Raw genomic sequence first — 72,089 nt, forward strand, 5'->3', positions numbered from 1 at the left:
TCGCAGGGTATTACAATTGATTTCCCCACTTTCTCCAAAACTTGCCCATCGTGCAATTATGTAGGGAGATATGGTAATCACATCCAAATTACCATATACTCAACTGGTGAGTTTATTGGGATAAAGTTGGTTCCTATATACTGATAGAGAGATAGGATCCTAAAATAAACCATGGTTCTCCCAACATAATTTTCCTCTTTGATTCCTCCTCTTTTAGTGTGATGGTATAGTAGTATAAACCCATATCGATTAGGGTGATGGCCTCTTTTAGTTTCCAGAGGTCAGTTAGCTTTTTTTGAAGCTAATCATGATTTAGCTTCCTCCCCACTAACTTGATGATAATTGAGAATTCCACGGTGTGTATAATCTTATTCTTCTTAGGGGATAAGGGTATATCCTTCTTCCTGTGGGTGGAAATTGTGGGGTTTATAGAGGGTCTTGAATTTTGGAGATATCCATGGTTTCTCCAATATTGCCCTTAAGATACCGTAATAGCTTTTTTTCCCTGGTAGTAGTGGGGTGAGTTTAGATCTGGTGGATTCAGTGGTATCAAAGGTTGATTTGGAATATTTGTCATATCCTAGGAGCTAGTGGTTTGGGAATTTGGGATTATTGTAGAGAGAAAGGGGTCTGTCTCTTTCTATGTCCCTTAACTTATTACTCAAATTTTTGTCCTAATAGATTTGAGAAAGAAATATATTGTCCTTGTAGGATTAGGAGAATTTTTTTTCGTATAGGTATAGTACTACTGGAGATCTATTTATAGAGGATATTGTTGGGGAGTCTAAAGCATTGTAAACTTCATCTTTTCTTTCATTGTGAAAAATTTACTCTGCTTTTGTTTGGAGGATTAGGCCTAGCTGAACCTCATTAAATCCTTGTGTTGTTTTTCTTCTCTATTTTATTTTTTGTGATTATGTTCTATTTAACCCAAGATATATCCATAAAAATTGATATCAGAGCATGGTTGGGATTTTTACACATAATCAAGGGTTAAGATGTTTCCATTATCTTCAACAAAGTATGAAATAGAAAAATTCGATTGGGGGATCTAGTTTCAGTCTGTGTGTAATGGCCCTCCAGATCATTTTTTATATTTATACTTATTTTTTTTCTTTTAGAGTTTTCCTATAATTTCCTTAAGTCATTTATGAGTTACTGTAACCGAAATTTTGATTACCGAGTAGTTTGTTTATTTTTTAGAGCTAATTCCCTATTTTAAAGCCTTCGCTGGTTTAAATTGGCTATCGGGCAAAAACTTCAGCTAAACAATCTTGTATGCTAATTTTGACCGTTCTAACAGCTTTGGAACATTAATTTTAGTTAAGATGAACCCTTGGTTTAGGTTCCGAGGCTCCTAGACTCATTCAGGCTATTGGTCGAATGTTAAAAAATGACAAGTAGGTGTGGAACCCACTTTTCACTGAAATGACCTTAGGTAAAAATTTTGACTGCGTCATTGAGTTTATAATGTCAAATTCGATAGGGTGGTATAGTTTGTTTGTGCATATTGGATTTTTGATGAATCTCAAGTGGTTAGCTGAAACACCCTAGGCTTTAGTCCTTTAAATTTCCTTAAGTGTTGAGCTTACTGTCCTGGTTAAGAATCATCCCACGAGTTGTATGATATGGTTATGGGTTAGGTGACCCTAGTCATAAGTTAACCAGTGTGTTATTTGTTAAGTTCTATCTTGGTTATAGAAGATCTATACGGGTCGTATGATAATATGATAAGTGGAAGGGTTGAGTCGTATGTTGTCCAGTGTCTAAGCCCTTGGTGTTTTGTGATGGTCACGACTTAGACCATACAAGTCATATGGTCTGGTGACATGTGGGGCAAGGGATTTATAAATTGGACAGAGTGTAGTGGTTCAATTCTCACTCTTGGTGACAACTCAAGGGTATGAGTCATAAGTTGTGATGATGAGTCAATGGTCTGACGCGTAACCAAATGCGGGTTTTCTATAGCTTTAAGTTAGGGGTAATTTGGACATTTTTCATCCCAAGCCCTTAATACCCCACATCTTATAACATCTATTGGTCATTCATTATATCCTTTACAAGATCAAACTCTCCCTTAACTCTCTTAAAAACCACTCAAGAAAGATTAGACTAGGGTTTCTTCAAAGTGGTAATCTAACGTCTTAAGGATCAAATTCTCTCTGTGAATCTTTCATAACTCAGGTATGTGACTCTTCCCTCATTGTTATTTCTTCCATCATATGTTTAAAATATTGTTCATGAGTTATTAATGGTGGTTTTGAAAACCAAGGTTGAGGGTTTGAATGAGTATTATTGGGTATTGCTTCCTCATGACTTAATTTATAATTATGCATGTTTTAATAATAGTTTTGCACATGTGGGTGCATGGGAATTGTGGTTTAACTAAAGGTATGTTTAGCCCTAAATATTATAGTTTTTGGTTTTGATAATGGTATGCCCTCAACCTGTTTGTGAAATTATTAATGAGAATAATCTTGTCACATGATGAATTGTGTTTTAAACTAAGGCATTTGCCTAAGAATGTAATGATTGGTAAAAGATTTTATGAAGTCCTTGTTGTCCATAAATTGATTTAAAATATTAAATGGGTTCGAGTCCCCAAATGATAAATTGAATTGAATGGATGAATGTTGTACGCTTTCAAGTAGGGTTATTATGAAGATACCAATGGGATGCCTTTGGTAAGTAATTGGATTAATGGTTGTGTATGTGTAATGAATTTTTTAATTGGGCTTTAAAGCAGGATGTGTATACTGGCCGTGAAAGTGGAGTTCGAAGGACTAACACTGGAAACTGTGCTTGCCGGTGTGGGTGTCTATATGACCGGGAGGTTCGGGTCCCCCGAACTAATATATGAATGGGAGGTTAGAGTCTCGATATTATGTATATTGGTGATTAAGTTACCTTGACTATGCTAGGAGGTTCAAGTTCCCCATAAAGGCATATACGGATATGGATATTCTCTAGTTCAGCTAGGGGAGAGCTGGGACCATATAGCCTGGGCCCATATAGCCTGTGGGTGCCTTGTTATATAACGATTACGCTACATAACCCAGGTTAAGATTTTAAGTTCGTGCTAAGCCTTATTCCATATCCCAGCATGTGGTATTGTATGTATATATGTATTTCATATCATATTATGCATTGAATATTGTATTGGTTCTGAATTGTTATCATGGCATTATTTTGTTTCTCTATCCTTGAGTTACATACTAGTTCTCCAATAGCTAACCGTCTTCATATAGTGTATCCCCACACGATGTAGGAACTGGCCATACTTCCACCTCTCCTGCTTAGTGACTTGGATTTGGGATCAGCTAGAGAGTCAGATTGAAGTGGTGAGCTTCCATCCTTTGGAAGACCCCAGTTCATATTATGGTTTCTTTTTATGTTTTTACTATCTTTTGGACATTGATTTGGCTATTGTTGGGGGCATGTCCCGATATTTTATTGACGTTCAGTTTTATAGAGGTTTTTTCGGACTACTATAGACTTAGGTGGTTTGGTTAATTGTTCCAATGATGGACGGATGTCCGATTACCGGTGGATGGTTTAGACATATGATGAATCATTATTAGTTTTATTTTACACTATCTTGTTATATGTTTGGAATTTATCCGACACTTGAAGTTGTTGGCTGGCTCGATTAGGTGAAGGAGATGATCTCCGATCTACATGGGACTTGAGATACCCATCATGACCAGACCCTAGTTTGGGTCGTGACATTAGCGAAGACTTAAAAAAATTTCAAGTCTTCAACTAGTGTCTGATATCTGGTATGCCCACTAAAGTAGCCCTTTGGGCGCTTTAGCGACCCTAGTTCTGACAATAGGTACCTCTTTATTAGCCTGAATCATGGGGATGGATACCACTTTAAAGGCACCCAGGTGCATTAGTGGTGACCACTAAAGCAGCCCAGTGTCTTCTTTAGCAATATCTGCATTCCTAAAAAGGGTATAAATACCAACTTAGCTTGATTTTTACCATTCTTCTCTTATTTCTTAGAATATTGAACCCTAAAAAGTGAGAAGTCTTGGTATAATCAATTTTGGGAGGTTTTGTGATTGGGTAAAGTTTATTTATGCGTTTCTCCTTCGAGTGGTGAGCTTTCAGTATTTTTATGATTTAATTCTCCATTCTTATCTAAAATCTCTAAAAGCTTCGTGGCTTGATTTTAGCACCACTATAGCTTATAATTCACCCATTTTTAGGGTAAATGTTCCTTGAGCATAGAGGGATATTGTGTTAGTTTTGAAAATGTGATTTCTGCAAGGGAACCCCACATAAGATTTTTACGTAATTTTGGACTCGAAGCACAATGGTGCAATATGGGTATCATTGTTCTTATTTTGATGAGTAAATTGTGATTTTGATAGCGTGACACCATATGGAAGCTTCTAAAAAAGAAAAATTGGTGGTTTAGCGAATTCTTTAGGCTTTTCTTTGGCATCCAGGTAAACTAGGTTTACTTTCTTCATAGATTGAGTTATCTCGTAGTATAATTATTATATTATGCTAGATATGGGATAGAATTTAGGTGTTGTAAGTATGAATGAGAATATTTAGATTAGTTGAATTGTTTCGGCTATTTTGAAATCGTAAATTAGGAGTGATTATCTTAGTTACTCATATCTTAGGTGAATTTGGCTTCATGGCTTATGTTACTAATGGAAACGTCTTAGTTGTTAAAGCTAGATGAAATTTCCTTAGTCACTCATGTTAGGGTGGAATTGGTCTTAGTTGCTTAAGTTAGGGGAAATTGCCTTAGTTGCTATAATTTTTGTTGGGATTGACTTAGTTATTCATGTTTGAGAAGGATTACTATCTTAGAGATATTTATGGCTTATTAAACATCTATAAATGAACTTAGATACCTTAGCCTAGTTTGAGGTAGAAGTTGCCTAAAATGAATTTTGGAGATTTGACGTAGGTCCCTCTGGCCCACCTTAGGCTGAGACTTGTGTTAGCCTTGTAGACTTATTTATACACGATATACCCTTATTAATGTTTGGTTTGGGATTTGAAGAGGTTGAATATATATTCATTGAGTATTTGGTTGGACACCAAAAGATTGATGCCAATTTTGGGTATTGCTAATGATGTGCTTATATATATATGATTATTGATATGATTTCCAGATTTGATTAATGATATAATTTATATATATGGCTAATGATATGACTTATCTCTCTCTCTCTCTCTTTTATATATATATATATATATATATATATATATGATTGCTGATATGGCTTCCGGATATGATTAATGATATGACTAATGAGATGACTTATATACATATGATTTTTGGTATGACTTCCAAACATAATTAATGATATGATTTATAGATATGACTAATGATATCACTTATATATACATGATTATTAAGATGACTTTTGAATATGATAAATGATAAGACTTATCGACATGCTTAATAATATATTTATGATATGATCAATGATATAGCTTATAAATATGACTAGCGGATTATAAATATAATCATTGGTATAATTTATGGATATAACAATTGACGTGGCCTATGGCATGGTTATTGGCATGACTTAATAGATAGGATATTGGTATGGTTCATGGGTATGGGTTTTGATATGACTTATGGTTGTGATTCTTGGTCTGGTGTATAGACACGAGTAAAAGGGATGGTCTTTAGTTTTAGCTCATTGGTATAGTCTAATGAGTTAGTTTATCAATTTGACTTGTTGATATGGTTCGTTGATGCAATTTATATATATGAGTTTCTATTCTAGTATGAAGATTGATGACAATGATAATGATATTAATAATGTGAGTTTCTCTTCAAGTCTGGCTAATGATGATAACGATGATGATACTATTGAGTTTTGGTTCAAGTCTGGCATCGAAAGTCATTAAGATAAGATATGGTTCGAATGGATTTCTTCATTCTGGCATGATAATTGGTAATTTATAGCTATTTGGTTGCTTAGTTTCCTTGATTGTACCCTCCAAGATTACGGGGGCCAACGTTGGATTATTCACTTTTCTGCACTAATTGGCTTATTGTAACACCCCATATTTCCCTAGCATAATCTAAGTCCCAATACATGAGTATTCATATATGAAATTTTGAAACACTTATTATTTTTTAGTTTAGAGCCTGCCATTGCATAGGAAATTCAAATAGCTTTCCAACGATATAAAATTTGACTAAATTCGATAATCGGGTAAGAGGTTATGGCAATTTTAAGTTTTAGCTACAAAACCCAATCATTTTAACCTTTAACGCATCGCGGAGCAGGCCAATGAGGGTTTGCAATCCTGGCACATCACGCCATAGGTCAATTTGATAATTGTCGATTTTTAGTGTGACTCCACAATTATGGCGCGTCACAAAGTAGGCTGATTTCCCATTTTTCAATTTCCAGTGGGCCTCCAAAATCATGGCGTATTGCGGAGATGGCCAAATTGGCATCCACCGGCTTACCATGATAGTGGTGCATCACGACATTTGTCCAGGTCCCGGTTTTCCCTTTTCCAGTGGCTTGGCGCGATAGTGGCACATTACGCTAAGGACAAAAATCGGAATTTCAGTTTCCAGCTTGTGTTTTTTAAATTCGTTTAAGGGTATTTAGGTCATTTTTATAAGCCCTAAACTCATCCTAAACACGAAATTTAATCCCTAATTGACCTAAATACTCATCATTATTCACTTTCTCTCGAATAAAAAATCCCCTCTTTCAAGAACAAAAAACCCTAGCTCTCAAGAATCAAGGTCAAATCTCAAGAACTCTCCATCAATCCTTCCAAATTCATCATCCCAGGTATGTTAGATATTCATCCATTGATTACTTTCATCTATGGAGTCCAAGTATCTATTTTAATCATAAATCTATCGTCTTTTCAACATTTATGATATTAAATTATGATTTAAAACTATGAATCTCCATGAACTTCCATGAATATTGATTTTATACCATACTTTAATGGAATTATCGTTGTTATCAAATCCCCCATGTTTTAATATTGTAATTCTTCAAATTAGATCATGATTTAGTGTTATAAATGTTGAAGTCATACTATTATTTTAAGTTTTATACTATTCCCATTGATTGACTAAACTATGAAGTACAAGTGTTTGATAAAATGACTACACGAGTGATTTATTTAATAAGGGCCTTCAAGTTTTGGCCTTCAAGATTTAGTGTCTTTTTAGTATTGTTGTTTTGAGTCCTGAGGGTATTAAATACCCGAAAACCATAGCTGTTTATTTAGTCTAGTCCTAGTACATTACAAAATAGTTTTCAGATTATATTTTGAGCATTATCAAAATAGTTAGATGTCATTTATTCAACTCAGAACAGTCTAGTATCTCTGTGTCTTTCAGTTAGGAGTAGGATTTAGCACCAAGAGAGTGTAGGGATGGCGACTACCCCATCAGTTAGGCAGAGTCGTTAGTAGTAGCTCCTCTACTCCAGAACTACGTAGCCAGCGTAGGATATGAGTAGTCACCCGTCAGATTAGGCTTGACTATCTCACAGGGGTCACCCTTCAGTTCAGGCTTTGTACCCTTAGTCCTTGGGACATTATATCAGTTTAGTGGATCCACACAACTATTGTTAGTATCCATGGCATGGTATTAACACTCTTTCAACTAGGGTTACAGGTTGGACCCCGATTAGCTCAAATTGGAGAATATCGATTAGATGATACCTCCCATAGTCTCAGATATAGTCTCAGTTACAGTCCCGACCCAGTTATTGAGTCTTAGTGTTGTTTGACGAAAGCATATAGATTTTAGTTATCTCAGTATTTCAATTTACAGATTTTACTCAGTTCATGTTATATGCTTGGTCATGCATCCACATTATTTTACAGATTTTCATGCATTTTCAGTATCTATAGATTTCATGCTCTTTATTCAGTACTTCATATTTTACATGTATGTCCAGTTAATTATTGTTATTCCTATTCATGAGACCATTTATATCAGCCTACCTCATTTAGCATACCAGTATATTCAAAGTACTGATCGCATACTTTTTCTTTTGCACTATGATATCTCATATCATATATTCAAAGTACTGATCGCATACTTTTTCTTTTGCACTATGATATCTCATATCATAGATGTTGACGCTCAGTTCCCAGATTATACCTAGATTCTCAGATTATCAGCAGTACAGTAGCAGTGATGAGTTGTTATCATCCGAGGGTAGATTTTATTACTTCATGTCTTTATCTAAGTAGTAAGTAGAGTTAGTTAGGCCTATCCCATCAACTCATAGTATTCAGTTTAGAGGCTTTTCAGACACTACAGTTAGCTATTCAGACTATTCATATTTTAGTCTTTTTATCAGATTCATAACTCAGTAGTTATTTCATTATTAAAACCTTATGGCATTTTAATTATTCTTTCGCATTCATGATTATATTATTCAGTGCTCAAAGTAGGTACAAAATCATGGGTTAGCTTGTTATCTCTCAGGACTGTAAGCACTGTGTAATGACTATGGGGTAGCCTCGGGTTATTACAAACTTGGTATCAGAGCCTAAGGTTTTAAAGTGTCCTAGAAAGTCTGAAGGCCGCGTCGAATAGATTCTTGTGCATGGGTATGTAGCGCACCACACTTATGGACGAGAGGCTACAAGGCATTTATAAAAAAGTTTCCCTTCTTTAAAGTATCCATGTCGTGCAATAGAGCATGAGCTCAAGTTAAACTCTCAGTCTAATCTGTTACTCAGCCAGCCCCACAGCCCGTCCAGGAAGATTCTCTAGATGAGTATGTCTCTTACACAGAATTGAGGACTGCGTTTAATACTCTAGCAAACTCTATAGCAACACATAATAAATGTCCAGCTATTGTTCTGGCCAACCCAGTGGCCAATACTGCTGTAACTAGAATTTAGGATTTTATCCGAATGAATCTTCCTTCCTTCATGGAGTCTAATTTTGAAGAGGATCCACAGGAATTCTTAGATATGGTTTAGAAGGTAACGGATGCTATGAGGGTGACTTCTAGTCAGAGTGCTGATTTGGCTACATATCAATTATAGGATATAGCCCATACTTGGTTTAAGCAGTGGAAATTTGATAGAGGTATTGATGCAGGGCCTATAGAATGGGAAGAGTTTGCCACGACTTTCTTGGATAGATTCTTTCCATTAGAGTTGAAGGAGGATAAGGTGTTAGACTTTATTAATTTGAGGCAAGGCAGCATGAGTGTGAGGGAGTATTCTCTCAAGTTCACTCATTTAGCTAGATATACTCCTCATGTGGTAGCTAACAGTAGGTCCAAGATGAGTAAGTTTGTGTCTGGCATGTATAATAGTGTGGTCAAGGAGTATAGGACCATAATGTCGATTAGTCAGATGGATTTGTCCAGGCTGCTGGTCCATGCTCAATAGATAAAGGAGCAAAAGATTATGGAGAGGGAGAGAGAAAACATAAGATCTAGGATGATTAGTTTTAATTTCAATAATAAAAAATTAGAAGGTGGTAACCGTCCTCAGTTTCATCAGAGGTCTTCAGCTCCAGTACCTTCTTTAGCCAGTGCTGCAGTACCCAAATTTAGAAATGACGATAGGGATAAGGCACTAGGCTCTAAGTCCCAGGTCAGTGTTAGTAGTGCTCATACTAATCCTATATGTCAGAAGTATGGCAGACACCATTAGGGTGAGTGTAGAGCGGGTAGTGATATGTGCTTTGGGTATGACAAGACAGGCCATTGGATTCAGGAGTGTCGAGTAGTTGCTCAGAAAGGTAGGGATGTACGCCAACAGGGCCAGTTTCATTAGTCGTCAGTCCATCTGACCGCCCAACTCAGTAGGGTGCTTCTTTCAGTACTACCAGTAGTCAGCGTCCAAACAGATTATATGCTCTTTAGTCCCGCCAAGATTAGGAAAATTCTCCCGACTTAGTTAATGGTACGTTTCAAGTCTTTTACTTACATGTTTATACTTTACTAGACCCTAAAGTTTCTCTTTCTTTTGTAACTCCATATGTAGCTGTCAATTTTGGAGTCAGTCCCAAAACTCTAGAGAACTTTTTAGTAGCTACCCCAGTAGGTGTTTCCATTATAGCCAGGTAGGTATATAGGAACTTTCCAGTCATAATATCTAAAAAATTTACCTTAGTTGATCTCGTGGAGTTAGAGATGATGGATTTTGAAGTCATTCTTGGCATGGATTGGCTCCACTCATGCTATGCCTCAGTTGATTGTAGAAATAGAATAGTTTATTTTAAGTTCCCAAATGAACCAGTCCTTCAATGGAGGGGTCATACTACAGCTCTTAGGGGTCAGTTGATTTCATAAATTAGAGCTAGTAAGATGGTATCCAAGGGGTGTGTCTACCATCTTGTAATAGTAAAAAACTCTAACTCAGAAACTCCTACTCTTGAGTTAGTCCTTGTAGTAAATGAATTCTCAGATGTATTTCCTAAAGATCTTCTCGGAGTTCCTCTCAAAAGGGAAATCAACTTCGAAATAGATCCTCTCCCAGATACTCAACCTATATCTATTTTGCAATACAAAATGGATCTAGCTGAACTCAAAGAACTGAAAAAACAGTTGAGGGATCTCAAAAATAAGAGATTCATCAGACCCAACATCTCTCCATAGGGCGCACCTGTTCTATTCATGCATAAAAAAGACGGTTCTCTCATAATATGCATATACTACCATCAGTTGAACAAGGTCATAGTCAAGAATAAATATCCACTTCCTAGAATTGATGAGTTGTTCGACCATCTTCAGGGTGCTAGTTAGTTTTCCAAGATATACCTCAGATCAGGCTATCATCAGCTTAGAGTCAGAGAACGTGACATTCCAAAAATAGCTTTCCAAACTTGGTATGGTCACTTTGAATTTCTAGTCATGTCCTTTGGTATTACAAATGCCCTAGAAGCCTTCATGGACTTGATGAACCAAGTGTTCAAGCAGTACTTGGATATGTCCATCATAGTCTTCACTGAAGACATCCTTGTTTACTCCCATAGCGAAAATGAGCATACAGACTACCTCAGAGTAGTGCTTCAGACTCTTAGAGCTCACTAGTTGTTCGCTAAATTTAGAAAGTGTGAATTCTGGATAAGATGAGTAGCTTTCCTTGGCTATATCATTTCTGGTGATGGCATTAGAGTTGATCCTCTAAAGACTAAAGCAGTAAGAAACTAGCCTAGAACTATCTCTCCATTAGATATCAAGAGTTTCTTTGGTTTAGCTGACTATTGCCATTATTTGTTGAAGGCTTTTCTTCTATTGCTTCCCCTATGTCCATATTGACTCAGAAAAAAGTTAAGTTTCAGTGGTTAGATTCCTATGAGAAGAGTTTTCAGGAGTTGAAGACTCAACTCACCTCAGCCCCAGTCTTGACTCTACCAGATGGTTAAATGGTTTTATTATGTACTGTGATGCATCTAGAGTAGGTTTCCATAGTGTCCTCATGCAGAGAGGTAAGGTCATAGCCTACGCCTTCAGACAACTTAAACCTCATGAGAAGAATTATCCGACTCATGATCTTGAGCTAGCAGCTATAGTATTTTTCTTAAAGATTTAGAGGCATTACTTATATGGGGTACATATAAATGTGTTCACAGATCACAAAAGCCTTCAGTATGTGTTCTCTCAGAAAGATTTAATTTTGTATCAGAGAAAGTGGATGAGTTATTGAAGAATTATTACATGAGTGTTCTGTATCATCCGAGAAAGGCCAATGTAGTGGCTGATGCTCTCAGTAGATTGTCTATGGACAGTGTTACTCATGTTGAGAATGGTAAGAAGCAGTTAACTCAGGAGGTTCATCAGCTTACCCGACTAGGTATCTGCTTAGTCGACTCAGCAGAGGGTAGTATGTGGGTGCAGAGTAGCACTGAATCATCTCTAGTTTTTGAGGTGAAGAAAAAGTAGGATAGAGAGTCTAGTCTAGTTAAGTTGAAAGAATCAGTCAGAGATCAAAAAGTGGAGGTTTTCTCCAAAGGGGGAGATGGTGTTTTGCGTTATCAGGGTAGATTGTGTATGCCTGGTATAGATGATTTGAGGTGACAAATTCTTGCAGAAGTGCATGGTGCGCATTTCTCTATTCATCCAAGGGGAACTAAGATGTACCATAATTTGTGGAAAATCTATTGGTGGAGCAGGATGAAGACAGATATTGTAGAGTTTATAGTTAAGTGCTCTACATGTCAACATATTAAGATTGAGCACCAAAAGCTTAGTGGGTCTATGCAGGAGTTTAGTATTCCCATGTGGAAATAGGAGGAAGTGAACATGGATTTTGTGACAGGTTTGCCTTATACGCATCATCAATATAATTCCATTTGGGTTATCATAGATAGGATGAACAAATCAGCTCATTTCTTGCCAGTCCATACCTCTTATTCAGTCGAGAACTATGAAAATCTCTATCTTAGAGAGTTGGTTAGGTTGCATGGTGTTTCCTTATCTATCATCTTAGATAGAGGTACCCAACTTACCTCTTATTTTTGGAAAGTGTTCCAAAAGGTTCTTGGTACCTAAGTCCATCTCAGTACAACTTCCCACCCTCAGACAGACGGTCAAGCAGAAAGGAACATTTAGACTCTAGAAGATATGCTGACAACATGCGTTATTGATTTCAAGGTAGTTGGGATAGCCATTTGCCTTTGATTGAGTTTGCATTTTGCATACAGTAACAACTATCATTCCAGTATCCGTATGGTCCGTTTGAGGTTCAGAGATGTAGATCTCCAATTGGTTGGTTTGATGTTAGTGAGGCTGTAGTAGTAGGGCCTGACTTAGTGTTTGATGCGTTAAAAAAGGTTTACTTGATCAGAGAAAGGCTTAGGGCTACCCAGATTTGATAGAAATTGTATGTAGATATGAGGAGAAATGATCTTGAGTTTGAGGTTGGTGGCTTCGTATACTTGAAAATCTCTCCCATTAAGGGAGTGAAGAGATTGGCAAGAAAGGGAAACTTAGTCCCCGATATATCGTTCCTTTCAGAATTCTCATTCATTTTGGAAAGGTAGCTTACAAGCTTGAGTTGCCATCAAATTTAGCCTCATTACACACAATGCTCCATGTCTCATTGTTGAAAAAGTATATTGATGATCCAGCAGTAGTTGTTCCCCTAAAAAGTGTAGATATTCAGAACAGTCTTTCCTTTGAGGAAGTCCCAGTCAAAATTCTTGATCATCAAGTTCGTAGACTAAGGAACAAAGAAGTTCCACTAGTCAAAGTTCTTTAGCGGAATCAGTCTGTTGAGGGAGCCACTTAGGAAGCAGAGGAAGATATATGTACCAAGTACCCTCATCTCTTCTCCGCGAATCGAAATTCAGTATGAGGTACCAAATCTTTGGAAGATTTTTCTCTATCATACTCAGTTTCAGTTGCACATCATGCTCATGTTAGTCGTGCATTCATGAATTAGTTTAGTCATACATTCCATGCATCAGACATGCATATTTAGTGTGTAAGCTCAGTCCATCATTTCTCTCAGCTTAACCAGTTTCATTTGAGGACGAATGATCCCAAGGGGAGATATTGTAACACCATGTATTTCCCTAGCATAATTTAAGTCCTAATACATGAGAATTCATATATGAAATTTTTGAAAAACTCATTATTATTCAGTTTAGAGCCTGCCATTGTGTAGGAAATTCAATTAGCTTTCCAATGATATTAAATTTGCCTAAATTTAATAAATGGGTAAGAAGTTATGGTGATTTTAAGTTTCAATCTCAAAACTCTATCATTTTAACCTTTAGCGCATCGTGGAGTAGGCCAATCTCCTATTTGGAAAATTCCAGTGAGGGTACGCGATCCTGGCACATCGTACCATAGTTCAATTTGATAATTCTCGATTTCCAGTGTGACTCCGCAATCATTGCACATCGCGGAGCAGGCCAATTTCCTGTTTGTCAATTTCCAGTGGGCTTCCACGATCATGGCGCATCGCGGAGATGGCCAAATTGACATCCACATGCTTACTACAATGGTGGCACATCGCGATGTTTTTCCAGGTCCCAGTAGTCCCTTTTCCACAGTGGCTTGGCGCGATAGTGGTGTATCATGCCAAGGCTAAATATCGGGATTTCAGTTTCCAGCTTGTGTTTTTTAAATTCGCTTAAGGGTATTTAGGTCTTTTTCCTAAGCCCTAAACTCGTCCTAAACATAAAATTTAACCCCTAATTGGCCTAAATACTTATCATAATTCACTTCCTCTCAAATTAAAAATCCCCTCTTTCAAGAATAAGAATCAAGGTCAAATCTCAAGAACTTTCCACCAATCTTTCCAAATTCATCATCCGAGGTATGTTAGATGTTCATCCATGGATTACTTTCATCCATGGAGTCCAAGTATCCATTTTAATTACAAATCTATCATATTTTCAAGATTTATGATATTAAATTGTGATTTAAAACTATGAATCTCCATGAACTTCCATGAATATTGATTTTATATCATACTTTAATGGAATTATCATTGTTATCAAATCCCCCATGTTTTAATATTGTCATTCTTTGAATTAGATCATGATTTAGTGTTATAAATATTGAAGTCATGCTATTATTTCAAGTTTTATACTATTTCCAAGAATTGACTAAATTATGAAGTACAAGTCTTTGAAAAAATGCCTACAAGAGTGATTTATTTAATAAGAGCCTTCATGTTTTCGTCTTCAAGCTTTAGTGTGTTTTCAGTACTGTTGTTTTGAGTCCTGGGGGTATTAAATACCCAAAAACCAAAGCTGTTTATTTAGTCTAGTCTCAGTACATTACAGAAAAGTCTTCAGATTATATTATGAGCATTATAAAAATAGTTAGATATCAGTTATTCAACTCAGAATAGTCTAGTATCTTAGTGTCTTTTAGTTGGGAGTAGTATTTAGCACCGAGAGAGTGTAGGGATGGCGATTTCCATATTAGATAGGCTGAGTCATTAGTAGTAGTTCCTATTTTCCAGAACTACATAGCTAGCATATGATATGAGTAGTCACCCATCAGATTGGTTTTGACTATCTCACAGGGGTAACCCATCAGTTCAGACATGACACCCTTAGTCCTTTGGACATTATATCAGTTTAGTAGATCCACACAGCCATTGTTTGTACTCGTGGCATATATTAACACCCTTCCAACTGGGGTTAAAGGTTGGACCCCAATTAGCTCAAATTGGGGAATGTCGGTTAGATTATACCTCCCACAGTCTCAGATATAGTCCCAGCCCAGTTATTCAGTCTTAGTGTTGTTTTTCCAAAGCATACAGATTTTTGTTATCTCAATATTTCAATTTATAGATTTTACTTAGTTCATATTATATGCTTGGTCATTGTAATACGCGTGTCTTTTCTTAGCTTGAAATCATCTCAAGGATGGTAGAACTTTCTTTGAAATACGAATTCATTCTTGTACATGTGTTATATTTAAGATTTTTACTTTCTATCACGTGGGAAATATAATAAGATTTCCATCGATATAAGATTTGCCCAAATCCGATAACCAGGTCAGAAGTATGACTATTTCAAGTTCCCATTGTAAAACAGCACGCTATTAGTCAGTGGCGCACCGCCCCACAAGAGGAAATGACATTTGGAAAATTTAAGTAGGGGTCCGCGATTATGGCACATCGCGCCAGGACCCAAATTTAGAATTATCCATTTTTCAGTGTCTCAGCGCAATTTTCCCTGCATTGCGCCAAAGTTCCAGGTCATAGAGGAACGGGCAACGCGATGACTCCGCATCACGCCATCCCTCAGTTTCCCAATTATCAAATTCTAGTGACACAGCGCGAAAGTGCCGCGTTGCGCCAGGGTCCCAGTTCAGGAAAATTTTAACTGAAATTATAAGATGCGTCCAAGGGTTAAAGGGTCAATTTCCTACCCCTTTTTAAACCCAATAACACGCGATTTAGCTATTCTTCACCCAAAATATACTAGTTTTTCTTAAATTTCTCTTAAGAACAAGATAGAGTTTCTATTGGGGATTCAAATTCAAGAAGGTTTCACCATCAATCCTTATGAAATCATGAACTAAGGTATGCATAGTGTTCATTCATGGACTCCTTTCATCCATGAAGCCCAAGAATCCCTTTTCTAAATTCAAGTTTTTGGATTTTCCTATGAATTTCATGATTGGGATGCTCTTGTTCACGTTGATAATGAGAAATTGATTTCTACTCCATGCTGGGTGATAGATTCTATGTGGGTTAAATTATTATAGATATAGATTCATGAAAACCTATGACTAAACCCTTGAATGATGAAATTAGAATTGAGCCATGATGTTTATTTATTGTACAATGATGTTTACATGTACTATGCCTACAATATGTTTGATTGAATGCCTAAATGAATTAAAAGTACCTAAATAGCATGATACCATGAAATCCCCATGTATGTACAAGTTTATGCTTATCACCTATTTGATGAAATGCTTTAATAAATGAATTATGGAGCATAGTGATTACTATGTATTCAAGAAGTCATGCTTTATCAGTTTCTTTCCATTGAGTCCTGGGGGTACTTGTACCCAACAATTTAGCTGTGTGCCTAGAGCCATGTAATATTTTCATAATACTCTCAGTCAAGCTATGAATCCTTAGACTTTAGACAATCTTATAATCAGGAAATCTCCATGATCTCATGAACTCAGTCAGTTGTTACATATCAGTAGTATTCCATCAGTCAACGGAATTTAGTAATTTAGCCCATGTTCAGTTCAATTAAATCATGTTCAGTGTCTATTGAGATGGAAGTAGAAATTAGCACTGAGTGAACCCAAGGATGGGGATACACGCTATCTAATAAGGGTGTGATCCTTAGAAGTCATCCTTGTGTTCTAAAACTATGTATCCAGCATAGATTAAGACATCAACACTGTACGATGAGGGTTGATAAACACTGTCAAATAAGGGCCCCATAGTTCTCGTATAGGGGACACTATCATATAAGGGTCGCCCACAGCTTGTCCTTACTTGTGGCGCGATATTGATACCCTTCTAATTAGGGTTACAGATTGGACCCCAACTCAGCCATAATGGCATATCAGGGGCATATCGGTTAGATAACTACTTCTCATAGTTTTATGTTGTAGAATCAGGAATGTCAGATACAGTCAATCAGTCTTAGTAATAGAACTTAGATAGTTGTTTAGATTTCAGGACTTTCAAATATAGTCAACTCAAATACAGTATGGAACTCAGATAGTTCCATTAGATTCAGGACTGTCAAATATGGTCACTCATGTTATCAGTTATATTCAGATTCAGTAATCATGTTATCACAGTATTAGTGTTAGTTGTTATATCTCGTGTGTGTATTCTCATGCTCATTATAGTTAGTCAGTTATTATTATTATTCATGCATATGAACCCCATGCATTTAGCCTACATCACATTCATACCAGTACATTCAAAGTATTGAAACATTTGCACTATGGTGTCTTATACCATAAGTTCAGAGACACAAGCTCCAGAGCAACAGTAGAATCAGTCCTGAAATCCTAGCAGATTCCTTTTCAGTCTCTACCTTAGTGGGTAAAACCATCATAGCCTAGCGGGTATACAAGAACTGCCCGATTATGATATTTCAGAAAGTCACTTCAGTAGACTTAGTCGAATTAGAGATGACTGATTATGATGTCATTCTCAGCATGGATTGGCTTCATTCCTGCTATGTCACAGTCGACTGTAGAAATAAAATAGTTCAGTTTCAGTTTCCAAATAAACTCATCCTTGGGTGGAAGGTTTGTATTTTAGCGTTCAGAGGTCAGCTTGTTTCCTACCTTCAGGCGCAAAAAATGATATCTAAGGGATGTGTCTATCATCTTGTTCATGTTAAGGATTCCAGTTTTGAGACTCCCAGTCTTGAATCAGTTCTTTTTGTAAATGAATATTCAGATGTCTTTCCTAAAGATCTTCCAAGAATTTCTCCTAAAAGAGAAATAGACTTTGGTATTGATCTCCTTCCAAATACTCAGCCCATATCTATTTCCCCATACAGAATGGCACCAGCAAAACTCAGAGAACTAAAAGAACAGTTGAAGGATCTCTTAGATAAGGGATTCATCATACCCAGTATTTCCCCATAGGGCGCTCCAGTATTATTCGTGTGCAAGAAAGATGGTTCTCTCAGAATATGTATTTACTACCATCAACTCAATAAGGTCACGGTCAAGAACGAGTATCCTCTTCCCAGAATCAATGACTTGTTTGACCAACTTTAGGGTGTCAGTTATTTCTCTAAGATAGACCTCAGATCCGGCTATCATCAGCTCAGAGTTAGAGAATGTGACATCCTAAAAATAGCTTTCCATACCCGGTATATTCACTTCGAATTATTAGTCATGTCATTTGGTCTTACCAATGCCCCAACATCTTTCATGGACTTTATGAACCATGTGTTCAAGCAATACTTGGACATATTTGTCTTAGTCTTCATAGATGATATTCTGGTCTATTCTCGCAGTGAGCGTGATCATGCAGATCATCTCAGAACAGTACTTCAGAATCTCAGAGATTCTTAATTATTTGCCAAATTCTGTAAGTGCAAATTTTGGCTAAGGTCAGTAGCATTCCTTGGTCATATCATTTTTGATGATGGCATTAAAGTAGATCTTCAGAAGACCAAAGCAGTAAGAAACTGTCCTTGCCCTATCTCTCTATCAGATATCAAGAGTTTCTTGGGTTTGGTTGGCTATTACTAATGTTTTTTTGAGGGTTTTTCATCTATTGCATCCCCTATGTCTATATTGACTCAAAAGAAAGTCAATTTTTTGTGTTCAGATCCTTGTGAGAAGAGTTTTTAGGAGTTGAAGACTCGACTCACCTCATCTCCAATATTAGCTCTTCCAGATGGTCCAAATAGTTTCATAGTGTATTGTGATGCATACAGAGTAGGTTTGGGTTGTGTCCTCATACAGCATGGTAAGGTCATAGCCTACTCCTCCAGGCAGCTTAAGCCCCATGAAAAGAATTATCCTACTCATGATCTTGAGTTAAGAGCCTTAGTCTTTGCCCTGAAGAATTGGAGGCATTATATCTACGGAGTTTATGTAGATGTTTTCACAGATCATAAGAGCCTTCAGTATGTCTTTTCTTAGAAAGATCTCAATCTTCATCAGAGAAGGTGTTTAGAGTTCTTGAAAGATTATGACATGACTGTCCTTTATCATCCGAGCAAGGCTAACGTAGTGGCCGATGCTCTCAGTAGACTATCCATGGGTAGTGTTTCTTATGTTGAGGACAGTAAAAAGATGTTAGCTCAGGAAGTCCATCAGCTTTCCAGACTAGGTATTTTCTTAGTCGATACAAATGAGGGTGATATATGTGTTCAGAGTAGTTCAGAATCATCTCTAGTTTTTGAGGTGAAAGAAAAACAAGATAAAGATCCCAGCCTTGTCAAGTTGAAAAAGTCAGTTCAGGATCAGAAAGTAGAGGTTTTATCCCAAGGGTGAGATAATGTTTTGCGTTGTCAGGGTCATCTATGTGTTCTAGGTGTAGATGACTTAAGGAAGCAAATTCTTACAGAAGCGCATGGTGCATGCTACTCTATTCATCCAGGGGCCACAAAAATGTACCGCGACTTGGGAGAAGTCTATTGGTGGAGTGGGATAAAGAAAGATGCTGCAGATTTTATGGCTAAGTGCTCTACATGTCAGCTGGTTAAGATAGAGCATCAGAAGCCTAGTGGTCCTATGTAAGAGTTCCGTATTCCTACTTGGAAGTGGGAAGTTGTAAACATGGACTTTGTGATGGGTTTGCCTCGAACTCATCATCATCATAATTCAGTCTGGGTCATTGTAGACAGAATGACCAAATCAGCTCATTTTCTTCCAGTTCATACCTCTTATTTAGCCGAGGATTATGCCAAACTCTACATCAAGGAGTTGGTCAGATTGCAAGGTGTTCCATTGTCCATTATCTCAAACAGAGGTATCTAGTTCACCTCTCATTTTTGGAAAGCATTCTAAAAGGGTCTTGGTACCCAAGTTCATCTTTATACAGCCTTTCATCCTTAGTTATATGGTCAAGAAAAAAGGACCATTCATATATTAGAAGATATGCCAAGGGCGTGTGCAATCGATTTCAAGGGAAGTTGGGATAACCACTTATCTTTGATTGAGTTTGCATACAATAACAACTATCATTCCAGTATTCAGAAGGCTTTATTCGAAGCTCTCTATGGTAGGATATATAGATCTCCAATTGGTTGGTTCAAAGTTAGTGAGGCCTCAGTCATAGGTCCTGACTTGGTATTCGGCGCCTTAGAAAAAGTCTAGTTGATTAGAGAAAGACTCTGGGCTGCTCAAAGCCGATAGAAGTCTTATGCAAATGTTCATAGAAAAGATCTCGAGTTTGAGATTGGTAATCATGTCTATCTAAAGATCCCTCTCATAAAGGGAGTGAAGAGATTCGACAAGAAGGGAAAACTTAGTCCCCGATATGTTGGTCCCTTTAAGATTCTCAGTCGCTTTGGCAAGGTAGCCTATGAGCTTGAATTGCCTTTAGATCTAGCCTCAGTTTATCCAGTATTTTATGTCTCTTTTCTTAAGAAGTGCATAGGTGACCCATCAGTTGTAGTCCCTATTCAGAGCATTGATGTTCAGAACTCTCTCTCTTATGAAGAGATTCCAGTCAAAATCTTAGAATATCAAACTCGTAGATTGAGAAACAAAGAAGTCCCTCTAGATAAGGTTCTTTGAAGAAATCAGTCCGTCGAGGGAGCTACTTAGGAAGTAGAGGCATAAATGCTTACCAAGAATCCTTACCTATTCTCCTCCAACTCAGATCAAGCTCAAGGTAACAATTCTCTTTAACCTCACTCAGTTTCATGATTAGTGTTCATCATGAACTTGGTATTTAGTTTTATGCTCATGTTTCCATTATAAACTTGGTATCAAGTACTATTGCATATTCAGTCATGAACTCATGTATCAGTTCAGTTATGTAATTATGCATCAGATATGCATTCTCATTGTGAGAAACTTAGTTCTTTAGAACACTCAGTTATGCATTCATGAATCAGTCACATATGTATCAGATATACATGTTCAGTATGTTATGTTCAGGTTGTCAGTCATGAAATAATGTTCTAGTCGTTCATCTTCATTTCATGTTCAGTTTATTGTTTCCTCTTTCAGTTAGTCTCATTCGAGGATGAATGTTCTCAAGGGGGAGATATCGTAATACCCGTGTCTTTTATTAGCTTAAAATCATCTCAAGGATGCTAGAGAACTTCCTTTGAAATAAAAATCCATTCTTGTAAACTTGATATTTTTAAGATTTTCACTTCCTATCATGTGATAAATTAAATAAACTTTCTATCGATATAAGATTCGCCTAAATCTGATAACCGATCAGAAGTTACGACTATTTTAAGTTTCCATTGTAAAATAGCTCCATATTAGTTAGTGGCGCGCCGTGCCACAAGAGGAAATGACATTTGAAAAATTTCAGTAAGGGTCCGCGATTATGGAGCATTGCGCTAGGGCCCAAATTCAAAATTATTTATTTTCCAGTGTCTCAGCACGATTTTCCCTGCGTCGCACCAAAGTTCCAGGTCACAGAGGAAGGGGCAACGTGATGGCTCTGCGTCACGCCATCCCTTAGTTTCCCAATTGTCAAATTCTAGTGACATGGTGCGATAGCACCGCAGCACGCCAGAGGCCTAGTTCGGGAAAATTTTATTGAAATTACAAGAAGCATCCAAGGGTTAAAAGGGTCAATTTTCTACCCCTATTTAAACCCAATAACACGTGATTTAGCTATTCTTCATCCAAAATATACTATTTTCTCTCAAATTTCTCTTAAGAACATGCTAGGGTTTCTATTGGGGATTCAAATTCAAAAAGGTTTCACCTTCAATCCTTACAAAATCACGAACTAAGGTATGCATAGTGTTCATTCGTGGACTTCTTTCATCCATGAAGCCCAAGAATCCCTTTTCTAAATTCAAGTTTATGGATTTTCCTATGAATTTCATGATTAGGCTGCTCTTGTTCACATTGATAATGAGAAATTGATTTCTACTCCATGCTGGGTGATAAATTCTATGTGGGTTAAATTATTATAGATATAGATTCATGCAAACCTATTACTAAACCCTTGAATGATGAAATTAGAATTGAACCATGAAGTTTATTTATTGTAAAATGATGTTTACATGTACTATGCCTATAATATGTTTGATTGAATGCCTAAATGAAGTAAAAGTGCCTAAATAGCATAATTCTATGAAATCCCCATGTATGTACAAGTTTATGCTTATCACCTGTTTGATGAAATACTTCAATAAATGAATTATGGAGTATGGTGATTACTATGTATTCAAGAAGTCATGGTTCGTCTGTTTCTTTCCATCGAGTCCTAGGGGTATTTGTACCCGACAATTTAGCTGTGTGCCTAGAGTCATGTCATATTATCACGACACTCTTAGTCAAGCTATGAATCCTTAGACTTTAGACAATCTTATGACTCAGGAAATCTCTGCGATCTCATGAACTCAGTCAGTTGTCAAATATCAGTAGTATTTCGTCAGTCAATGAAATTCAGTAATTCAGTAAATGTTCAGTTCAGTTAAATCATGTTTAGTGTCTATTCAGATAGAAGTAGAAATTTGCACCGAGTGAACCCAAGGATGGGGACACAGACTATCTTGCAGAACTTGTAGCCAGCATAGGTTGAGACATCAACACTATCCGATGAGGGTTGATGAGGTGGATAAGCACTATCAGATGAGGGTCGCCCACAGCTTGTCCTTACCTGTGGCGCGGTATTGACACCCTTCCAATTGGGGTTACATATTAGACCCCAACTCAGCCACAATGGCGTATCAGGGGTATTTCATTTAGATAACTACTCCCATATTTTTATGTTACAGAATCAGGATTTTCAGATACAGTCAATCAGTCTCAGTAATAGAACTCAGATAGTTCTTTAGATTTTAAGACTGTCAAATACAGTTAACTCAGATACAGTACGAAACTCAGATAGTTCTATTAGATTCAAGACTGTTAGATACAGTCACTCATGTTATCAGTTATATTCAGATTCAGTAATATAGTTATCACAGTATTAGTGTCAGTTGTTATGTCTCATGCATGTATTCTCACGCTCATGATAATTGGTTAGTAATTTTTATTGTTCATGCATATGAACCTCATGCATATGAACCTCATGCATTCAGCCTACCTCACATACATATCAGTACATTCAAAGTACTGATACATTTGCGCTATGGCGTCTTATACCATAGGTTCAGAGACACGAGCTCCAGAGCAATAGTAAATTCTAGATATTTACAGACAGAGTTTGAAGTAAGTCCTTATCTTTCGAGGACATGATTATTTCCCTATCATCTCATTAATAGTTTATTAGTTGGAGTTAGTTGGGGACATGTCCCATCAACTCATTACTCAGACAGTTCAGTCAGTTAGAGGCTTTCTAGACTATCATGTTTCAGACTTCAGTATGTTCAGTTTTGTTTTGGGTATTCTATTACCCCACACAGATGTTATTTCGTTCAGATCATGTTCAGTATTGAACCTTATGGCCTTTCAGTGCATGTTTCTGCATTATTATGTCATATTATGTAGTGTACAGGTATAGATATCAGTCATGAGTTAGCTTATGGTCCTTTGGGGTGATGAACACCGTGTAGAGTTCTGAGAACTAGGCTTGGGGTGTAACAGTCATGCATCCACAGTATTTATAGATTTTTATGCATTTTTAGTAGCTACAGATTCCATGCTCTTTATTCAGTACTCCATGTTTTACATATATGTCCAGTTAATTATTATTATTCCTATTCACGAGACCATGCATATCAGCCTACCTCATTTAGCATACCAGTATATTCAAAGTACTGATCGCATACCTTTTCTTTTATGCTATGATGTGTCATATCATAGGTACTGATGCTTAGTTCTCGAATCGCACCTAGATTCTTAGATTATCAGCAGTACAGTAGAGATGGTGAGTCCTCATCATCCGAGGACAAATTATATTACTTCGTGTCTTTATCTCAATTGTTAGTAGAGTTAGTTGTGGCCTGTCCCATTAACTCACAGTATTCATTTTAGAGGCTTTTCAGACACTATAGTTAGCTATTTAGACTATTCAGATTTCAGTATTTTAATTAGATTCATAATTCAGTAGTTATTTTATTATTAAAACCTTATGGCATTTCAGTTATTCTTTCCCATTCTTGATTATATTATTTAGTGCTTACAGCAGGTAGCATATCATGGGTTATCTTATGGTCTTTTGGGATCGTAAGCACCGTGTAATGACTAGGGGGTAGTCTCGGGTCGTTACACTTATGGGGGCGAATCTTGTAGTTACAGTTGTATGATCTTTATGCTACCATTTCATATGCATTTAATTATTTATATAAAATGATATTGAAGCTTATTTCTAGGTTTGCCCCTTTTACTTTGGCTTAGCTTATTTTATTTGGTATTTTATCGTATCTATATCATGATTTAGCTCAGTCAGTCGATGATACATTGTCACGACCCAAACCAGGGCCTGTCCATGATGGGTATCTCAAGTCCCACGTGCACAGATCACCTCCTTCACCTAACCTAGAAAGTACAACAAATTTAAGTATAGGATGAATTCCAAACACATAACAAGATAACATAAAATAAAACTAATAATGGTTCATCATATGTCTGTACCATCTACCGGTAACTGGACATACGCCCTTCACTGGAAAAATTAACCAAAATGTATAAGTCCACAGTAGTCTGACAAAGGCTCTACTAAACCGAAGGTCAATAAAATTATGGGACATGCACCCGACAATAGCCAAACTAATGTCCAAAAGATAGTCAAAACATAAAAGGAAACTACAATATAAACTGGGGTCTTCCAAAGGATGGAAGCTCACCACTCTAATCTGACTCTCTAGCTGATCGCGAATCCAAGTTACTGAGAAGAAGAGGTGGAAGTATGGCCAATTCCAATATTGTGTGGGGATACAACGTCTGAAGACGGTTAGCGGTTGGAGCGCTAGCATGTAACTCAGGGATAGGGAACAAAATAATGCCATGATAACGGTTTAGAACCAATACAACATTCAATGCATAGTATCATATGAAATACATATATACATACAATACCACATGCTGGGATAGGGAATAAGGCTTAGCATGAATTTAAAATCTTAACCTAGGTTGTGTAGCGTAACCGTAATATAACAAGGCACCCAAAGGCTATATGGGCCTAGATCTCCCCTAGATGGAAGGGCCCCAGTGCGTATAGCCACACGAACCAGACAATATCCATATTCGTATATGCCTTTATTGGGGACTCGAACCTTTTGACATAGTACGATGACTTAATAACCATTGTATACAATATGGGGCACTCAAACCTCCTATTCATACATTCAGTTCGGGGGACTAGAACCTTCCGATCATATAGACATCCGAACCGGAACAAATCCATCTTTAAAGCCCAATTAAACATTCATTACACATACAAAACCATTAATCCAATTATTTACCAAAGGAATCCCATTGGTATCATCATACCAACCCCACTTACAAGCATACAATATGCCATAACCATTTTTAATCATCTTGGGACTCGAACCCATTATCTAACAAAGACGTCAATTCAATTAATCATTTAGGGACTCGAGTCAATTTAGTGTTTTAATTTAATTTATGGCCAACAAGGCTTTCATAAAACCATTTACCCATCATTAACATTCTTAGGACAATGCTTTAATTCAAAACACAATTCATCATATGACAAGATCATTCTTATTGACAATTTTACAAACAGGTTGAGGGCATACCATTATAAAAAACAAAAGCCATCATATTTAGGGTTAAACATGAACCTATAGTTAAACCACAATTCCCATGCACCCACATGTGCAAAATCATTATTAAAACATGCATAATCATAAATTAAGTCATGAGGAAGCAATTCCCAATAATACTCATTCAAACCTTTAACCTTGGTTTTAAAAACCACCATTAATGACTCATGAACAAAATTTTAAACATATGTTTTTAGTGAACTAACAATGAGGGAAGAGTCACATGCCTGAGTTATGAAGATTCACGAAGAGAATTTGATCCTTAATCCCTTAGATTACCACTTTGAAGAAACCCTAGCCCAATCTTTCTTGAGAGGTTTTGAGAGAGTTTAGGGAGAGTTTGATCTTGTAAAGGGTATAATAAATGACCAAAAAGTGTTATAAGACATGGGGTCTTATGGGTTTGGGGTAGTAAATGTACAAAGTACCCCTAACTTAAAGCTATAAAAAACCCGTATTTGGTTACAAGTCAGACCATTGACTCGTCACCATAACTTATGACTCATACCCTTGAGTCGTTACCAAGATAGAGCATTGAACCACCATATTCTGTCCAACTTACAACTCCCTTGTCCACACATCACCAAACCATATGATACATATGGTATTCATCATGTCCATCACAGAATACCAAGGGCTTAGACACTGGACAACATATGACTCAACCCTTCCACTCATCACATTATTGTATGACTCGTATGGATATTCTCGTAACCAAGATAGAACTTAGCTAATAACATATTGGTTAAATTATGAATAGGGTCACCTAACCAATAACCATACCATACAACTTGTGGGATGAGTCATCACCAAGACAGTGAGCTCAAGGGTCGAGAAAATTTCAAGGGTCAAAGCCTGGGGCATTTTAGCCTCCCCCCTTAGGATCATTTATCCTCTAATAATGGGAAAAGGCATTGACTAGAACAATTGAACTCAACACGCCTCTACTCTTACCTTTAACTAAGAAAACAAATATGCCAAGGAAATCAACCTTTCTATTTAACAAAGTCAGAAAACAAAAATGCTAAGAATATCACATACCTCAAGCAGGAATTTCCAGAGTGGGGAATAGGAATGGATAGTTCGACTTCTCATGTCCTTCTTAGCTTCCCAAGTAGCTTCCTCAAACTTTTGGCTTTGCCATAGAACCTTTACTGAAGCCACGTATTTCATTCACCATCGACAAACTTTCCGATCCAAAATCATTACCGGGACCTGCTCATAGGACAAAGAATCTGAAATATCAATGTTCTCCAAGGGAACAACCAATGAAGGATCATCCACGCATTTCTATAACATGGACACATGGAATACCTGATGAATGGAACTCATGCTAGAAGGCAATTTCAATTCATATGAAATATTACAAACCCTTCTCAAAACCAAATACAGGACCACATACTGAGGATTGAGCTTCTCTTTCATCCCAAATCGCATTACTTCCTTCATGGTAGATACCTTTAAGAACACCCAATCTCCAACCTCAAATTCCAAGTCCCTTCGCCTTATGTCCGTATAAGACTTTTAGCGACTTTGCATGGTCTTAAGCCATTCCCAAATCACCATCACCTTCTCCATAGCTTGGTGAACCAAATCTAGGCCTAAAATCTCCACCTTACCAACCTTGAACCACCCAATAAGAGATCAACACCTCCTACCATACAATGCCTCAAAAAGGGCCATATCAATGCTAGAATGGTAACAATTGTTATAGAAAAATTCAATAAGAGGTAAATGGTCATACCAACTACCACCAAAATTGATTACATAAGCTCACAACATATCTTCCAAAGTATGAATGGTCCTTTATGCTTGCCCATCCGACTGTGGGTGGAAAGCAGTGCTAAGACTCACCTTAATCCCCAGACCATCTTGAAAAGAGTACCCAAAATGCTATGAGAACTAAGTACCACAATCTGAGATAATCGAGACAGGCGCACCATGAAACTTTACAACTTTCTAAAGGAACAATTTCGCATAATCCTTGGCAGAAAAATTAGTCTTCACTGGCAAGAAGTGAGCTGACTTATTCATCTTATCCATAATGACCCAAATGGAGTCATAGTGATTCCGTGATTGCCAAAAGTCGGTAATAAAATTCATATTAATTACCTCCCATTTCAGACTGGTAGTTCAGTTTCTTGGAGTAGCCCATTGGGCCTCATGTGCTCCACCTTCACCTGCTGACACACCATACACTTAGCCATAAAGTTGGCTATATTCCATTTCATATTATTCCACTAATATAGTTCCTTGAGATTATGATACATCTTTGTTGAATTGCGATGAATCGTATACCACAATCATGGGCCTCGACCGAATTCCTACCTCACAATCCATCCACGTCAAGAACAGACAACCTCCCTTGGTACCTCAAGATACCATCACCACCGATCTTGAAGGCCATCACTTTCTGATTACCTATATCATCCTTGATTTTCATCAAGAGAGGGTCTAGTACCTATTTCTCCTTTATTTCAAAACCAAGAGATGATTGCGCCACCTGTTGCATAAACACACCATCATTCTCAAAGTCCAAGAGATGAACTCCAAGGTTAGACAAAGGGTGAATATCCTTCACTAATTCTCGCTTATCCTCATCCACATGAGCTAGACTCCCTATGGATAATCTGCTAACAGCAACCATGTAAGCTTTACCTGGATGGTAATGAAGACTTATATCATAGTCCGTCAGTAACTCAAGCCACTTTCTTTGCCTGAGATTAACCTTTTTCTGAGTGAATTTGTATTGCAGGATCTTATGATCAGCAAAGATATCAACATGGACCCCGTATAGATAGTGATGCTAGATTTTCAACGCAAATACCACAGCTAACAACTCCAAGTCATAAGTTGGATAGTTCTTCTCATGAACCTTTAACTGTCTAAAGGCATAAGCAACCATCTTGCCATGCTACATTAAAACACAACCCAAAACAAGCTGAGACGCATCACAATAGACAATAAAACCCTCGATGCCTTCAAGCAAAGCCAAGACCGGAGCTGAAGTCAACTTATCTTTCAGCTTCTCAAAGCTACCCTTGCAAGCATCAAACCACAAGAACTTTACCTTCTTCTGAGTCAACTTGGTGAATGGGGCAACAATAAAAGAAAAATTTTCTATGAACCTTCTATAATAACCGGCTAAACCCAAAAAACTCTGAATATTGGTTAGAGTCATTGTTCTAGGCTACTTCTTAACCACAACAACTTTCTGATGATCTACCATGATCTCCTCACTTGACACAACATGACCCAGATAAGTTATGACATTAAACCAGAGCTCACATTTAGAGAACTTAGAATACAACTGTTGATCTTTCAAGGTTGGCAATAGAAGGCGGAGATGATTGACATGATCCTTCTTACTCTTAGAGTACACTAAGATGTCATCAATAAAGACAATCACGAACAGATCTAAAAACTTACTGAAGACCCTATTCATCAAGTCCTTAAAATCCGTTGGGGTATTAGTTAACCCCAAAGACATGACCAAGAACTCAAAATGCCTATATCGGTTATGAAAAGCTGTCTTAGGGATATCCACCTCCCTAATCTTTAACAAATTATACTCGAACTAAAGATAAATCTAAGAGAAGAATTTAGCACCCTGAACCTAATCAAAGAGATTATCAATTCTTGAAAATAGATACTTATTTTTCACCATCACCTTTTTCAACTAATGGTAATTAATGTACATACGACGGGAACTATCCTTCTTACGTACGAACAAGATAGGTGCACCTTACAAGGACACACTAGGACAGATGAAACCCTTTTCTAAGAGGTCTTTCAACTACTCCTTGAGTTCCTTCAACTCAGTTGGAGCTATTTTATACTGGGGAATAGAGATAGGATGAGTGTATCAATCCCCCTATCGGGAGGGACACTAGGGATATCATTAGGAAAAACTTCTAAAAATTCAATAACCACGGGAATAAACGCTAATGAAGGACCCTCCAAGTTAAAATCTTTAACCTAAACCAAATGATAGAGACATCTCTTGGAAATTAATTGTTGGATTCTAAGATAAGATATGAACCTCCCCTTAGTCTCTAGGGAGCTTCCTTCCAATTTAACAATTGGTTTATTAGGGAATTTAAATATGACCTTATGGGTCCAACAGTCTAAAGAAGCATAGCATAAGTGCAACCAGTCCATTCTGAAAATAACATTAAAGTCCTATAACTCTATAAATTCAACCAGGGTCTCTTTATTACCAACAGATACCACACAACCCCTACAAACTCTTCTAATAACCATAGAGTCTTCCAATAGGTTAGAAATAGATAAAGGGTCTGACAGACACTCAAGATCAAAACCAAAATGCACAGACACAAATAGGATCACATAAGAGAGAGTATACCCTGAATAAAGTAAATAGTATATATCACGGGAAAAGAGTTTTAACATACCAATAACAACATTCAGAGACCTCTCAAACTTGTAATGAGTAGTGAGATCATAAAGGAGGTTCCGACTAGTACTAGATCCATAAGTAGCACCCTTTGGTGCAGGGGCCAAAGAAGAGGCAACAGGAACCTTGTTTACCCCAGAAGAAACTCTAGAGGAACAATCCCACTGCATTACCAATCTGATCAAAACTAAAACATAGGTTCCTTCCCTTTGTGCACTGGCTACAGTGGTGCTGACCACAAAATCTGCAAGAAGGGTAAGATCATGCTGATTTGTCCCCACCAGCCTAAGATTGGACACCCTATTCCCTAGAAATATCACCACCCTTAAAACATTGATTGCCAGATGACTTTGGGTAGAAAGAACTAGCATAGAATAGGAGTTAGGAATTCCCTATCTCTTCTTCTTATACTACTTTTCACTCTACTTTTGGCCTTCACCCTATTTTGAAAACTAAAACTTTTTACTCTACCTTTCACCGATCTCAGCCTGCTTTATTTTCTCCTCTTTGACTTACTGCATATAAACCACAAGTCAAGAAATATCCATATCTTAGTTTAAAAAGGCAACCTTGCTTTCTAAAATCAAGTCTTGGGACAACCCCAAAGTGAACTTTCTCATCCGAGCTCTCATGTTAGATACCAATCAGGAGCATACTGGGAAAACTAATGGAATTTTAAAGCATACTCCTTGACTACCATTCTTCCTTGCTTCAAGTTAAAAAATTCTTCCGCTTTTGCCTCTCTCAACTCCTAAGCATAGAAGCAATCTAGAAATGCACCAAAGAAATTATCCCATAAGGTAGAACCAGAGTTTTTGCCTCTTAAATATTCCCACTCTTCGTACCATTGGTATGACACATCTTTCTATTGGTAGGCAGAAAACTCTATACCTTCAAACTCCGAAGCATGTACAACCCAGAATATATTCTCCATCTCATAAATGAAACTTTGAGGATACTCCTTAACCTTTGTACCAATAAATATCGAAGGATGCAACGTCATAACTGACCAACTCTAGTGGCCACAGATGAACCCATAGCAGCTCCAACAGAACACAACTGTTGTGAATGAGACATCACCAACTAAGTTAATAGGTTAATAAAGCAACAAAACATAGCATTAGTAATGTCCCTTTAAGGAGACTGAGTATGAGTGTTGCCCTATGGAGTAGAATCAGTGGGGACAGTTGGGACTCCATGAGGATAGTAGAATGCAATAACCTTTCACCAGGTTTGGACCACAAGTCAGATAAGCTCCATCCATATTGTCCTTAAATAAGACAAAAGAAGTTCCACAGAAATCAGATCTTCTTGGGGGCATGATCTAAAAGATGAACAAATAGAAATTAGAAGGATCCAAGACCTTAGACTCTGTAGCCAAAAATTAAGACAATAAGAAAGGAAAATATTCCTAAATATCTCATAGCCACTCTTATATATGTGTGGCGTGCTACACAGGCATAAAAGAGACTCTATTTGACATGACTTTGTGGACACCCAATTGAACATGAACCGATGCTCTAATACCAACTTTTTTATAACCTGAACCAGGGCCTCGCCATGATGGGTATCTCAAGTCCCACGTGGTTCAAAGATCACCCCTTTCACCTAACCTAGCCAGCACAATAACTTTAAGTGTCAAATGAATTCTCAACATATAACAAGATAACATAAAATAAAACTAATAATGATTTATCATATGTATATACCATCCACTAGTAATCGAATATCCATCCATTATAGAAATAATTGACCAAACTACCCAAGTCAATAGTAGTCTGACAAAGCCTCTACAAAATTGAAGATCAAGAAATATCGGGACATGCCCCCGGTAATAGCCAAACCAATGCTAAAAAAATAGTCAAAAAATAAAAGAAAACCATAATATGAACTGGTTCTTTCGAAGGATGAAAACTTACCACGTTAATCTAGCTCTCTAGCTGATCCCTAATCTAAGTAACTGAGTAAGAGAAGTAGAAGTATGACCAGTTCCTATATTACGTGGGGATACAATATCTGAAGATAGTTAGTGGTTGGAGTGCTAGCATGTAACTCAGGAATAAAGGAACAAAATACCACCATGATAATAGTTTAGAACCAATCAACATTCAGTGTATAATATCATATGAAACACATATACATATGCAATACCATATGTTGGGGTAGGGAGCAAGGATTAACATGAAGTTAAAATCATAACCTGGGCTGTGTAGCATAACCGTCATATAACAAGGCACCCATGGGCTATATGGGACTAACTCTCCCCTAGCTGGAAGGGCCCTAGTGCATGTAGCCGCATGAACGCGAGAATATCCATACCCGTATATGCCTTTATAGGGGACTCGAAGCTCCTGGCATAGTCAAGGTAACTTAAGAACCAATGTATACAATATGGGGGACTCGAGCCTCCTATTTATATATTTAGTTTAGGGGACTTGAACCTCTTGGTCATATAGACACTCGCACTGGCTAATGCGGTTTTTAGTGTTAGTCCTTTGGACTCCACTTTCATGGCCTGGCTAAACATACCGCTTTAAAGTCCTATTAAAATATTTATTTCACATACATAAACATTAATCCAATTAATTACTAAAGGCATCCCATTAGTATCGTCAAACCAACCCCACTTACAAGCGTACAACATTCCATAACCATTATTAATCATCTTAAGACTCAAACCCATTGTCTAAACAAAGGCATTAATTTAATTCATCATTTAGGGAATCAAACCCGTGTTATAAATCAATTTATGGCCAACAATTCATCATGTGACAAGATCATTTTCATTGAAAATTTCACAAATAGGTAGAGGACATATCATTATCAAAACCAAAAACCATCATATTTAGGGTTAAAATGACCCTTTAGTTAAACCACAATTCCCATGCACCCAACCTTGGGTTTTAAAACTATCATTAGTGATCATGAACAATGTTTTAAACATATGTTTTTGGTGAACTAACTATGAGGGAAGAGTCAGATTCCTGAGTTATGAAGATTCACGAAGAGAATTTGATCCTTAAGCCCTTAGATGACCACTTTTAAGAAACCTAGCTTAATCTTTCTTGAGAGGATTTTGAGAGAGTTTAGGGAGAGTTCAATCTTTTAAAGGGTATAACGAATGACCAAAAAGTTTCATAAGATATAGGGCCTTAAGGGCTTGGGGTGGGAAATGTCTAAATTACCCTCAGCTTAAAGCTGTAGAAAACCCCTACTTGTTTATGAGTCAGACCATTGACTCATCACCACAACTTATGACTCGTACCTATAAGTCATCACCAAGATAGAGAATTGAACCACCATACTCTATCCAACTTATGACTCCCTTTCCCTACACTTCACCGGACTATACAACTCGTATGATATAAGTTATGACCATCACAGAACTCCAAGGGCTTAGACACTGGACAACATATGACTCAACCCTTTCACTCGTCATATTATCATATGACTCGTATTGATCTTCTCATAACCAAGACAAAACTTAGACAATAACACACTGGTTAACTTATGACTAAGGTTTCCTGACCTGTAACCACACCATATGACTCATGGGGTAAGTCATCACCAGGACAGTAAGCTCAAGGCTTGAGAAAATCTCAAGGGCCAAAGCCTGGGGCGTTTCATGAATATTGAGTACTCATTATTTTGGTACTCATACCATGTTTTTGTACCTTTTTGGTTCTATTTGATTACTAGCTGCTGCTTCTAAATCGACACTCGTACAGGGTTGATTTCATAGATTGGGTGAGCTTTTAGAGACGGAGTTACCCCTTTTCTCTCTATTTATCTATGTCTAGCCTTTCATTTTTGAGATGGATTATATTTGACTATTTAGCACTCATAGTTTATTTTTTGTAGATGATATTATTGAGTTTTGGGATGGTTGTTCACTTCTATTTATTTATTAGACTATTATGACTAGTTTGTTGCTATTTAAGTCCTTAATTGTTAATTTTTGAATTTTAGGTCATTTTTCACCAAGTTAGTCCATTGCATCTAGCTCTAGGCTATAATTCGACTTATATATTGGTAGGATAGAGTAGGTTCCATCATGACTCATAAATTGAGTCTTGATAAATTTGTATTGTAGCCTAGGTGTCACTGATATTATTGGTAAGTAACAGGTGTATAGTAGAGTCCTATTGATCAAAACAAAGATGTCCGCTTCTTATCTTTAGAAGGCTATAATACATTCATAGGAGTTGTTCACTTTTTTCACTCATTTTGTGCTAAGAGTGTGAGTTGGTTTCTAAAGCATTCTTTTGGTTTCACTATTTCCTAGATAACTGTGATGCATGCTACCTTTACACGAGATGAGTGTCTTGAGATCGAGCCTAGGGATCCTATCACTGTTTGTAGATAACCTAGAGGTCATGGATAACCCAGGGATATGTCCCCAGCTAAGGGCCAGGATATGGGGCCTTCGCCAGACCCTATTCTTACTCTCAAGCCAGAGATTTTTCTGCTACAGCTAGCGATAGGCTAGGGACCATCCAAGCTCTATAAATATTTATTTATTCTTTAGTGCTTAGAGATAATTTGGTTTATCTTTTGGGATTAGTTGGTGGTGCTCCATATGATTGTCCACAATCTATAGATTAGAGTGGTATAAAGGCAAAGACGTAGCCTGTAACTTTAACTCCTAGAGTTGAGGTCCCTGTTATGATGGTAGTTGCTCAGCTAGTAGTTTCCCAACCTGCTGTGTCTTCCAAAGAGTAGAAGATGTTGGGTAGATTCTTGAAATTGACTCTACGTAGGTTTTTGGTGCACCGGGCGAGGATGCGTATGAGTTCTTGATTGCTTGTGAGGGTAGGCTCTAAAATTTGGGCCTAATTGAGACTCATGTTGTGAATTACACTACTTTTAAGTTGGACTTAGTAGCTTGACATTGATGAAGAAGTCATCTTAATTCCAGGCTCACTGGATATTTCTCTTTGACATGGACTCAATTCTCTGAGATATTCTTAGAGAAGTACATGCCCTATAGTCTCATGGATTGTTTGATGGATTGTTTCTTAAGGTTGGAGTATGGCTCTATGACTATTGTAGAGTATGAGGCTTGATTTTATGAATTGGTTAGGCATGCTACTTCTATTTGACTATTGAGTATGATAGGGTTCGTTGCTTTGTTCAAGGATTGAGACTTTTTTTTTTATATGTCTACTCATAGTTTGGTTGCTACAGGTAAGTCTTTTGCTGAGGTTTTTGATCATGCTCAGCTTATGGAGGAAATGCATCGTGAGGTATGAGGGGGCAGTGATAAGAGGCTATGATAAAAAGGTAGGTTCAGCAAGAGCCATAGTACCTCATGGTTTAGAGGTGGTGTTTCTCAGGGTTGGTACCCTCTATGTTAGCTGTATCAACATCAGGGTCAGTTTAGCAGATACATTCAGGCTGTGCTTCAGTTTAGCAGATACATTTAGGCTATTTTAGTCGTGAAGATTATTCTGGGTCAATCAAATCTTCTAGTTTTAGTCCATCACCTGGGGCATGTTATGGTTGTAAAGCTTTTGGTCATTTATCAAGAGAGTGCCCCAGTCAAGGAGCGATTGTTCCTTCAACTCAGATTATTCCACCTATCAGGGCAGTTCATTTTGTAGCTAGAGGTGGTATACATGGTCATATGGGTGCCCCCAAGGATATTAATGGAGGTTCTTAGGCAGGTGGGACAGAAGGACGTTTAGGATCCCAGCAAAGGGCGAGCATAATCAGTTGTATGCCGTACCTTCTACACTCGAGGCTGAGTATTTGGATGTTGTTATCATAGGTACAATCTTGATGTACCATTAGTCAACTTTTTTCTTTATTTAATCTAGGATCCACTTATTCTTATGTGTTTGCTTATTGTCATGCAAGGTTAAACAAAACATGACTTATAGACTCAAAAAGAGTTAAAATTTGTAAAGAGCCGTCACCTAATTTTTAAGGAAAATAAGGAAACCTATTTACTTATTAACACTTGTGATTTATGTATCAGTCTATGAAAACCAATTGAGACTCTAGGTAAGGGTTTAAATTATTTCGACGGAAAGGGGTTAGACACCCTTCAAAATTCACAAATATGGTACCTGGCTAGATTAAATTTACCAAAGACGGAGAAAGTAAGAAATTAATTTATTGAAAATATAAGTATTTAAAATAATGTAAAAGATGTATGTATATTAAGTATAACTCTATTGTTATAAAATATATGTATAAAAATGTATAAGATATATGTGAAAAGTAAAAATATTTTGTAATGTATGAAAAGAATAGTATCTTTGATGTGCTATGAAAATAAAAACTATTTACAAATAATATTTTTACTTGATTAAAATTTTAAATAAAAGTAAAGATTCATTTTAGAAGAAAAGACTACATAATATTTATAATGTAAATCTGTGAATTAATTGATTTACTCAATTCTTTTATGTAATTATTAGCAGCCTAAAATTTTACCTAAACGTGTGTTATGCAAGTAAATAATATTTCCACTCAACACTTCAAAAAGTAAAGTTTTCACTAAGTTTAATGTGTACAGTTATAAAGAAAAATACAAATATAAATTTCTCCTTTTGAATGCCATTTTTTGACAAGTATTATCGAGAACCTGTACAAACACATTAGTAACAAATCAAAATAAATTTAAGACTATGTATGCATATATGTACATAAATATACATAAAAAGTAAAATTTTTGTTAAAGCGTGGGCTCAGATTAAGTTTTAGATGATCCATGGCTACGAAATGGTTGCTCAATTTTTCGGACATCCTGAATTCCCTTGCCAAGATAAGAATCATAAATCATTTGTATTGTCGTAATGTTATAAATATTTTTTCATCTCAGGAGTTTGTTTATTTTATTACATATTTGTTTATGTAATACCCATCTTTTTATTTAGCAAGTCCTCAAAAACCGACGGGAGTTTCTTCATTGGCCATCTATTATTTTGTTATAAGTAAGTAAACTTGAGTAATAAAAATCTATATTTTGTTATGGGATGTTCTCGAAAATTCGATGGAGAGATATTTCATCGACCGTGTCTTTATTTCTGATATAAAATAAGTTGACTTGGAAAATAAAAATCTATCTTTTGTAATTGGGTGGCCTAAAAAATCCGGTGGAAAGATATTGTGATTGGCCAAAGTAGTGTAGTATTTGTTCATTCTCTATGTGAAAAATGTGAGGAGTAAAAGATCACCAGTGTAAGATTTTCCATCAAAAATTGGCATAAGCAAAATAATGTAAAATTACTATTCAAGCAGCAGCAAAACTTCATCAAACTATAGAACACTCAACAAAAGGTATCATGATGTTCGCCAAAATATAAGAATCTTGCTGAAAAATCAAAGTCACTAGAAAATGTCAAAAGATCCCAAAATTGTGAATTTTTTTTTGAGCACCCCAAACACCCCAAATCTGTAGAAATAACATATTAACTAAGTTAATCGTCTAATAGGATCTATTAAAGATAAGGATTAGCATTGCTTTAACGGCGTTCGCCGGAGCAATGCCTTAAACATTGAAAATCCGGCCAGATCTAGCCAATTTTTGGTGTGACAATGATAGAAAGGAGAGACAGTAAGGGGTGGCGTGGTGGCTGCCAAAAATTGGTTTGCTGGAGAGGTGGACCTTATCGAAGATGGCGTTAATGCTACTGGTTCGTGGTCCACTGGCGATGGTATGGTGGATATTTTTGGTTGTTAGGCAGTGGTTTGCCAAAAAAAGGAAAACAGGGGTGGTAGTGGATCAGGTTTAAGGGATGGCCTCATCGGAGCTCCAGTGAGCTTCACCGGTGAGCTTTGGCAGTGAGAGGAGAAAAATCTGATATGTTGTGTGTGAGAGTGTGTATTGTGTATATATGTTAGTGTGTGTATTTATTATTTTTATGTAATTGTGAATGAGAGGAAAAAAAATATGAGGTGTGTATTTGTATATTTTTTTTAGAGATGGGAGAAAAAAGAAAAATGTTTAGATATTATTTTTGTCTTAAAAAATGCTAAGCCCCCACCTTTATTTATAATATTGGGCACCCCTGATTATCCAAAGGATAAAAGAATGTTCCCTTTTTTTGTTATAGAATGCCCTTTGGTCCTTAAGTTATTGATTAAAGAATTTTTCATCCTTTTGACCAATAGGCAAAGTTATTATTCAAAGAATAATGTCTTTGAGTAGTCATTATCAGATGTGAAAAGACATCATTGTGTGGTCATTGTCAAATATGACAAGACATTATTGTGTAGTTTTTGTCAGATGCGATAAGACATCAGACTATTACACTATCTATTAAAATAACTAATCTGACTCAACATTTGTGGGCTGTAATAAATATACAAAATGCAGGTATTGATATATAATAACAGAAAATGTAAAGAATATTGAAAATATTGGAAATGTAATTAATTTAAAAATAATGTAATTTTTTGTCTTATACGTGTGCAGATGATTGTGAAAAATATTTAAAACGATAATGAATTGATAAAAAAATCCCAATGTACAAAGAACTATCAATAAATTATGAAAAGTAAAAATATGACAACATATTGATAAAAATTCTAAAGTAAGGATGATTATCAATAATTTTTTAATAATTATAAAAAATATGTGAAAATTATATTTTGTGCCCTTTAACGATCAGGAAGCCTCAAGACGTTAACGTTGCCCCTTTTTGTTTGAGGATGATATAGAAGTATTCAAATGAAAACGTTGACGTGTAGCCAATTTTACTTGACAAATTATTAATCTTTTGATGAAAATTCAATTGAGCTCTAATTTAGAGTTGCCTATATACCTCGATTTGTATGAGGATCATGTCGGGTGTAGTTTAAGAAAATAGAAAAATTGTCTCTTGTTCCGTTACTAAGGATGGATGATCATGTGGAATGAGTATTGAGAGGAGGAATATTTGGAAACAGAAGTGTTCACATATTCTCGATACTCATCTCAAAATTATCCTAGTATCGGGCTGTAAGATACTGGGGATGCAAGATTGTGTACTTGGTTGGGAGAAAGGATGATTATGGGGTTGTGATGACGAATTCGGCATAAAGCTTCCTACATATCTCGAGTGTCACGAGAATAAAGTCAATGTAGTTTGAAATGAGAAAATAGGAGAAATTTTGAGGCGGTCCTCAAAATTTTTCCTAGTGTATGTTTTATGGATAACATTGGACTTTTGAGGAGGATTTTTAAAAATGTCTTGTTGTCATAGGTTGTATTTTTGATTGAAAAGATGCATGATTCCTCTAATTATCTATGGGGACTTGAAGATGAATGATTTCTCCGATTATCTATGGGGATTCAAGATGAATGACATCTCCGATTGTTTACAGGGACTTGATGGGTGACATCTTGTAACGACCCAAAATCACCTCCCAGGACGTCACACGGTGCTTAGGGATACAAGTAGCCCCAAGCTAACCCTTTGAGTCTATCACTTCTCATAATAACTCATTCAAAAAGGAATATACAAAACACTGGCACTGTTATATCAAATGAAAGGAAGTACGAAGGTAATACTTGATCCAAATGACCACAATACTGGAAATCTCAACACAACCACAGTCTGATAACTAGTCTGACAAAACCTCTACTACTCTATGAACTCGAGAGCTATTAAGACAGGTACCCAACTGACTCAAACTGAACTGAAAGTAATAAAATAAACACTCAAATACTGAAATATTTGAAGATAGCTCCTCAAACCATGAGGACTCACCACTGTAAAAATATAGACGAAGGTACTCGAGAATCACTGATGAGACTGGGATTGAGCACCAGAACCTACATTATAAGACAATGTAGCACATAGACATATATGTGGATCAACACTTGGGAATTTACTGAGTACATGGGAGCGTATGCATTTACATAAAATAATATCAATACTCTTTAATCAAATCATGCATGCAAATAGGAATGACTCACATGACTTGAATAAGTCTAAAATGTAAAGCTCATAAATCATGTAGAATGAGGCATGTAACACAAATCTCATGAGTCATTATACTTTGGCTTTAAAAATCTGTGCTCTCCTCTTATTCTCATTACTCATAGGATGAAGGAAGCTTTAAACAATACTTTCAACTCATGCATATATCACATGGAGAGAAAAACTTCTTTATTGCTCAAGAACTTATAACTCATTTGAACTCAAACACTTAGAACTCAGAATCATATAACTTTGGTTTAAAAACCGGTGATCAACTCATATTAGTAGAGAAAACTACTTCCTTCTTTGGAAAATACTCAAAAGCAATTCGTTCACTTTAGAAAATATATCATCTCAAAGCTTTAGGGAAAATATTCTATCTCAATGGAAAATACTTTAGTTTGGGGAGGTTCTATTAACCGACATAAACCATGAGAGCTACATGGAGTCCAACGTCTTATCCTCCTAAGAAAGAAACCTCACATTGGGGAGAGGCGTCATACTCTTTCCAATACTACTCCCTTTAGTTTATCTCACTCATCTCATGGAAATCGACTTTTAAAAAAAATCTCATGGTTCAAAAGAACCCAATAATAAAATTTGTAATCTCATGTGGTAGAGTGGATTTCAAAACTCTATGACCATTAGGTCCAAACATTTCTCAATAATCTCAAAATACTCAAATCATGGGTGCTTATAGCACAATAGCTCATAAAATTACAAGTTTCAAGTAGGGATTAATGACCCATAATTCAATCTCAAGTTAAAACTCATCATAATGCATAATAAATAGCATATAGATTCATAATTCATGTAGAAATATTGAATTTACAGTAATTTATCTTAAAATCTCAACATACTCATATGCTTCAATATCTCAAACATTGCAACTATTAACTTCTCAAGGATTAAAATCACGAGGTATAAACCCAGCTTCAATTTCTCAAGAAAATATGTAAAAATCATGCCATTAGACTCTCAATTCATGGGAAACATCAAAAGCTAGCAACCAATAACAATGGGTGAAAAATCCTAATTCAATTTCATGTAAAATATCATAAGTTGCAGAAAATTATAGTTTAAATAAACCTTTGGGCACAAGGGTGAAAGGATTACCCACGTTCAAAATTTCACATACCTTAGATTATGAAATTGGATGAACAAACTTGCTTTAAACTCTTATTATTACTCTTGAGAGAGGGTTCTTGCAACCCTTGAACTTGGGAAACTCAAATCTCAACTCAATTTGTAGAATCTATGATGAGTTTTTGGATTTTTTGGAAAAGGGTTTTAGATTTGATCTTGAGGGAGAAACCCTAGCTCTTTTGTGTTTTGGATGATAAATAAAGCTATTTGCTTCGTTTGGAATATATATGGTTAATAAAAGAGCTAAAACACTAAAAAGTCCCTTTAAAAATAACTTAAAATATTGATCGGGGGCTGCGGCGATCGGAGTGATGGTTCATCGCTAGTCTGATGGTCCGTCGAATCATCCATCGCACATCGATCGAAAAAATAACACACTGTGATGCTGTGATATTCTAAGTGAATGTCCATCATAGTCTTGACGGTCCATCTGATCGCCCATCACACGTTGGTTAGGATGAGACCACACTACCTCAGTGGCAACGGTCTCAGTGACGGTCCGTCGCAGCCTTGACGGTTCGTTGTCCTGGCCATTACACTTGGGCTAGGAAAGGGAGTTATTGCCTTGGTTACAACGGTTTGAGAGATGTTCCATTGCAAACTCTATGGTCCATCGGATCGTTCATCGCACCTAGGTAGTTCTGACAACTCTCCATAAAACAGCCATAACTTCTCACCCCGATACCAAATTTGGACGAAACTAGAATCGTTGGAAAGATAATTCAATTCTATACATGAAAAATATTAAAATTTAAGAAATTTCTATATGGTTTAAGCACCAATCACTTGGGAGGTCACTTCTCAATTTTTTAGGGTTGGAATTACGCTTCAGTTGACACACTCTAAGGCTCGGACTGAGAGGAAACTTTGTAGGGTCTTACACATCTCTAATTGTCTATGGAGACTAATGTTGATTGTTGTCTTCAATTCTATTTGAAGAATAATATTGGTTGTCTTCTCTGATTTTCTACGTAGACTGATGTTGAATGATGATGTTTTTGATTGTTTACGAAGACTTAATGCATTATATCTGTAATTATATATGGAGACTGATGTTGATTGTCGCCTTCAATTATATATGAATACTTATGTGATGAATGGTGTCTTTTATTGTCTATGAAGACTTGATGCACGACATCTCTAAATATCAGTGAAGACTAATATTGATAGTCATCTTTGGTTGTTTACAAAGACTGATGTTAATTTTTATCTTCGATTGTCTATGAAGACTGATGTTGATGATTGATATCTTAGATCATCTACTTAGACTTGATGACATCTCCAATTATCTATAGAGATAAATGTTCATTGCGACAAGGTCCTCTAATTGTCTTTGCGGAACTTAGTGCATGATATCTATGATTGTCCATGGAGACTGATGTTAATGGTCATCCTTAATTGTCTATGAAGACTAAGGTTATAAACTAGTAAAGTGATTTAATTCTCATGGTTTCTCGATCGGTGGATCAACTGGAAGGTAATAGCCCCTTGACTGGAGGGGCTATTGAAATAAAAGAGTTGTCGATTGGCAGAGCGATTAAAAGGTAGTAGCCTTTCGACTGGAGGGGCTATTGAAATTAAAGATCTTTTGATTGATAGAGAAAATGAAACGTAATATACTCTCAACTGGTGGGTCTATGAAATTAAAGAGCTCTTGAATGGCAGAGCAATTGAAAGGTAATAGCATCTCGACTGGTGGGGATATTAAAATAAAGAAGCTCTCGACTAGCGGAGTAGTTGAAAGGTAATAGCCTCTCAACCATTTAGGATATTGAAATTAAAGAAAGCTCTCAAATTCTGGAGTAATTGGAAGGTAATAGCCTCTTGACTGGTAGGGTTATTGAAATAAAGAAGCTCTTGATTAGCGGAGAAATTTAAAGGTAATAGCCTCTCGACTAGCAGCGCTATTCAAATAAAAGAGCTCTTGACTGGTGGAGTAATTAATGGGTAATGGCATCTCGACTAGAGGGCCTATTCAAATATAAAAGCTCCCTACTGGTGTATCTATTAAAATAGGTGATAGCCTCTTGAATGGTGGGGCAATTAAAAAGAAATAACCTCTCAACCGGCGAGGCTATTGAAATAAAGAAGATCTCGACTGATGGAGCTACTTGAAAAAGGTGATAGCCTCTCGACTGGAGGGGAAATTAAAAGGATAATACATCTTAACTTGTGGGGATATCAAAATAAAAGAGGTCTCGACTGACAGAGCTACTTGAAGGGTAATAGCCTCTCGAATAGTGGGGCTATGAAAATGTAAGAGCTCTCAACTGGAGGAGCTACTTGATGGGTCATACCCTCTCAACTGGCCATGTTATTAAAATAAAAAAGCCCTTAGATGGTGGAGTAATTGAAAGGTAATCACCTCTCGACTAGAAAGGCTTTTCAATAAAGGAGCTCTGGATTGGCAGAACAATTAAAAGGTAATAGCATCTCAACTGGCGGGGCTTTGGAAATGTAAGATCTTTGACTGTCGAAGCTATTTGAAATGTAATAGCCTCTCGACTGGCAGGACTATAGAAATACAAGAACTCTCAACTGGCGGAGCTACTGAAAGGTGATAGCATTTTAAATGGTGGGTCTATGAAAATGTAAGAGCTCTCAACTGACAGAGTTATTTGAAAGGCAATAGCCTGTCGACTGGTGGGGCTATGAGAATGTAAGAGCTATCGACTGGTAGAGAAATTAATAGGTAATAGCCTCTCGACTGGTGGGGCTATGGAGGTATAGGAGCTCTTAACTGGCAAAGCTGTCTGAAAGTAAATAGCTTCTCAACAGGAGGAGCTATGGAAATACAAGAGCTCTAGACTGGTGGAGTTATTTAAAAGGTAATAGCCTCTCGATTGGTGGAACTATGAAATATAAGAGCTCTCGACTGGCAGAACCACTTGAAAGGTAATAACCTCTCGACTGGCAGAGCTATGGAAATGTAAGAGCTCTCAACTGGCTAGACATTTGAAAGGTAATAGCCTCTCTACTAGAGGGGCTATAAAAATTGAAGAGCTATCGACTGATAGAGCTATATGAATGGTAATAGACTCCCGACTGGAGGGGTGATTGAAATCTAAGATACCTAAATTATTTGGAGAACACTTAACAGAAAAGAAAAATATATGCGTTTGAAGGCGAGAGCTTGAAAACAAAAGTCAATTGGCTGTATTTGGAGGTGAGCGCCTTGAATGAAAAGTGTAATGCATATATGTGAAAGTATGTTCTTGAAAGAAAAAGTCAACTGCTCGTATTTGGAGGTGGGTGCCTTGAATGAAAAGCATAATGCATGTATTTGAAGGTGAATTTAATGAGAATGAACGAAAATTATTTTGTATTTTCTTTGCATAAAAAGTTGAAATGTAAAAAATACCAAAAATTTCTTTGTATTTTCTTTGTAAGAAATGTGAAAAAGTGAAAATGTAGAAGATTGTTTTGTATTTTCTTTGTAAGAAATGCTGAAAGGTGAAAATGCAGAAGATTGTTTTATGTTTTCTTTGTAAGAAATATTGAAAAGTGATAATGTAGATAATTATTTTGTATTTTCTTTGTAAGAAATGTTAAAAGGTGAAAATGTAGAAAATTATTTTGTATTTTCTTTGTAAGAAATGTTGAAAGGTGAAAATGCAAAAAATTATTTTGTATTTTTTTGTAAAAAAGGTTTAAAGGTGAGAATGTAGACATTATTTTGTATTTTATTTGTAAGAAATGTTGAAAGGTTAAAATGTAGAAAATTGTTTTGTAGTTTCTTTGTAAAAAATGTTGAAAGGTAAAATGCAAAAAATTATTTTGTATTTTCTTTGCAAGGAATGTTGAAAGGTGAGAAAGATATAATTGTGTCTTGATTGCGGTTGGTACCAACATTTAGTAGTGTGTATAAGAATTCCCCCATTTCTTTTATGGCTAACCAAGATCGACTCGAGGGTAACTTCAAGTGGTACCTCAGACATACCTAAGTTTTGACAAGGTTTATTCATCTTGCTTCAAACATTGATTTTGAACTATGCCTATCTTCATGTTTTAAGTGTCCTCTTCAGAAAGATTGTTTAGTTTTCACACCTATTTGAGTATTTTTGTTTTTAAATTTAGAGACATCCAGTGATATGCACTCACACTTAGAAAGAATTTCAATGAATGCAATTGTGATACTAAAGGCTTGGCCTTCATATAAGTGTCTACTAATGTGAAAACACTTAGAATAAGATCTTGTAGGACTTATTATCAGCTTGTAATGTAGGCTTAGGGATGGGTAGGATGATATTTGGGCTGAGAGTGACTAATTCCTCAATGAGCGTCGCACTGTATCTGTGCTTTTGATATTTCTTGCATTTTGATGCTTGATCTTCTTTGTTGTGCATCTTTGCCCTTTGTTTTGTGTTTGCTTCGACTTCAGTTAAATCTTGTGTTAGAGTTTTCCCCTTTATTTTTGATAAGTGAATCATTTTTTTGATGATAATTCTCCAACTTTGTTGGAGAAGGGGGTCTTTGCTCCCTCATTTTTGAAGTCATCTTTTATTTTTGTTCTTCTAGAGATATATATAATTTGTCTTTGACAGCTTTGATGTTGCACATTTGTTCGCAACCTGCACGTATGTAGTGCGCTCAAGAAGGGGTAGGCCAAGAGAGGGATAATGCATGTAAGCACTCAAAAGGTACAAGCTCAGATGTGGTTATCCAAAGAAAAGGTTTCAGGCTCAAAAGGGAAAATGCTAGGGATTGATGTCATTTTGTAGGCTATAGCCTACAATCCTTTCCCAAATCAAGTGTAACTTAGAATTTTGCCTCAATAGACATTTAGGCTATGTTCTAGATCAACAATGCTATGCAATGAAGTAATTTAAAGCTCACCACATAATGCACTTGAAACGAAGAGGTTGGCTTTGTTCTTTCCTTAGATGTATCACAGAGATTTTTTCAAGTGTTACTCAAGTGTGATTAAAAGGTATCAATAGAATCTTTGGTTTACCATAAAGTCGATCTTTTTCATCATACCAGTTTGTTTGTCCTGATGCACGCTTAACTATGTTGGTACCAACTAAGTCAAAATTCTAATTTTTTTATTTTTATTATTAAATTTTTTGGAAAAATGAATGAGAATGAACCCAAATGAGGGTTGCGTACGTATCTTGTGAAAATACGAATCAGGTCTGTGTAGTTTAGGAAAATTTCTAAATTTGTATGTAGCATGTATGATTGTACAAGAGTGGTGGTCATCCTTAAAAATAATGTGAAAAATGATCAGGGAGGAACTATTCGTAGCATCAAAATTATTTTGATCAGACAATCGAGAGGATGGATGTTAAGCATAAGGAGAGTTTTGACACTACTTCAACATATCGACAAGATTGGGAATGTCAGACATTGAAGAAGTCATTATTTTATTTCATCGTAGTTGGCAAGTTAGTTATGGATGAAAGAGTGTTGAACCCTTCCTTTTTAAATCGAGGATCGATACGCCATAAATTTAATAGCTTACAACATTTGAAAGAAGAAGCTAGGTATTCCTGAGCTACAATTAGGTGAGGATTTTGTAGGTAGGCCGGCTAGGCACTAATGTTATTGAGATTTGGATTTAAGCATTTTTTTATTTACGCTCTTTGAAGATCTTTGGAGAGCGTCTTTGAACTATTTCAGAAACTTGCCCTAGTTTGAATATTGGAGAAATTATCTTGAAATAGTGAAGAGATCGAACCCTAACATAGGGTTGCCTACGCATCTTGTTAGGATAAGAATTAGGTCAATTGTAGTTCAAATATTTTTGTGAATTTGTTTATAGCATGATCTATTTGTAGAATAGGAATTTTCTTAAATAGTTTTGTGAGTAGGACTGAATAATTGTGAGAAGGCGCATTAACCTAAATGCACCAACTCTAAAAATATTAAATTCAAAGAAGGTTTGGGGGAGCGTAAGATACCCTTTGCGTGACCACAGTGTGCGAAGTGTATGGCCAAAGACTCAATGGAATTGTGATTATGATTAAATGAAATAAGAAATTATGTATAACAATTTTTACAATGTACAGATATAGTGTATTAATAAGTAATGACTAAAAGAATTGATAAGATAGCAAAACTAATTTGTGCAAATAATGTGAAGGATTCAAGAACAAATCTAAACAATTTGCAATGTGAAATAGATAAAGAATCAAAGAACTAGCATATGCAAAAAATGTAAAAATACCTCCCTTAATAGAAAATTTAAGTCTATTGTAGGTAGAACCTGTTGTTATTCCCCAGTAGAGTCGCCATTTAGTCATGCCCTATTTTTTACCAAGGTTAAACACAACATGACTTATAGACTCTAAAAGAATTAAAATTTGTATAGAGTCGCAACCTGATTTTTAAGGAAACTAAGGAAACCTATTTACTTATTAACACATTTGATTTATTTTTCAGTCTGCGAAAAATCAATTGAGACTCTAGGTAAGGGTTTAGATTATTTCCAAAGGAAGGGGTTAAACACCCTTTAAAATCCACAAATATGGTACCCAGCAAGAGTAAATTTATCAAAGAGGGAGGAGGTAAGAAATTAATTTTTTTAAAATATAAGTATTTAAAATAACGTAAGAGATGTATGTATATTAGTATAAATCTATTATTACAAAAGATATGTATAAATATGTATAAGATACACGTGAAAAGAAAAATATTTTGAAATGTATGAAAAGAGTAGTATCTTTGATGTGCTATGAAAAGGAAAAGTATTTACAAATAATATTTTTACTTGATTAAAATTACGGAGAAAAGTAAAGATTTATTTGAGAAGAAAAGACAACATAATATTTATAATGTAAATATGTGAATTAATTGATTAATTCAATTCTTTTATGTAATTATTAGCGACCTAAAAGTTTGCCTATTGTGTGTTATGTTGGTAAAGAATATTCCCACCGGACACCTCAAAAAGTAAAGTTTTCACTATGTCTAATGTGTACAATAATAAGGAAAAATATAAATGTAAAGTTCTCCTTCTGAATGCCATTTTTTGGCAAGTATTATCGAGAACCTGTACAAATATGTTAGTAACAAATCAAAATAAATTTTGGACTATGTGTGCATATATGTACATAATATACATAAAAAGTTGAATTTTGGTTAAAGTGTGGGCTCAGATTAAGTTTTAGATGCGCCATAGCTACAAAGTGGTTACTCGATTTATCGACCATCTTAAATTGCCTTGCCAAGATACGAATTGTAAAATCTTTTGTATTCTCGTGATGTTATACAGATTTTGTCATCGTCGGAGTTTATACGTATTGTTTATGTAATACCTATCTTTTTATTTAGGAAGGCCTCAAAAATCGATGGGGGTTTCTTCATTGGCCATGTATTTATTTTGATATAAGTAAATAAACTTGAGAAATAAAAATCTGTCTTTTGTTTTTTGGTGGCCACGAAAATTCGACGGACAGATATTGTGATGGCAATGTATTTATTTTTGATATGAAATAAGCAGACTTGAAAAATAAAAATCCGTCTTTTGTAATAGGGTGGTCTCAAAAATCCGATGGAAAGATATTGTCATTAGCCAAAGTAGTATAGTATTTGTTCGTTATCTGTGTAAAAAGTGTGAAGGAAAAAAAAATCACCGGAGAAGGATTTTTCATCAAAGATTGACATATTAATAAAATAATGTTGAATGGCAATTCAAGCAACAAAAAAACAACCAAAAAACTATAGAACACTCAACAAAAGGTATCATGATGTTTGCCAAAAAATAAGAATCTTGCCAAAAAATTTAAGGTAATCGAAAAATGTTAAAAGATCCTTAAAATAGTGAAAAAAATGTTAGAGAACCCCAAAAGCCCCAAATCAGTAGATATAACATATTAACTTATTGAATTGCGTAATAGGAGATATTAAAGACAAGGATTGGCATTGGTTCAATGGCGTTCGTCGGGGCAATGCCTTAAACATTGAGAATCTATCTAGATCTAGCCTTTTTCGATGTGACAGTGATGAAAAGGAGAGACAGTAAGAGGTGGCATGGTGGCTTCTGAAAAGTGGTTGCTGGAGTGGTGGACCTCACCGAAGATGGCATTGATGCTGTTGGTTCATGGTTTTCTTATGGTAATACGGTGGAGATATATGGTTGTTGGGCTTTTCTTTGTTGAAAAAAATAGGAAATAAGGGTAGTGGTGGATCAGGTTTAAGGGATAGTCTCATCGGAGCTCTAGTGAGTTTCATCGGCGAGCTTTGGCAGTAAGAGGAGAAAAATTTGATATGTTTTATGTGTGAGTGTGTATTGTGTATGTTTTAGTGTGTGCATTTTTTTTTGTATTTTTGTATGAGAGGAAAAAATATGTGGTGTGTATTTGTATGTTTTTCTTAGAGAGGGGAGTAAAAATAAAAACATTTGGATATTTTTTTTGTCTTAAAAAATATTAAATCCCACCCCTATTTATAATAAAAATTGGGCACCCCTTATTATCCAAAGGATAAAAGGGTGTGCCCCCTTTTATTATAGGACACCCTTTGGTCCTTAAGTTATTAATCAAAGGATTTTTCATCCTTTTTCCCAATAGGAAAAAATATTTTTCAAAAGATAGTGTCATTGTCAGATGTGACAAGACGTCATTGTGTAGTCATTGTCATATTTGACAAGACATTATTGAGTGTCCTTCTCAGACGTGATAAGACACAGACTATTATACTATGTATTAAAGTAAATGATCTGACTCAACATTTGCGGGCTGTAATAAATATATAAAATGTAGGTATTGATATGTATTTACAAAAATATAAAGAATATTTAAAATATTGAAAATGTAACTAATTTGAAAGAAATGTAATGTCATACCGTGTACGTGCAGATGATTGTGAAAATATTTAAAATGATAATGAATTGATAAAAAATCCTAATGTACAGAGAATTATCAATAAATTATGAAAAGTAAAAGTATGACAACAAATTGATAAAAATTCTAAAGTAAGGATGATTATCAATAATTTTTTAATAATTGTAAAAAATATATGAAAATTATATTTTGTGCCCTTTAATGATTAGAAAGTTTGAAGACATTAATTTTAAGCACGGAGAGCAAAAATTGAGTGTCAACACTTATTATGCCCTACGGTTAGAGTTGTCTTGGGATTCATTATATATTCCATTACGTGTAGCTACTCCCGCAGGTGATTTTTTAGAAGTGGATCAAATTTATAGATCATATGTAGTGACTGTTTGAAAATTTGATACTAGGCTGATCTATTGTATCAGATATAGTTGATTTTGATGTGATTATGGGCATGGACTAGTTATCCCACTATCATCTGGTCCTGAATTATTTTGCCAAGACCGTTACCTTAAGCATGCCGGCGTGCCCCCGATTATGTGGAAACGAGTTCTTAGCCGTGAGCCAACAGGAATTTTTTCCTATATCCATGCTAGGAGGCTTATTTCAAGGGGTTGTGAGTTTGATATTTCTTTTTGTCCTGATGTTAGTATGGAGAGTTTGTCGTTTGACTATGTTTCTGTAGTTTGTGAGTTCCCAAATAGTTTCCCTACTGATCTACCGGTCTTCCACCCGAGTGTAGTATTGAATTTGTTATTAATCATGAGCCGGGCATTCGGCCTATTTCTATGGCACCTTACTGTATAGCTCTTACTAAGCTTAATGAGCTATTTTCTCAGCTTCAGGATCTTCTTAGTAAGGGTTTCATTAGACCGAGTTTTCCTTGTTGGGGAGCTCTAATGTTATTTATGATGAAGAAATATAGCTACATGCATATGTGTATTGATTATAGGCAGCTTAAAAAAATGCCAAAACTGTTATCCTATGCCTTATATTAATGATTTTTTTGACTAGTGTTAGGGAGCAGCGATGTTCTCTAAGATTGATTTGAGGTCCAGTTACTATCAGTTGAGGATTCGGGCTAAGAATAATCCAAAGATAGCCTTCAGGACCCATTATAATAATTATGGGTCCTAGTGATGTCTTTTGGATTGACTAACACTCCAACTGTATTTATGGATTTGATGAACTATATGTTCAAGCCTTATTTAGATTCCCTTGTGATTATGTTCATTGATGACATCATTGTATATTTAAGGAGTAGAGAAGAGCATATGCAATATTTTAATATTGTGCTCAAAATTTTAAGAGATCATATGCTTTTTGCCAAGTTCTCTAAGTATGAGTTTTGGCTTGAGTCGACATTCCTTGGGCATGTGGTGTATAAGGATGGATTATGGTAGACCCAATGAATATTGTGGCTATTTGTGATTGGGCCAGACCTACATCCCTGATTGAGGTTCATAGCTTCATTGGTTTGGCCGGTTATTATAGATGATTCATTGAGAGTTTCTCTAGTATTGCAGCATCGATGACCAGACTGACATGAAAGGAGGTTTCTTTCCAATGGTTCGAGCAGTGTGAGTCGAGCTTTAGAAAGGTTAATAGATTTCTAGCTTCAACTCCTATTTTAGCTCTTCTTATTTATGGTAAGGGATTCATCGTGTATTATTATAATTTTGGTATTAGTTTGGGTTGTGGTTTATTCAATAGGGTCTTATTATTGCTTATGCATTGAGCCAGTTAAAGGTGCACAAGTACAACTACCTCACTCATGATTTGGAGTTGGCGGCGGTAGTTTTTGAGCATAAGATTTGGAGGCATTATCTTTATGGTATGCATTATGATATCTTCACGGATCATCGTAGTATTCAGCATCTTATGACTCAAATAGCTTAATGCTAGGCAATGTAGATGGATGGAGTTGCTTAACGATTATGATATCTTTATCTTTTATCATCTAGGTAAGGCAAACGTGGTAGCGTATGCCTTGAGCCAGAAGGCAGTAAGTACGGGTAGTTTGGCTTGTATTTTAGTTTCTCAGAGGCCATTAGTATAGGACATTCAATCCTTAACCAACTTGATGGTGCAACTCATTATTTCTGACCTTAGGAGGATTCTCGCTATTATTGGGGCAAGGACCTCTCTATTTGAGCAGTTTTGGAATTGCTAGTTTGAGGATAAGAGATTTTTATCATCCGTGATTAGGTTTTAGGTGGTGAGTCGAAGTGGGCTACTATATATTGTGAGGGCATTTTGAGATTAATAGCCGCATTTGTGTTCTGAAAGTTGATGACTTAACTCAGTCAATTTGACGTGAGGCTCACACCTCCAGGTATTCTATTCACCTGGGTAAAACTAAGATGTATAGAGACTTAATATAATATTCTTGGTGGAGTGGTATGAAGAGAGATGTGGTAGACTTTGTAGCTCATTTCTTATGTTGTCAGCAGGTGAAGGCCGAACATCAATGACCTGGTGGTTTGATTCAGAGATTGCCCATTCCTGAGTGGAAATGGGAGTGGATTACCATGGACTTTGTTAGTGGGTTGCCTGGTGCTTCCTATGTTTCCAATGGTATTTGGGTCTTTGTGTGTCAATTGACTAAGTTAGCACATTTTATTCCTATACAGATATTCAGCACCGAGAGGTTAGCCTATATCTACGTTACTGAGATAGTCCATTTGCAGGGTGTGCCTACATCTATCATATCAGACTGGTTTCAACGTTTATTTGTAGCTTTTAGTGAGTTTATAGGAGGAGTTGGGTACTCAGGTAGATCTTAGTACAGCCTTCCATCCTTAGGCCAATGAGAAGTCAGGGCAGACTATTCAAGTACTCGAGGATATGCTCCAAGCCTGTGTTATGGAGTTTGGAGGTTAATGGGAGCAACACTTAGCCTTAGGATAAGTTTGCATATAATAGTAGTTACCATTCGAGTATTGAGATGACAATTTTTGAGGCTTTATATAGTAGGATATGTCATTCCTCGATTGGATAGTTTGTGATTTTAGAGATTTGATCTGTAGTACTGGCTTGCTTTAAGAGTCGTTGGATAGAGTTAAGATGATTTAGGATAGGTTGAGGGCAGCTCAGAGTAGGCAGAAGGCTTATGCAGATTGTAGACTTCGTCCTTGAGATTGGGAGTTGGTGATTGGGTATTCCTTCGTGTATCTCCCATAAATTGTGTGATGAGGTTCAGGAGGAAAGGCAAGCTCAACCCCAGATATATTAGACCCTTTGAGATCTTTCTCACAATTTTTAAGGTGGCTTATGAGTTAGCCTTAACCTTAAATTTTGTTGCTGTCCATTCGATTTTTAATTTTTCTATATTATAGTGATACAGTCCTAACTTATCTCATGTGCTTAGATAGAACTTAGTTTGGTCAAATAAGCAGTTGACCTTTATGAAGGAGCTTGTTCTCATTTTGGCTAGTGATGTCAGGCGGTTGCACACTAGAGAGATTTTTGTAGTTAAGGTTTAGTGGAGGTACCGCCAAGTAGAAGAGGCTACTTGGGAGATCGAGAGCGAGATGCAGACTAGTATCCTTACCTATTGGAGTCTCCAGGTACATTGTAGTTCTTTTCTTTTGTGAACGAAACTTCTTTTAGTAGTGGATATTTTAATGACCCTTCATGTCATTTTTTGTGTTTCTGCTTATTTTTGCTATTTAAAGCTTTTATATAGCTGTGCCAAGTCATTTATGATGATGAAACTGATAGTTTGGGCAGTTTGTTGGGGTTTTAGAGAAAATTTCCTATTCTGAAGCCTCCACTGCTTCAAATTGGCTACCAGGAAAAGATTTCAGTTAAACGACCTCGTATGATAATTCTAATAGTTCCAACTCTGGAACATTGATTTTGGGTTGGGTGGACCATTGGTCTAGGTCTCGAGACTCCCCAACTTATTTTGAGCTATTGGCCATAAGTTAATGGCAAGTGGGTGTGGGACACAATTTTCATCAAAACTACCTTGGGTTTGACTGTTCCATTGAAGGAACACCAAATTTTGATAGGGTAGCATCATTCATTTGTGCATACGGGTTTCTAGATGAATCCTTAGAAAATATTTCAAGTCTCTAGCTGGTACCTGATATCTGGTGTGATCGCTAAAATGGACCTTTGGGCTCTTTAGCAGCCCTAACTCAGCTAAAAGGTACCACTTTAGTAGCTCCTAGGAATTTTAGAGGCTAGCGCTAATTGTCTGCTTTAGTGGCTAGCGCTAATGGTCTGCTTTAGAGGCCTGGCTCGTGGGGACGAGTACCGCTTTAGCGGTACCCAGACACTTTAGTACTAACCTCTAAAGCATCCCAGTGTCCGCTTTAGCTGCATCTGCATACCAGGGAAGGGTATAAATTCCCCACTTAGCCCTATTTTCACCATTCTTATCCCATTCCTTAGGATATTGAACCATAAAAAGTGGAAACCTTTGGGAGAATCAATTGTGGGAGGTTTTGGAGATTAGGTAAAGTTTTGTTATGCGTTTACCCTTCAAAATTGTGGTGAATTTCCATTATTTTCATGATTTAGTTCTCCATTTTGATCTAAAATCCCTAAAAGCCCAATGGCTTAATTTTAACATCGTTATAGCTCAAAATTTACTAGTTTTAAGGGAAAAGGTTCCTTAAGCGTAGAGGGACTTGTGTTGGTTTCAAAAACGTGATTTTCGTAAGCAGACCCTATATGAAATTTTTATGTAATTTTGGAACCAAAGCACAATAGTGCAATATGGATATCATTGTTCTCATTTTGACAAGTAAATTGTGATTTTTATAGCATGGCACCTTGCGAAAGCTTCTCAAAAAGGAAAATTGATGGTTTAGTGAATTATTCGAGCTTTTCTTCAACATCTAGGTAGGCTAGGTTTACCTTCCTCATAGATTGAGCTATCTCATTGTATGATTATGATATTATGCTAGATATGAGGTAAAATCTAGGTGTTGGAACTATGGATAAGAATATTTGGATTAGTTGAATCATTTTGGCTATTTTGAAATCATAATCAGAAGTAACTTAGTTACTCATGTCTTAGGTGAATTTAGATTTGTGGGTTACGTTTAGAATGGAAATGCCTTAGTTGTTAAAGATAGGTGAAATTGCCTTAGTCACTTACGTTAGGGTGGAATTGGTCTTAGTTGGTAAGTTTGGAGAAATTGCCTTAGTTGCTATTATTTTAGGTGGGATTAACTTAGTTGTTCATGTTTGGGAAGGATAGGTATCTTAGGGCTATTTATGGATTATTAAATATGTGTAAATGAACTTAGATACTTTAGCCTTGTCTGGGGTGGAAGTTGCCTAAAATGAATTTTTGTGATTAGAAGTGGGCCCCTTTGGCCCACCTTAGGCCAAGACTTATGTTAGCTTTGTAGACTTATTTACGCATGATAGACCTTTATTAATGTTTGGTTTGGACTTGAGGATATTGAAAATATATTTAATGAGTATGTGGTTGGATATTAAGAGGTTGATGCCAATTTTGGGTATTGCTAATGATGTGGCTTATTTATATACATGATTATTGATATGGCTTCTGGATATTATTAATAATATAATTGATAGATATGACTAATGATATGACTTATATATATGATTATTGATATAGCTTTCGAACATGATTAATGATTTGATTTATAGATATGACTAATGATAAGGCTTATGTATACATGATTATTGATATGTCTTTCAAATGAGATTAATGATATGATTTATCAACATACTTAATGATATAGTTATAGATGTGATTAATGATATAGATTATAAATATGATTAGCATCTTATAGATATTTTCATTGGTATAATTTATGAATATGACTATTGACATAGCCTATAGGTATGGCTTAATAAATGCGATATTAGTATGGTTCATAGGTGTGGTTTTTGATATGACTTATGGTTGTGATTCATGGTTCGGTGTTTAGATACGAGTACAAGGGATGGTCTTTAGTTATAGTTCATTGGTATAGTCTAGTGACTTAGTTTACTGATATACCTTGTTGATATGGTTCTGTGAGGCAGTTTATATATATGAGTTCCGGTTCTAGTCCAGTTATTGATGACAATGATGATCATATTTATAATGTGAATTTTGGTTCAAGTCTAGCTAAGGGTGATAATGATGATGATGCTATTGAGTTTCAGTTCAAGTCCAACATTTGGAGTTATTATGATAAGATATGGTTCGGATGGATTTCTTGGTTACGGCATGATAATTTGTAATTTATGGCTATTTTTTGCTTAGTTTCCTTGAAGTACCCTCCAAGCTTATGGGGGCCTGCGTTGGGTTATTTACTTTTCCGCACTTATTGTCTTATGGGGGGCCAATCTGGTAGTTATATTTGTATGATCTTTATGCTACCATTTCATATGTATTTAATTATTTATGTACAATGGTATTGGAGCTTTTTTTTTTTCAGGTTTGCCCCTTTTACTTTGACTTAGCTTATTTTATATGGTATCTTATCATATCTATATCATGATTTAGCTCAGTCGGCCAACGATGCTTACTGAGTACGTATAGTTTTGCTAGTCATACTATACTTCTGTACCTTTTTGGTGCTATTAGAGTACTAGTTGTCGCTATTGAATCGACGCTCATGCCGGATTGATTTCGAAAATTGGGTGAGATCATTGAGTCAGAGTTACCCCTTTTCCTTTTATTTATCTATGTCTAGTATTTCATCATTGATTCGGATTGTATTCGGTTATTTAGTACTGATAGTTCATTTGTAGTAGCTCTTGTACTGACATTACTGAGTTTTGGGATGGTTGTTGATTTCTATCTATCATTAGATTATTATGACTGTTTTAATGCTATTTAAGTGCTTTATTGTTCATTTCTGTCTTTTAGTCCATTTCCATCAAGTTATCCCATTGCATCTAGCTTTAGACTATGATTCAGTTTACCCATTGGTGGGATAGAGTAGGTGCCATCATGACTCGTGAATTGGGTCTTGACATTATGAAGGATTAGAATGAGGATGTCCTTGGTTTTAATGGGTTATGTAAGGCAATTGAGGAGACTTTTCTAATAGAGTTGAGAGAATTAGAAAATGCAGACCTAAAGGAGAGGGCTTTGAGTATGATCTTCATGAGTGTTACCCAAACCATTCTTTGAAAATCGCTGAAGAGAAATATGCGGCAACGACATGAAAGAATTAGAAGATTTGTATTTAAGGAAATTGTTGACAAACCGCCTCCATTAGTAAAAGAGATTATAAAATCGTCGTATGAATAAAAGTACACTAGTTAGAACTCACTTGATAGCTTAATTCAATTATAATGGACTTAAAGAACGTAGATATCAAAATTGATAGTGAGGATCTGGCCTTGATCGTGTTTTGTTCTATACCACCGTCTTATGATACTTTTGCTGATACATTGTTATATAAGAAAGACATTATTTTACTAGATAATGTTAGTAATGCTCTAAAATGTAAAGAGTTGAAAAAAAGCTTTCTGGGTAGCAGAACCGAGGATGAAGGTCTCATAAGTAGGGGAAGAACACAACAAAAAATTAGAAAAAAATCTAACAGTGTATCAAAATCTAGCGTGAGAAAGCAAAATTGCTATGAGTGAAGGGCATAAGGTCACTAAATAAGAAATTGTCCTAAGCTAAAGGAGAAAAGAGTAAAGTAGAAAGTTGATTGCTCAATAAATATTATTGACACCAGTAGAAATTTTGATGAGAGTGACTTTAGGAAAAGTTTGTCGTGACTTCTGATCATAGGCTTAATTTTTTATTGATTCTAGTGAAAGTTTCCACATTTTTCCACACAAGAACTTATTTGCAACGTACAAATCGATGAGTGAAACTATATACCTAGGTGATGATAGTCCATTACACGTAGAGGGGATTAGTAACATCAAATAAGAATGTTCAATGGCATTATAAGAAATATAGAATATCCCATGTTCCTCAAATGTACTAGAATCTAATTTCTCCTTCGACTCTGGATGATCAAGTGCATAAGTTTCACTCAGAGAATGAAACACTTAAAATTTTGTTAAGGCTTCACGTTTCTCATAAAGGTAAGCTTCATTCTAGATTATATTATCTTCAAGACAGTATAGTTGAAGGAGAAACAATTATATCTTCTAGTAAGTGTGATCTGAATCATTCTCAAATGGCACTTGCGACTTAGCCATATGAGTGAAAAGAGATTTTGTTTGTTGATCAAGAAAAATTTGTTGGATGGTTACAAAAATCAAGATTTGAAATTTTATGAGAATTAGGTGTTTGATAAGAAAACAAGGGTGAAGTTCAGCAAGAAGGCAGAGCACAAAACTAAAGATAAGTTGGATTACATACATTCTGTCACGACCCGATTTACAGGTCATGATGGCACCTTCTAAGTCTCGCTAGTAGGTAAGCCAATACCATAACCCAGAGCTAACACAATGGATTAATTCGATAAAAAAATGCCATCTTAGGCCAAATTCAATGAACACAAGTTAAAATATAAACGTGTTCTAAATAGATAAGCTGTCAATATAAAATACCATTCCCACAACCTGGTAAAACCAGTACAAGAGCATCTAATATCAATAATACAACCCAAAAGACTTTTAGAATATAGTCAATGCATCTGTCTCGAATACTAAAGATTCAATATAAAAGATAGAGGGAAAATGAGACTCAAACTCCATAATCTCACCCAATCTTTGGAAGTCAATCACGGAATGAACAACGGTCAATGGTGAAAACTAGTACTTGAATCTGCACCAAAAAGATACAAAAGTGTATTATGAGTACCAAAACAATGGGTACTCAGTAGGCATGATCGATCCATTGAGTTAAGTTATGATATAATGTACGATAATCCTAAGTTAGTCAAGGTATAGAACGAACCTGAATCATCTCCATCATCACTATATATAATAAGTAATTAAACTGAAATAAAAATATAACATATAGCATCACACATACCAATATCTTTGTGCATAAGAAATAGACAATTCAGAACCATAATGCATCACAAGGCATATACACAAGCAAACATAAGTAACAAGTTGGTGCCCATGCGTCAACTGGCGCATAAGGTAAAGAACTCATCACCTCATCCCATACTACGGGAGAGTACACCCAAGAGAGATAATAATAAGGTATTTAATTAACAACACATCCAAATCTCATCATTATTCCACCATATTTCACATTTATCATCAGTCGGATATTTTATCGAACTTCCATCAGGTACCAACATTGACCATGTAATCATATGCCATACTATTGTCATCATTAGAAACTTATCATCAATACCCATTAGCCACTATTTATTTGCTAAACAAAGATTATTAACAAGTCCATTAGACTCCTAGCCATCATAGTTATCCATTAAATAACTATTCACCACATAGCCATTTTAATAGCCAACATCCCTTAACTGGCCATTATTTATCACTAACATTACACCCTTAGTGAATCCTCACCACTTCAGTCCAAATGCTGATCCTCGAGTCAATCACTATGTAAGAGGAGTAAAATGGTCAGTTCCTACATAGCGTAGGTATATAGCCATCAGTAAATAGGTTAGCAGATGAACGCCAGCATGATCTTAGGATAAAGATAAAATAATTCCATTTATAAAACCAAGTAAAATAATTTATTATGCACACAACCATACATATATATACATAACTATACCGAAAAAGGGGATCGGGTTTAGCTAGGAGCATTCGTTAGTCCAAAAAACATAACAATAAATTTGAAGTGACCATACCAAGTTTTAAAAGGTGTCTTTGGGTTGTCCCATTATCTAACTCTTAGCCGATTATTGATAAATCTGAGGTCTATCTTAGAAAAGCAATTGGAACCCTAAATTTGGTTGAACAAATCATCAATCCTAAGACTGGGATAGTTATTCTTGACTATGAATTTGTTCAACTAGTGATAATCATTGCATATTTTAATACAACCTTCTTTATTATTCACGAAGAGAACTGGAGCACTCCATGGAGATATGCTAGGTCTAATAAAACCCTTTTTAAAAAGGTATTTCAATAGTTCTTAAATTCCTTAAGCTTGGCTAAAGCCATTATGAATGGTGGAATTAACATAGGCTGGGTATCTGGGAGGATATCTATTTTAAAGTCAATTTTAAGTTCAGAAGAAATTCTAAGTAGATCTTTAGGAAACACTTTTGGAAACTTATTTATCACTGAGACTGACTCAAGAGCTATGGTTTTGAACTTTGAATCCTTTTCCCAAATAATATGATAAATTCACCTTTTGAAAAATATTTTTAGCGCCTTAAGGTAAGAGATGAGCTAGCCTATAAGCATCAAGGTTCTACTCTTTCACTCTAAAACTAGTTCATTTGGAAACTAGAATTAGGCTACTCTCTTTCTACAATCAATAGAGGCATAGCAAGAGTGTAGACAATCTATGCCAAGAATGACATCAAAATTTGATATGTCTAACTCCATAAAATTAACTAAGGCTACTTTATGAGAAACTTTAACTAGAAATTTTTGTTTACCCCACTAGCTATGACTAAATAAAAAATTGGAGTACTAATAGAGGTTTTGAAAGATTTTTGGGACTGACACCAAAGTCTACTACTCTATAGGAAATTACAAAAGAGAATGTGGCTAAGGGATCTAATAATGCATAGACATGAATGTTAAAGACCTGTAATGTACCAGTGATGATATCATGAGAACTTTTCTTATCCTATTGGGTTTGAGGGTCTTAGAACTTGTTCTGGCACTGCCCGCTAGCTGCACTGGATGAAGTACCCTTTTGAGTCAGGCAACCTATTGAGGCATCAAAGTGTTGGACTAATTTTGTTGAAAAACATCTCTACCTCTCTATGACACTACTGGAAACTCCCTCAATCTATGGCATGGCCTTCCACACCTAAAGCACACATCAATACTAGCCAGACACTCTCTCTTTTAGTTCTTACCATACTTTTTTCAAATTGGACTACTACGCCACTATTCACACTATCTTAGGACTCAAAACCTGGTGCCCTATCCCAATTTTCTTACATGAACTTGGGCACTGGAGAACTAGAAGAAGATGGGGCTAAATTTAAAGATTTTTAATAATACTAAGAGTGATTACCTTTATCTGACTTCTACTGAGAGAAGTGAAGACTACCTATTTTGGTCCTTTTACTCTCCCTTTATCATTCTTTGATCTTTTCTTCCTCAATCTATTGGGTATGAACTATTAACCTAGAGATATATATTTTCTTAGCCAATATTGAAATCCTTCACCACTTGATTGTATTCTTAGAAACACTTGTCCTAAATTTACTTATGCGGGCCCTAAAGTCAGCAATTATTACCAGAGCACAAGTTGCCAACTAAGAAAACTTAAGAGAATACTCCTTAACACTCATGATTTAGATTAATGAATTCCTACACTTTTGGCCTCCATTAGCTCAAGTAGGATGAATCTATCCAAAAATGTAACAATAAACTCATCCCACTAAACTGGTCGTATATTCATACTTCTATCATCTTTCCATAGTTTGAATTATATGTAAGCCCTCCTTGTAACTAATAAGAAGACAAGTTAGCACTTTCAGTTAGAGTGACACCCATGATCTTAATAGATTTTTGAATATTATCTAAAAATTCTTTTCGATCCTCTTCAGACTTAGACCCAAAGAATGCTACAGGATTCATTTAAGTGAAGTCTCCGACTTAGATTGTTGTCATATTCACTATTAGGTTGCCTAGTGCAATAGCTTGTTAGTTATTCTAGGTGGCCATGTGCTGGGTTAATATTGTGAAAGCATCCCTAAAATTGGCGTGGGAGACTTGTTCATCCAGAGGGTTTGCTGGGGCTAATGGTGGTGCTTGCTCATTCCACTTACCATTGCCATTTCCATTCTTTCTTTAGTTCTCTTTATAGGCATATGTTGTAAACTTGTATAGTATGATTTAGAAGAAGGCTTTAATAGAGTTCATGCTCAATCGCATAATATGAGTATCGCATAATATGAGTATTAAAGAAGTGAAATATTTCCCCAAATATTTCATAGCCTCTCACCCATAAGTATGTTGTGCTTTATACCCATGAATAAGACTCTACTTAGCATGACTTTAAGATATCCTAATACACTTTAAAACTGATACTCTGATACCAAGTTTATGACGACCCAAAACTACACCCTAGTCGTAATCGATGCTTAGAGTCACAAGTCACCCTAAGCTAACCCATGGCCTGGAAAAATAACATAAATACTAAAATAACTAATGTAAAAACACTATGCAAAAATTGAACAGAATGATGAAATAATAAATCAACAAAAACTTGAGTTTAAAACAACAAAAGCTAAACATCAAACTGTATATATCTGAAAGCCTCTCATAACATGAGTTGTTTGGAAAATCCCTTAACTAATTCTAACTATTTGAAACTAAAATAAAATTTAAAAAGGCTAATACTAGTCCTTGAATAATAAGAACTCACTAAAAGTACTGCTGCTGATGTTGCAGGAGATTGTACTAATGTGATATGGATGTTGAACATCAGATCCTATATTATAAGATAATACAACACAAAAGAAATTATACAATCAATACTTTAAATGTACTAATTATGTGAGATGAGAAAAATAATTTATATAAACTGAACATGTTGTATATGACATAATAAGCTAATACAAAATCAAGTATAATATGTACTGTAAGGTAAGATAAATAACTGAAGACAAGGTTATACAAGTATTTGAATCTGAACTATGAACTGTGGACAATGGGAGATATTAATAACCAATACAACTTAATATATGCTAATTGGGTTCCAACTTGTTACCCCAGCAATAAGGGTGTTCTGTACCTTGTTAAGGGTACGAACATTGACTGATATGGATCTACTAAATTGGTGTCCAAAAGGAATAAAGTATTAGCCTAGTCTGATGGTTGACCTATTAGAACCTATGGTAGCACCATAGTTTTGTGACTTAAGGACTTCTACTAAAGGTCTCATCCTGACTGACGAGTGATCCTTGTCTGCTTGGTGCTAAATACTACTTCCAACTGAATGACACTGTAACTATAATGCTTAATAATTGTAATATTCTGAAGACTAAAAATAAATGTATCATTTGGAAGCGTTCAACTCATGTAAAATACAAGATATAATACTAATAAGTATATGCATGAAATACTAGGTCATCAAATGTTCATAACCCATCAACTCTGTATAGTGCAACTATTATGACAATTTCATGAACTAAGTGAGTTAAGAAATTTCATAAACCAAGTCCAACAATCATGGATTTCATAATATAATGAGGGTTTATAATTTTTGAACATGTAATGATACTAAAATTTATGGAAAAACATGGTTTTATTACTCAATGATATCAAGATACTCAAATATTAAGAGATTCATAGCATTCATAACCCTAGGCTTTGAGAAAGGAATTAAACTGAGAAATTGAGTTAACTTTGGGGCTCAATTGGTTAAAGGAAACCCACTTATGAAATTACACATACCTGGAGATGAGAATACTAATGGAATCATTGAAATTGGAAACTTTGAGAAGATCAACCTGATCTTAGGTGGATTTATGCACCAATGTGTCGTTATCTATGCTTGTTTAGCCTTGTTTTGAGGATTTCTTGGGTGCTTAATGAGTTGTTAATGATGTAAACAAGTGTACAAGTGTTAAGTTATGAATTATTAGTTTTTAAGGTGTGTTCATAATGATTTTGGAGTCAAAACACTATGTTAAGGTTTGAACACGAAAACTAGTACGCTTAACTTAAGCTATGTTCGTTTCTAGTTCATCGTGTTAGATTCTATGTTGTTTTGAGCTCTAATTCATGGTGTGTATTGTTATAGGAAAATTGGTGATTTGATACATATTATATATCGATGATATAAATCTAGAATAGAAGAGTAAACACAACCCCAAAACTTGGACTTGAAGCACAAACACATGGGACAAGTCAAGACAAAATCCGGAATTTTTGGAGAGATTGGCATGCCATGCTACCTAGATGATGCAATAAGATCATAGAATGCTCTTGTTTGCAACTCAATATGGAAAAAAATAGTGTACCTCCATAATTAGTCTATGCCATATACCCTAGGCCATGCAATAAGGGTGTGGCATAGTGCTATGTTAAAAACAGACAACCTTGGCTTATTATAAATAGGACACTTAAGTTTTTCACCTTGGATGACCTTATGGATTGGGGACATGGTTCAGAAGGATTAAATTAGGGTTTTTATTACTTTAATTTGGTTTGCTTATGGATTTTGACATGGATTTATCTATTGTGATTACGTGTACGTCCATAAACGGCTAAACACCCTTTTTCGGGATTAAGGCCAAGAACATGATTACTCTTATTGTGAATTGAATTGGTTTTGGTGATTTAAAGTTTTTGGTTGTTTGCTTATATTTTTAATCACTATTTTAGGGATTTTCAAACCTTAGAATACATGTTTTCTTCTATCATGAACCCGGAAGGAGGAATGATAGAATAGAACATGGGATAGTTAGAATAGGATCATAATCTTAATTGAATAGTGTTATAATTTGAATTTAGGATAGGGATATACCTAAATGGGATATTTGTCTCAATTATGGGATAGAATATTCTCACCTCCCCGCTCAATGATATAGTTATGGGGCTAACATAGATAATTGATTAGAGGTTTGGAAGGCCACAATCATAATATCGATCACGTAAACCAACAACCAAGATAATTAACCTAACCAATGAAGTTACATAGTATAGTATGATTGTTTGTAGTGCCTTAAACCTAGGTTTGTCCCTTTTGACTGTTCAGGAACCTTATTTTACTGCATTGTTAAGTTTACTTTTGTTCGTAACTCTCTAATACTTTTGTGGTTACTATTGCACTTGTTTAATCTTCAAAGTGAGATTGAAATAAGATAGTTGTTTAAGACTAGTTTTTATGGGATCGATACTTGGATTTCTGTAAGGGAACTATATAACTTGGGTGGACTACGTACACTTGCGTGTGCACTTGGGCATAATAGTTTTTTGGCGTTGTTGTTGGGGACTTGTGAAGCTGGCAACTGCTTTAGTTTTAGTTTTGTGTTTTTATTTTATGAGTGCTAATTACTTGATCTTAGCTTTTGAATTTATAGGCATAGGTTTAAAAGCTAGTAAGTTGGCAAGGGATAGGGTGTTGATTGAACTAGACCCCAAACCTGAGTCACGTTTGCACTAACAAAGGAGAGAAAGAGTGCTACTCTACAAAATCCCTTAAATTCAAGATGAGGAAGATCATCCTGCACCTATGGTTGAAGATCCACCAGCCTTAAGACCATATGTAAAATGGCAATCCTACTCTCAACTAATGTGATATTCTCTATTCGAAGACTCACTATCGAAGGTAAATTTGTGTTAAAACAAACATAGTACAACTTTTGCATAGCAACAGGTAGTTCACCGGCTTGTCACATGAAGATTCATAGGTTCACTTGCAAAATTTTCTAGAGAATAGTGACATATTCATACCCATTATGGTATCCATTGATTATGTGAGGCTGACACTCTTCCCCTTATCACTTTTGGGAGAAGCAAAAAGTGATTGAAAGCTAGCTGGAAAATTCTGTCATCACATGGGATGACTTTGCCTAAAAATTCCTCATCCATTTCTATCCATTTGGTAAGACTGTAAGGTTATGCAGTGAGATTTTAAGCTTAAACCAGAAGCCAAATAAAGAAATTTATCGTGCTTGGGAGAGGTTTAAATCACTTCTTTAGTACCGTCCACATTACCAATAGTACAATGAGGTATTGTATCATACCTTTCTTGAATCTCTTAATCATAACACAAAAGTTTTGCTAGATTTAGCTGTAGGTGGTCAAGCACAGGAGAAAACCTATGATGAGCTTTATACCTTATTGAATCACATTACTGAAGGAAATCTTGACTGTCATAGGACATGTCCAGAAGCTCAGTGAAAAAAAAAAGCAGGCTTGATTGAAGTTGATAGTATTCTAGCCTTAGCCACCTAATTGTCAGCTATGCAGAATCAAAAGATGACTCAATTTAGCAAATTGGGTATGAACCAATTTCCAGGTTAAGTTAATTCAGTGTAGTAGACCCCAGGTTGGTGTAAGATTTGTGGAAATAGTGGATACTCTATAATCTTAAGTGGTGAAAAACTTGAGTCTATGAACTTTATGGTTAATGCACATAAGCCAACTTATGCAAATTCCTACTACCAAAAGTGGTAGAATCAACCTAGTTATGTATGGAGAAATACTTAGAACCAGCAGCAACACAACACACAAGACGACAATATTGAGAAAACATAGAAAAAATCCTAGCAAAACAAGAAGAAATGGCTGCTGAAATAAAAAATCAGCAAGTGTATCTGCAGAAGTTAGATCAATTAGCTCAAACACAGAATACTAGGCCACAATATGGATTGCCAAGTGATACAGAGTATCCAAAGCAAGTTATGGTAATCACTTTAAGGAGTGGCAAGGAGCTTAATCACAGGCCTCCAAAGACAAATAAGGAGGTAGATACAGAGTTAGTTCTACAACATATTTATATAGGTTGCTTGTAAATATATTAAAACTTAGGAATGTCTGAGTACCCAAGAAAAGGCTACTAAGCAATTTTAGGAAAGACCACCACCACCATTCCTTCAGAGGCTAAAGGATGTTAAAATAGTAACATTGACTGAGGAGTGCATCTTTGTGGTGATGAAGAAGATGCCTAAGAAGCTTAAGAACCTCGAGAGTTTCACCCTCCCTATATAAATTGGTGACAACAATGTAGTTCATACTCTGAGTGATTTAATGTAAAGTATAAATTTTATGCCCCTATCTGTGTTCAACACTCTTATGTTGGGAAAGCTGAGGCCATGTTCTGTGGTGCTTCAGATAGTAGATAGAACCCAAGTTCGCCCTAAAGGAATTATTGAAGATGTGCTTACAAAGGTTGGTATGTTTATTATTTCTACTGACTTTATTATTTTGGATTATAATGCAGATCATAGGGTACTGATTATTCTGGGATGTCCATTCTTAGCAATGGGAGAAACGCAGATAGATGTACGAGAGAAAACTCTCAAAGTAAGACCAGATGACAAAGATGTAGTTTTCAAAGTCTACAAACCACTCAATCCACATTCCAACTATAATGAATTATGTATGATAACTGTGATGGAAGTGGATAAATGTAAGGTGGTAGAGTACAAACCACCAAAGACCTCTTCCAACTATCAAATTGAGTTGCCCAAACCACCAACAAAGCCCAAAGAGATGATGATTGATGATCCTGAAAAGTCTAGTATTAAGAAAGATGTTGACCTTTAAAGTTCATCAAGAGGTCAGAAATGAGTGAGAAGATGGCCTCTAAGCATAAGGAAGTAGATAAAGTAATTTGGTTGAGATGCAGTGATGTGGATTGTGCCACGACACTAAATTAGGCATTTCTTTAGAGGAAACCCAAATTTAGGTAGTCATTTTATTTCTATATTTTAGTTTTTATTTCACTTTAGTATTTGTTTTTGTTGAGTCACAGGTTAATGAAAAGTCTGAGTATCAAAAGCCTGAGCTAAGAAGCATGACAAAGATTGTATGTGGGGTCCCCAAACCCTCCTTCTTTTTAAAGATGATAATATCTAGGTCTAGAGGCCTTAGGGAATATTTCTATCCTTACTTTTAAGTTTACTTTAGGGAAAAAGTGATCTTTTAAGTTTGGGGTGGGGAAATTCCCATGGTTTTGGGTGAAGTGATGTTGTAGGGTCTTAATTTTTAGTTGTTTTCTTAGTTTGATTTGTCTTAAATTTGAAAAATTACAAAAGAAATTTCTTTTTAGCTTTTAGTTGTTGGGTGAGTTTAGTAGGTGCATACTTCACCCACCTTGTGGTTGTTATTTTCAATTTTTTCCACGAGGGCACCCCTTGAACCAATTATTATTTTTATTTTTAGAAGTAATTTTTATAATTTTTGTGTTAGGTAAGTGTGTGTTCTTGTTGGTTCTATGTATGATTTAATTGATGCAAGTGGTTTTGTAAATACATACTGGTCTGTGAAACTTGCTAATTGTGTAGTCATTGTAGTGATAACTTGAATGTATTGCTTGTAGTAGTAGTGTTGGAGTATTCTCTTGATATAATTATTAAAGTGAAGAGTTGTTCGAGGACGGACATGGCTTTAAGTGTGGGGTGGTGATCTTAGGTGGATTTATATAGCTAACTGTCGTTATCTATGCTTGTTTAGCCTTGTTGTGAGGATGTCTTGGGTGTTTAATAATGTAAAAAAGCATCCAACTGTTAATTTATGTATTTTTAGTTTTTAAGGTGTGTTTATAATGACTTTGGAGCAAGAACACTAAGTTAAGGTTCGAACACGAAAACTAGTAAGCTTAGCTTGAGCTATGTTCGTTTCTAGTTCATCGTGTTAGATTCTAATTCGTGGTATGTATTGTATGAATCTTTGTGGTTTGATCAAGACTATCTATAGATGATATACAAAATGTATTTAAAGAGGAAACGCAACCACAAAGCTTGGATTTGAAGCACAAATGCATGGAAGAAGGCAAGACGAAATCTGAATTTTTTGGAGACATTGGCGTGCCACACTGCCTAGATACCCCTATAAGGGCATTGCACGCTCTTTGTTGCAACTCAAGATGGTACGGTGCTGTGTTAAAAATGGGAAACCTTGGCCTACTATAAATAGGACACTTAAAATCCTATGTATACACCTTGGATGACCTTAGAGCTTGGGCAAACGATTGAGAAGGCTAAAAATAGGGTTTTTATTCCTTTACTTTAGTTTGTTTATGTATTTTAACATGGATTCATCTATTGTGATTACGTGTATGTCCATGAGTGGCTAAACACCCTTTTTTGGGGATAAGGCCAAGTACATGATTACTCTAGTTGTGATTGAATTGGTTCTGGTTATTTATCATTGTTGGCTATTTGTTTATCCTTGTTATCACTATTTTAAATATTGTGACCCTTAGAATAAATGACTGACCTATCATGAACCCAGAAGGAGGAATGATAGGATAGAACCTGGGATAGATAGAAAAGGATCGTAATCTCAATTAAAAAGTGTTATGGTTTGTATTTAGGATAGGAATATACCTAGGTGCCCTATTTGGTTCAATTGCGAGATAAAAATATAAATGCATTTAACTTAGTTCTAACATCCACTCTTATCAATATAGTTGTGGTGCTAAGTTAGATATTAATTAGAGGTTAGGAAGGCCACAGTCATAATATCGATCCCGTGGACCAACAACCAAGATAATTAACCTAACAAACAAAGTTACATAACATAGTATGATTGTTTGTTGTACCCTAACCCTAGGATTCTCACCATTGATTGTTCAAAAGCCTTACTTTACCACATTTTTTAAGTTTACTTCTGTTCATAACTCTCAAATACTTTTGTGGTTACTTTTGCACTTATTTAATCTTTGAAGTGAGACTGGAATAAGATAGTTGTTTAACACTAGTCCCTGTGGGATCGATACTTGGCTATTTTTATGGCCACTATATTACTTGGGTGGACCATGTACACTTGCGTGTGCACTTGGGCACAACAAAACCCTAGTTTCCATGAATAAGAGAAATCACCTCTTTTCTCTGTAAATGCTAAGTATCAAATGTTTTTCTGAGTAATGAGGGGTTAGGTTGATATTAAGATTAATAATTATCCTTGGCTTATCTTAAATGACATAGTTTAAGGGGTTTAAAATGGAAAAGACTAGAATTCCCCTAGTAAAATGTAATTGAAAAAGTTGCTGGAAGAGATGTAAGAGATCTTCCCATGATACTGGGACCCACCTACAATTGTGGGTAGTTTCCGTGGGTGGGTGGATAATTTTGGGATATATTTACTTTATTAAACTAACCTTGGTTCGATCATGGGCCTACTTATTGTCATGACCCAAATTTTTATGTCATGATGGCGCCTACTATAACCTACCAGTAATGAAGCAAACCTCGTAGTTTGAAATGTTTTGTAAAAAATTATCCAAATATAAATAGAAGAGAACACAAAATAGATGAAATAAGAGAATCAAATACATAATGAAGTCCGAAAACCTGGTGATATCAGTATAAGAGCTTCTAATATAATAAGAGTACAAAAGTGAAATACCAAGGGAAATACACTGATACAACTTATCTCTGAATACAATATAGAGACTAGTCTCATACATAAGAGAGAGATAAGTAATAGTTCAAACATAAGGAGATCACTCTAATTCTTCGAACCAAGGCTTCTCCGCATGGAAAACACATCAATGATGAAAACCCATACTATGATCTGCAGGCTACAGAAGTGTAGTATGAGTACCAAACATGTGGTACTCCGTAGATAACTATCGATTGAGCTCCAAAGATAAAGTAGATATATACAACAAATAAACAAAATGAAAAACTAAACCCAAATGTATGGCAACCATATAATACAACCGATGAGATAATAAGGATAAATATCTTATTCAGGTCTAAGAGAATAACACAATAAAGCTAAGAGCGAAAACTAAGACTGATCAAACCAAATCCAAGAGACCCTAGTAATAAGGATGCACTATCTTATTCCAAGAATACTTAGGAATCTCAACACTTTACCATATATCTCTCTCCAATATACAAAGTAAAGGCGAAAAGAAGATATATAAGTATACAAAGCCAAGGATGAATAAACAATTTGAATCTATGAAAAGAAGGGATATACGGTAATACCATAGCTACATATAGCTAGGTATGCATATATGTATATATATATATATATAACCAATGTTTACTCGAAGTACAAACTAAGTCATTAGACTAGTTGTTTAAGATCTTATAATCATAGCAGGAGTTAGTACTAGAATACTCAGGGTTCTAATCCATTTATCAAATCAACAAGCAGTGATTCAAAATAATGTAACCATGAGATAAAAGAGGTTGGAATCATACCTCAAGTGTCGATACTGAATCAATGACCAATATATCATACACTAACCATAACAATGATCATAACAATGCCAATAACAACCCAATTAACCGTTTAGTTTGAACAACTAAATACTTAATTGAGCCTATCATGTGCCCGTACTGCCCCAAGTTCAGAAGGTTCACTTAATATATAGTATACCACAAAGCATAGTCATCACCTATACCTATGACCCCCCTATATAAGCTGATAGACATAGGCATGTACTGGTGATAAAAAATGCAAATAGAAGTATGAATGCAACAGAATCCACAATATCATAATACCATCATCATAGCCATCACCATAATAACCATCATCATCATAACCATCATTATCATAATCATCCTTCGTCCTTGCCGGGTATGTGTGTATATATATATATATATAAATTCCATAGATTATGCTAGCCAAAATCGAACTAGTATATGTACACATAGGTACATCAATAAAATCATCCTTCTGTCTTGTCGGGTATCAATATCATCATCATAATATCCTCCAGACCTTTTGGCTATCAATATGTCACCATAATATCCTCCGACCTTACCGAGTATCAATATTATTGTAGTATCTTTCGGCCTAGCCGGGTATCAATATATCATCATAATCATCGATACAAACACACAAACACACACATACATACATATATATACCTACATATATATACTAGGTGTACGGACTCAGGTCGTGGCTAAAAAGAGTATAAATCCATAAGTCCATTGCCCAAAGTGAACTTTGGGACTAAATCATTATAAAAGTATAGAAAGGGCCAGAACCTCTCACGATCGGGGTAAATAATACTGTCAAATCATGGACCAAAATGTATATCGGTCAAATCTTTAAATTATCATTAATAACCACTTTTATACATATAAATTATCCATTAAGTTAGGCAATTATTATTGTCAAGAATATATTTTTAATATGAAAGGTGGGATTTGACCCTTAATTAGGAAGAATAGTCATAAGATTGTATTGCAGCTAGAATCACATTAATTTTTTATATAATGATTATAAATGTGCTGAATCTATGCATGCCATCACTAGTATACAAATAATAAATCATAAGCATCATACTGTATCTTCCTCTGTCCCATATTGGAGAGATATGTATGTAAAAATATCTTTAT

The sequence above is a fragment of the Capsicum annuum genome, chromosome 4, assembly GCF_002878395.1.
Source record: "Capsicum annuum cultivar UCD-10X-F1 chromosome 4, UCD10Xv1.1, whole genome shotgun sequence".
Classification (NCBI taxonomy): domain Eukaryota; kingdom Viridiplantae; phylum Streptophyta; class Magnoliopsida; order Solanales; family Solanaceae; genus Capsicum; species Capsicum annuum.